Source organism: Chenopodium album, chromosome 21 (assembly GCF_948465745.1).
Source record: "Chenopodium album chromosome 21, dcCheAlbu1.1, whole genome shotgun sequence".
In the NCBI taxonomy this organism is placed as follows: Eukaryota; Viridiplantae; Streptophyta; class Magnoliopsida; order Caryophyllales; family Amaranthaceae; genus Chenopodium; species Chenopodium album.
The window spans coordinates 13385518-13457606 of NC_137854.1; the positions used below are offsets into that span (position 1 = coordinate 13385518).

The 72089-nt window shown below is 39.6% G+C and overlaps 2 protein-coding genes, 1 non-coding gene and 1 pseudogene across 3 annotated transcripts; 1 reads left to right on the forward strand and 3 right to left on the reverse strand.

The window, feature by feature from the left end:
- Positions 1–12067: 12067 nt before the first annotated feature.
- Positions 12068–12538, reverse strand: LOC145600449 (uncharacterized). Its single transcript, XM_081656340.1, has one exon. It carries the CDS (start codon positions 12536–12538, stop codon positions 12068–12070), a length of 471 nt encoding a protein of 156 aa, XP_081512466.1.
- A 12849-nt stretch (positions 12539–25387) lies between these two features.
- On the reverse strand, positions 25388–25492 carry LOC145603294 (small nucleolar RNA R71). The gene has a single exon (XR_014104811.1). It is a non-coding gene; the product is annotated as a small nucleolar RNA R71 (small nucleolar RNA).
- A 7648-nt stretch (positions 25493–33140) lies between these two features.
- LOC145600450 (F-box/kelch-repeat protein At1g55270 pseudogene) lies at positions 33141–33827 on the forward strand (annotated as a pseudogene).
- Positions 33828–49882: 16055 nt separating this feature from the next.
- LOC145600452 (uncharacterized) lies at positions 49883–50392 on the reverse strand. Its single transcript, XM_081656342.1, has one exon. It carries the CDS (start codon positions 50390–50392, stop codon positions 49883–49885), a length of 510 nt encoding a protein of 169 aa, XP_081512468.1.
- Positions 50393–72089: the final 21697 nt, after the last annotated feature.

Below are 72089 nucleotides of genomic sequence, written 5' to 3' on the forward strand. Positions count from 1 at the left end.
TGACACTAGGAGATTGTCATCTATATTACGGAGGTCCAGGCAGATGGCATCCATATATATTAGGGCATTGCTAAAATTAGAAATGAGTATATATGAATCATTAATAAGCGGCCACTTGGCCTTTCTGTAGTTGAAATTATAAAGACGAAAATGATTGATTTAGATGATATGGCAACTCATTACTGCCTTTTTCATTTTCTCATACTAGCAAACTCCTATGTTTAAATGGTAACAAGGTTGATATACAAAGATGCACATAAGATTTTACAGATATGCTGAGATGCAACGCTTTTTAATCTAAAAATGGCAGCTCCTTGTTATGCAGTACTTGACAAAATTCAAATTGAAGATGGGCATCAAGCTGGTGTAGCATCACCAAATGAACTTAGTTGGTACATTCACTGTTGTACTTCATGATTGAATCTAGCTGCAATTACCACAAAACTCTTCACATGACTACAAAAGGAAGAGGCCCTTGCATATTCAAAAATTTATATATGATGGAGTCAGACTAGTACAGAATTACAGGATTATAAAAATTATAATTCATTATTAAAAACACCATTATTCTATTTCATCCATTCAAATGCCATGTCCAAATTTGCAGAATATGAAACAGGCCAGTCTAACCATGAGGGTAACTCTTAATTCATAGCAAGACTAGCTTGAAGGCAAATCCAACTAAAACACATCATGACTAGGTTTAAACCTAGTCAGCTATTTACATATTATAAATTAATTACTCGATATATTGCAATGTTTTATAAATATTGTAATGTTTGAACCTTAACACTATTTACATTGCTTTTTGTAACCACAAATTGTGATTTATACGTAAGAAAAAATATAGTCGTTTGTTTATTTTTTAGATTCGTACTAATACAAAAGGAACGGAGGAGGATGTATGTAAATGAAATATATAACCAACAAGTAAAATACATTATTCTTTATTTTTTGCGCTGTAAAGTTTAAAAATTTTTGCACCCCCATTTTGAAATTTTTAGATCCGCCACTGTATTCTGCAGTACACGAGCACGAACTTGGATGGTCTCACCAACTCCAGACAATGCCTACAAGATCCAGCAATTGAAAGTGAGTGGCAACAACAATGAAGAGCTAGATGAACGTAGCAGCGTAGCCATATGTAGGCAGAAGTATAGATGAGAATTGGCGTCACACAAAATATAACTGATCTTAAAAACAGCTTAACTTGATTTATAATAGACTTAATTAATAATTTAATATGGCTCATTTAACTACTATAAAAATATTCATGAGCTTGAAATACCATAAAAATTTGAAAACTACCTTTTCTTAATGGTGATAATGGTAAATAAAATCAAAATAAGTTGCAGACAATTATTGTGATAGATCAGGGGTGAATTGAAATAACCTTTGTCATAACAAGGGTAAAGTATCACACATTGCAGCACCCACCATCCCAATTGCACCCTAGGTGGAGAACTTTAAAGCATTGAGGTTATTCTAACAATAATGTTTTTCTATAAATGCCATCTTAAGAGTGAAGAAATTTCTAGATCAATAACCTCATCTCAAGCTTTAAAAAAACAATTCATGTCATAATGACAAATGATATAAATAAAGTTGCCTAAGTAAATACAAAACCATCAAAAGTATTATTTAAAATTAATATAAAAACACTATAATATAAAATCCAGCCTGTCAGGTAAATTAAATGTGGTATTGACACTAGTAGAATTGTCAACCTACCAGATAAAGAAAGATGTACACTGTCAGCACCGTCAACTGCAGAGAAAAGAAAGGAAAAAGATAACTCAGTAACAGCAGGTTGCTGCACAACTTGACAGTAGAAGTTCAATGAGGAAAGGGCAAAAGGTCATCTGACATGGAACATTAGAATGACAGTTGGAGATTCATGAAAAGTGAGTACTAAGCCAAAATAACTAAAGAGGCCAATAGAATCCACATAAGATGCATACATACCATAGAGCTGCAAGTTACATGTCATAAACTAAAATTAAATTTATAAAGTACATATCATAAAGTTGTAAGGTACAAGTTTGAAATTTTGAACCTTGATTATGAAACAAATTATACACACACACACAAAAGGGCAGCCCGGTACACATTGGCATCCCCGCGAGGTGAGGGTCCGGGGAAGGGTCCCACCACACACACACACACATAACTATAAAATTAAAATACATATCTTAAAAGTATACCAAAAAATTATAAGGTAGTTCTGTAAATGTGTCAAAATAATAATAATAATAATAATAATAATAATAATAATAATAATAATAATAATAATAATAATAAAAAATAAATAAATAAATAAAATTATAAATTACAAATTTTGGTACAATTCAAGAGTTCATTTCTTATATCTGTAATGTACACGTCCTAAAAGTACAAGGTATATGATAATATACAAATTTGAATTTTAAACCTTGATTAATGAACAAATCACACACACAAATGATGAGTTTGAAATTTTGAAGGTACAGGTCTTAAGAGTATATAAAAATTAATTAAGTTACATGTTTGAAATTCAAACCCTAGTTATTTAACAAAAACATGGACCAAAAGTATGCTATTAGTAAGAGACCCTTAAAAATAACATAAACCTAACCTAATAGACTAGTATAACTAGTGATTCATAAAGTACAACTCCTGATAAGGGTTTGAAATCTTTGAATGTATCTAATCTTGTTAGAAAATCTACCTGAGAATATATCTTCACTGATATTTATAACACGAGAAGCCTTGCTTATACCATCACGTGTTATATTATCGAAAACATCTGGGTGTCCATAATGGCATAATGCAAGATATTTGGCACCAGCTCATCAGTACTAAATACAAGTGTAAAACCATAAACAAAGTCCCTTCTAAAAACAGCTTACTTCAGCGGATTAGACATGAAGGAAGCCAAAGAAGAAACACTGCATAACAATGGCAAAAATGGTCGAATGAAGATCAGTATAATTTTAAACAAGGAAAACTATGGAGTTTGGTGCGTGGGAATTGCAGACCAAGAGGAGAAAGATGTTGTAGATAGTGGGCCACTAGATTAATCAATACTCTATACTTCTAATTTTTTTTTATTTCTCGTACTACTACTAACTTCGTATTAGACTATTAGCTATACGAGTCAGACTAATTTAGTTTTATCATCTATTTATTAGTAGCCGGAGGCTACTAGGTGAACGTTTCGGAGGTTACTTACCTTGAGTTTTACGCACGATCAAGGTAATTTTCAATGTCCATCATCTTTAGAATCCCGTTAGGAATTATTTGTGTGCCAACTATGTGGTGAGTGTATCAGTATGATATTATGGTATTATATTTTTAATACTGTTATATTTTATGTACTAGTATAAGTATTTTCGAAAATTTAATGGTATCGTATGAGTTTGTAGAATAATTAAAATCTTGGAAATTGAATGACTGATTATATGTATTTGATGGCCTCCAATTAATAATTAATATGTCATGCAGAATGACTCTGTTCTAACAATATTGAAATCGAAAATATTGCTACCTAGGATTAAATTAATTTTTGCAATACTTGTGTGCAATGTGAATGGGGAATTTAATCTATTAAAATGTACATTCAATTTAAGAAGGGAGATGAAACCCAAAAGGGTGAAGAACAGGTTGCCCACTAGTAGTTGTGGTTGCTACTAGTTGGTTTAAATTAACGTATATTGTTGTTTAGTCTTCCTCCTAATCAATGGGTATTAGTGAGGGGTGTGCACACTAGGGACATTCTGTTTTATTTATGGCCATTTAGGGTTACGCGCGACCCTCTGTAAAGTAGGTGGTGACAGGGACTAGTCTCGGCTTACTGGCATTCTCTTTCCCTTTCTTAACTAAAGTAATAAATTGTTATGTGACAATTTAATTTTGGCTTAGTATTATAATGTCGATGAAACTGTGTTGTGTAAAATGTTTTTCGAACTAAAATTATTTATTTTACGGGATTGAGTTGGAATTACTCAGTTCATCTGAATTTGGGAGTTTTCTCTCTTTTCTTGTTTCTGATTTATTTTGCAGGTTGGTAAGAGGGTACTCGGTTACGTGTGAGGAGACGTTAGAATAATCACGTAGCTACGACAATTTAGTTTAATTCCGAACTTATTTTTTTCGTTTTAATTAATGTTTTTAAAATAATTTGCAGTTTTGATGCAATGACTATTTTATTTTTGCCACCACTTAGACCACTTAGTTTATTAAGTTGTATTTCGTTTTGCTTTGCATTTATTTTCTACGGAAAATAAGTGTAGCAGTAACACTCCTAGGGTTCGATGGTTGGGTTTGAAAGTTAAAAAGGTTACTCTTATTATTTAAAAAGACTCGAATTTTGGGGTGTTACATCGAGAGTCTATCTGATCTGTACAATGTAGCTTGACTTTATGTTGCATATTTAACTTCATGGGAGTATGGAGTGAAACCCAGAGATGTACTGACTATTAAGTATTGACAAAAATTATGTTGTTCTCATCATGTGTTTTAGAGTTTCCTTTTTCTTTCTTTCTTTCTTTCTTTTTTTTTTATATGGCAAAAGGTTCTAGAGTTTCAGTAGCTATGTTACATGAATCGGGCTTCACATCAGAAAAAGCCAAAAAGGTATGTTTAAGGGTTGAAATCTGCCATTTCCACATATTCTTTCTGTTTCATGTTAACTCCATATGCTTCAGCTATGCCTACCCTTTCTATTCACACACCTTCCAATGTTCACCCTGAACATTCTCCTGGCTAGACCTAAGTTTCCTCATTGGTTCTGCACAACTGTTGATAATCAGTCAACAAATGCTTAACTTTTCCTTTGATAAATTTTGACAGCCTAATAGATTTTCCGCCTGTATTTTCTTTCTCTTACTTCCAAAGATTTTAGGATTTGTAGAAGGGTGTGAGGTAAACTTTTGCTCATAAGTTAGCTAATGGTTGTTGTTCCGGGTGAGCTCCGATACCGTGATGTCTTGGGGTTGGTAAAGGTTTACCGTCCAATTTGATGCCTGCACAGTCAGCACAGATAATCTAGCCCGGGGGTTATCCGGGAATAACCGCTCCGATGCTAAAGTTAGTAATCTGAGGAATAAAGTATGAAGAGAGAGAAAGAGTATATATATATATATATAGAGAGAGATTGTACCTTCATTATGAAAATGTGCCTAGATATATATAGGGGGATAACCAAGCAGGTGCCACCTCTCCTTATAGGTGGCACACCGACCTTGTAGGTAGCAGGTGCCTACGTGGTTTTAAGCAGCTCTCCACGTGACCGAGATACCGGCCGTTTGTAGATGTTAAGCTGGTTTGCTAATTGCTGGGTAGTTAGTAATATTCAAGCCGCTTAATGGTCAAAGAGCTAGGTTGTCGGTATTATCCCGTACAACTAGCCCCCCAAGTGGGGATGTCGGAAGAATCCGACGTTCGCACTTTATGGCACCAGCTGGGTTTTCTGCCTAAAGGGCTGATAGTGCTTTTCTCAGTACAAATTAAATGTGAGATTTAAAAAATCTCCGATTTGCCCCCAAAGTGAGCAAAGTACCGATAGTGCTTTGCTCAGTACAAATAAAATGTGAGATTAAAAAAATCTCTGATTTTCCCCCAAAGTGAGCAAAGTACCGATAGTGCTTTGCTTAGTACAAATAAAATGTGAGATTTAAAAAATCTCCGATTTGCCCCCAAAGTGAGCAAAGTACCGATAGTGCTTTGCTCAGTACAAATAAAATTTGAGATTTAAAAAATCTCCGATTTTCCCTCAAAGTGAGCAAAGTACCGATAGTGCTTTGCTCAGTACAAATAAAATGTGAGATTTTGAAAAATCTCCGATTTTCCCTTGAGGTTCGATATTGTGCTTAAGTATTAAGGCTTAACCCCATTGGACATAGTGATGGGCGGGAAAAATTGAAATGAAGTAAAATGAAGTGGGGCACGTGTCAAACGTCGAGCGTAGTTTGATGAAGAGGTGCTTTTATCTCCACCGTTGTATTTCATGCACCAAACGTCAAATCGAAATACTGTTCACCGGGGGTATAAATAGGGAATACGAACAGTTTCCTCATTTGATCCTAGGTTTGCGAAAAAATTTGTCAAAAAATTCTCTAAAAATTCCCAAAAATATACTTCTTTTGCTGTTTCGCGTAATCTCTAGTACGAAGATACTCTGGCCTCATACTCTGGTCGACGGATTCCAGTTGCTTCAAGCTTTAGTTGCTTCAGTTTGTTTTTTGCGATTCGTCGAAGTTGTTCGCTTCGTGTAGAGGTAAAAAACTTCGAATTTCTCTTTTTAATTTGTTTGTTCGATGTTTGTGACTTGCATGTAGTGGGTTTAGTGATGTTTCTGCATTTGTTGAGTTGGTTATGCGTAAATCTATAAAGAATTCTGTTACGGGTGAGGCTTGTGAGGTTGACCCGTTTGTGCACTTGTCCTTAGCGTCAGAAAAGGAAGCTGAAAAGCCTTCTCAGTCTGTTAACATTGGTATATTAGAAGACATTGATCTTGTTGAACTTGAGTCTGTCAGTGTTATTGAGGACGTTGATTCATATATCTTCCTCGACGAATACGGCTCTAACCTTGGTAAAATCGGCGTCAAGAATATAGCAATGCCGAGAACTAAGTGTCCTATCCTTGACCCTCATCAGGCTGAGAGCGCTGATAGGCATCCTGGCAAAGAACCCATTGTTGACCCAGAAGCTGAAGTGTCCGACATCAATGAAGATGATGTGGAATCTATTGAACGCAGCATACCGTCCGATAGGGACGAAGACTCAGATGAGGAAGGCGGAGGGAGTGAAGATCAAGGGGAGGATGAAGAGGCCGGTGATAGTCAACAACAGTCTGGATCCGATAATGAGGAGACAGATTCAGATATAAACGAAGACATCAATGTCGGCGAACAAATCATTGCCGAGGAAGCATTAGATGAGGGCTACAACTCAGAAGATGACGATGAACAACATCGACGTCCCCTAGAGCTAGCTAACAACATAAAGGTAAAGACCATTAAGGTTGACGATAAATGGCTAGTAACCGCTACCGAGAAGGATTATTGTGGTGTTGGGAAGAGATTCTTCAAGCTTCCTGACGACTATGCTCTTACTCTATCGCCTTCTGGTAGCACTGTGTTTGATTGCCCAGAAGGGCATATTGTCGTGTATGCTAAACATCTGGAGTTTGGACTCCGTTTTCCGCTTCACCCCTTTATCGAGAAGATATTTAAAGCCTGGAATATATGTATTGCCAGCTAACACCGACATCCGTTCGCAATATTGTGTCCTTAGTATGGACCATGGTATATATGGATTTTCGTTAACTCTAAATCTTGTACGTAAGATTCACCGAATCAAGAAAGACAGCCAATCACCTGCCTGGTGGTCTCTTTATATTGCTACCGGTAAGATTACAGTGTGGCCAAAGCTGACCAGCTGTAAGAAATGGCAGAATCAATTTTACTTTTTGAAGGTTCCTGATAACTTTGGGTTACGAAGGACCTTCCATCTTCCTCATACATGGTTTGATACACTTAGGGATAGGAGTTTAGGCAAGCTTGAACGAAAAGCCTTTCGGTTTTTTGAATGTATGTATGTTAACGAAGGCAGTAAAGTTAAGGCCGTTCCAAGGGAGTGGCTGCCCAACTGTAATTATATCCTGGGCAATGCTCCCCTGTCTCATGTCGGTCTCTACCATACTGATGCAATGGGTATGATTTAAAGTCATTTTATTTTTAACTTTGTGTCTGCTATTTATGTTATGACTCTTCTCGTTATTGACCTTCCAAGCCGTGGTTAACCTTTGAATGTTTTAGAAAACTTACCCTTGTGTATCATGTTAATGTCGTCACTTCATGTTTTTAAATGGTATTTGTATTACGTTTATTGCCGTTTGGTTTCACATTAATTTGTTAATATTTTAACCAGGTGTCGACAAGCTAGATAACGCACGGATCGGACTTCATCCTGACGGCAGTGTCAAGCATTAGTGTCCGCCCAATCCCAAGAAGAAGCTCGACAACCTTCCCAAGTTTGCTACCAGGGCTCAAAAAGGTAGGCAAAGAAATAGAAGAGACATGACTGCTCTTTCGCAATCGAAGCCGGCGGGATCCTCTATTCTCCCCCTTAGAAGGGGTGGTGGTGCTGGTAAATCTAAAAGGGCTTCTTCAACAAGCAGTCGTGATCAATCTAAGAAGCAAAAGACAGCTCCTGCCTCTGACCAGCAAACAAATCAGCTAAAGGATTCTGCTGCCGAGCTGAGTGTTGTGAATCTAGACGAGGACGATGTCGGTGGTGCTGACCTTTCGTCCCTGCAACCACCTCATATAGACGCCGAGAAGATCATTTATGTTACGAAGGTGACCCCCCAAGTGAATATCGGCTTATCTGGTCTTAGCGGTCAGAATGTGTTTGTTCCTGCCTCTGTATCGGAATTCATCGAGGTACCACATGTGAAAATTCCTCAGGAGGTAGCTGATGAGTTTTTAGACTTTCCTATTGGAAACGCCAGTGAACCTTGGCGTCCAAACTTGACGGTGAACAAAGATGAGTCTGTTTACTCTGATGATCCGTCATCTGGGGGTAGCCTTGGCTGGAGAATGTTGAAAGATCTGCCCACTCCAGCCGATAGGCCTACAGGTCGGTTCGTGGCTCCCAGTGGTGAAATGATGAACAACCTGCTCAAGGTAAGTTACTTAGGTTCTTTTATCCCGTTTCTTTCTCCTTTCTGTTTTTTACTCATTTATGTGGACTCAAGGTTTATTTTACACTCTTTTTTTTTTTTTTATATATATGCTATTATTATTATTATTATTAATATTATTATTATTATTATTATTATTATTATTATTATATATATATATATATATATATATATATATATAGCTGATGAGGAACGTAAGGCCCATAATGCTGAGATTGAAGGTTACAAGGGCAAACTGAAGGTGCTGGAAGGCAAGGTTGCTGACCGTGATGAGTTATTCAAGAAGCTGGAGGACCAAACTCAGCTAAAGGCTCGAATTGCTGATCTCGAGCAGAAATTAGAGGCTGAGAAGGGCAGTAGAAAAAGGGCCGAGGACAACCTTGAGCTTATGTGTTCAGAGAAAACTGCCATAAAGCGTAGGGCTGTCAACCAATTTTAAAAATCAGATCTGTACCGTGATAAGCTGGTTGACCGCTATACCGGTGGTTGGGTTGCTGCGCATTGGTGCATATGCAAGGCCGAGGAGTGGGGTGAGGACAAATGGCAGGTAGTGGAGGATGCTTACAATTCCGACGGACATCTATCTCCCACCAGCTACGAGAAAGATTATTTTGATGATCCTCCCAGCCTTGATACTATGAAGAACCTTGATCCTCGCAGCCTTCCCGACGAGGAATTTGATGACGCCATTCTTGCCACTCCTTCTCATGATGACGGTTTGGAGAAGAGGTCTGAGGCTAAGCAGGTTTGAAGCGTCTGGCAGTCATCACCAAGCTCGTCATGTGGTTCTTGTTCTGTTTATGATTTCTGACTGGACAATTTTAGCTTAGATTTTATGTATTTAAGACTTATATCAGTATCCGTTTTTGTCCAGTAAGGGACTTAAGCCCATCTGGGTGATAGTTGTCGATTGTAGACAATTATATTACTTTTGTTTTTTGCTTGACATATCTCAAACTTTGTATGTGCTTTGAATGTATCAATGTTTTATCTGCGTATTATCGTTAAAGTACGTGTGCTTATATTTCATCAACTCTGCTAATATCGCTTAGCAGTATTATTCTTGCCCCTTAGTTTGACGAGTAAATGTCTTAACATTTTGTCGTGAAACTGAACATCATGTTTCATGCCGATACCAGTATTATTAAATGTTTGCAAGGTTTACTTCCCAATCTTTTAGCGGGGCTCATGATACACAACGTGCCGCTAATTTCCTTGAGTAAATCTTTTCGATTATACCGCAACCTTTAGCAGGCTGAGCAACGACAGTGGATCAGACCGTCTATTCAACTCACCTTTAGGTGCATTAGTTATCCAACCATCTCGACACTTGAATGGCTGCTATGGCTAGCTAGGCCGTTTGCACGTCCATATCGAAAATGGGCAGATGGTTCTAGTTATCACCGTTGAGTATTGTGTTCTTATTAACGGCTTTTAGCCAAATTAAAATTTGCGTACAAATTAGCCCCCTTAAGAAACACAATTTACAAAATGTGTGTCTACTAGTTATGCCAATATCTTACTATTAAAAAATTAATCATTACTAGTACAAATTAGACATAACTAAACATAATATTTTTTCAACACAGTTGCGTTCCAGACATTCTTTAACTGGACCCCTTCCAGTGTCATGAGACGGTAAGATCCTTGGCGTATTGTTTCATATATTTGGTAGGGTCCTTCCCAGTTGGTCGTGAACTTACCATCGGCGTTTCCTTTTCCTGTTGCCGCCGTTCTACGCAAAACTAGATCTCCATCTTTTAACGGCCTATGATTGATGCGCTTGTTGTAGGCTTGACTCATTGTGTTTTTGTATGCTGCAGATTTAATAGAGGCCATTAATCTTACTTCCGGTAGGAAGTCCAATTGTTGCCGTAATAGGAGGTCATTCTGATCTTTGCAGAAGTGTTGAATTCGAAATGTTGGTAACCCTACTTCCGCAGGAATTACTGCCTCTGATCCAAAAGCAAGATTGAAGGGCGACTCGCCTGTTGTTTCTTTGGTTGTCGTCCTGTTAGCCCATAATATTTCCGGTACTAAATCTTCCCATAGGCCTTTAGCATCTTCAATTTTCTTCTTTTGGGCACTTAAAACCTGCTTATTAGCGGCTTCAGCTTGGCCGTTAGACTGAGGATGGCAGACTGCAGCATAAGCAAACTTTACTTTGTATATGCCTAGAAAGTTTTTTACCGGGTTGCAGACGAATTGAGAACCGTGATCGAACAGCATTGCTATCGGTAATCCAAATCTGGTGAAGATATTTTTCCAGATAAACTTCTTTACCTCGTTTGCTGTTATCTTCACCACAGGTTCTGCTTCTATCCATTTTGTGAAGTACTCTATCCCGACTATCAAAAACTTACGCCCTCCAGTTGCTGAGGTAAATGGGCCGACAATATCCATACCCCATTGAGCAAATGGAATCGGATTGAGGATAGGAGTCAGGTCATTTGGTGGTTGATTTATCGCTGGTCCGAATTTCTGGCATTTATCACATTTTTTGGCGTAGGCTAGAGTGTCCGTATTCATTGTTGGCCAGTAGTACCCCCTTTTCATTGCTTCTAACGACATTGATCGGCCCCCTGAGTGATTTCCGCAATCACCCTCGTGTATTTCTTCTATTAATCTTGCTGATTCATATGCCGTTAAACATCTTCTTAACAGCAGTGAGAAACCCCTCTTGTATAACATGCCCCGGAACATAACAAAACAAACGCTATCTTTCTTGATTTTTTGCGCCTCGTTCTTATTTATGGGGAGTACACCTTGGACTTTGTAGGCCAATATATCTTCATACCATTCACGGCCTTCTGATACGCAATTTACTTGTTTGTGTGTCTCTTCGTCTATACTTTTTTTCTTTAGAACTTCAATCATTACCGTGCGTTCTAAGTCATTAAAGCTAGAACTTGCAAGCTTTGCCAGTGCATCTGCTTGAGTATTTTTGCCACGAGGTATCAGGTTGATTACAAAGTGGTCGAGTGCTGTTGTTATGCTTTTAAGTTTAGCTAAGTATGCTATCATCTTTGGTTCACGGGCTTCGTATCCACCACTGAAATGGCTAGCTACCAACTGCGAATCTGTGGATAACTCTACCCTCTTTCCCTCTGCCGCTATGCATAACTGAACTCTTGCTAGCGCCGCTTCATATTCGGCTTCGTTATTGGAGGTCTTGAATTTGAACCGGATTGCATATTTGAATACATCTCCTTGTGGGGAAGTCATGATGATACCGGCCCCAGACCCAGTTGAGGCCGATGAGCCATCAACCGATACCTTCCACGTGCCGATTTCATCTTCCTCTTCAGTGTAAGAAGTTTCTACTATGAAGTCCGACAAAGCCTGGGCTTTAATCGACACTCTTGGCTTATAAATCAGTGCCTACTCCGATAACTCTATTGCCCATTTCAGCACACGACCGGAGGTTTCCATTTTCTGAAGGGATTTTTCTAACGGTTGATTTGTCAGAATTTCAATGGTATGCGCATCAAAGTATGGTCGCAATTTTCTTGCCGCTATGACTACTGCATACGCGGTTTTTTCTACTAGAGGGTACCTCCGTTCCGCGGCATTTAGCACATGGCTCACAAAATATATAGGCGTCTGTAATTTCTTGCGCTCCACTAATAAAATTGCCGCCACCGTTTTTGGAGACGCCGAAATGTAAAGCTGCAACGTTTCTCCCATTTCTGGTCTGGAAATTGTAGGTAATGATCGTAAATGGTTCTTAACTGCCTCTAGTGCTTTGACCTGCTCCGGCCCCCAAACAAAAGTTTTGTTTTGGCGGAGAACAGCAAAAAATGGCAATGCCTTGTCGGCTGATTTGCTGATGAATCTCGTTAACGCTCCCATTCGGCCCGTTAACTTTTGTATGTCTTTAATGGATTTCGGCTGTGGAAGGCTAAGGATGGCTTCAATTTTGTCGGGGTTATCATCTATTCCCCTTTGCTAACCATGAAGCCTAGGAATTTTCCAGATTTGACTCCGAACACACACTTCTCGGGATTCAACTTCATTCGATACCGTTTAAGTGTATCAAAAGTCTCTCTTAAGTCTTCGATATGGTCTCTAGCCAGACGGCTTTTTACGATGGAATCGTCGACATAGACTTCGACATTCCTTCCCTTTTGGTCTGCAAAAACCTTGTCCACCAGTTTTTGGTACGTCGCTCCTATATTTCTCAATCCAAAAGGCATGGCCTTATAACAATAAACTCCGGCATCCGTGATAAATGTCGCTTTGTTTTGATCTGGCTGATAGAGGCTAACTTGATGATATCCGGAAAAAGCATCCATAAAACTCAAGAGCGCATGGCCTGACGTGGAGTCAACCAGGCGATCTATTCTCGGCAGCGGATAGCAGTCTTTTGGACAGGCCTTGTTTAAATCTGTAAAGTCAACGCACATTCTCCACTTCCCTGACGGCTTTCTGATCATTACAACGTTGGTCAACCACTCTGGGTATGTCCACGGCTCTATGAAACCTGCCGCTAACAGCTTGTTAACTTCTGCCTGTATTGCTTCAATTTTTTCTGTGGAGAAATTCCTCTTCTTCTGTCGTACCGGCCTAGCTTTCCTGTCAACATTCAATTTGTGAACCATTACATCGGGGCGAATCCCCGGCATTTCGTCGGCCGAGAAGGCAAAAACGTCAGCATTCTCTCTTAGGAGTTCAATCAAGTGGCATTGCATGTCGGTGTCCATATCGGATCCGATCTTCACTTTACGATTTGCGACTCCTAGTTGCAATTTGACATCAATAGTTTCTCCTCCCGGCTGATTCGTTGGAGTCTGTCGACAAGGTTGCTTCAATGCCGACACGTAGCATTCTCTTGCCATCGTTTGGCTCCCTCTGACACGTTCTGTTTTGCCGACATTAGAGACATACACCATCGTGAGGTGATATGTCGATACTACCGCCTGTACGTCATGAATTAATGGTCTACCAACAATGACATTGTACGCTGACGGCATGTCTACAATCAGGAACTCAATCATCACGTCCCGTGCCCTTGATCCTTCCCCAATTCTAACTTGTAAGATTATACTACCTTCGAGTATGACCGTTGAACCATTAAAACCGATAACCGGGTACGACACCGGCGTTAGGTACTTTCAACCTATCATCATGGCATCAAACACTCTTGCGAACAAAATATTTGCTGAGCTGCCCCCATCTACTAACGCGCGCTTGACGTCGCACCCATTGATTGTCAATATCAATACCAGCGGGTCGTCATGGGGAAAAACTATACCCTTTGCATCATCCTCAGAGAAGGATACAGAAGGGATTGTAGTTGGCTGAGGTCGTTCATCCACCCCTAATGCGTTTACCATGTGTTTTACTCCGATAGAATTTTCTTTGCGCCGCTAACATAACCCCCATGCACGGGCCCTCCGGGAATTACCTCTATGGTAATTTTGCGCCCCTGAGGAGCTGAACCTTGTCGGTAATGTAATACCCCGTATTTTTAATGTATTTTATAAATTATTTATTTAATTATAAAATATAATTTGGGTCAAACTATTTTAATTATTGGATTATAGATAAAGCAAGTATTTATATTTGGGTCAATAAGTATTTAATCCAAACGTAGCCCATCTTTATTGAACCCAATCATCTTATTTTTACTTTTGGGCCACCTACTTCATCATTTAAGTCCATTATTTTTTTATGAAGCCCAAACCTACCCTAACCTACTCTACACTATAAATACTCCATTTATCCCCAAAATTTCCCACACAAAAAGTCAATTGGTCAAGGTAATTATTTCTCCTCTTATTTCCCTTTTCTTATTCTTTTTCCTTTTTCCTTTTCTCTTCTTTCTTTTCTTATTTTTTTCCTTTCTTTTGCTTGTTCTTTCACGCTGCCACTGCTGCCACCAACCCACCGCCGGTCTGCCACCACCTGCCGCCGGCCAGCAGCCACCCAGCTGGTCGGCCACCACCCACGGTGGTTCTTCCCTTCTCTCTCTACTTTTATTTTGTTTTAATAATTATTCCTATAATATATACTTTGGGGTTTTGATTTTAATTGTTTAAACATGATTAGTATGTTTGATAATTATATTCTAATGATTAAATATTGTAAATTTTAGATTATAAAGTGTTAAATTTTCAGATTTTATGAAGTATTAAAAGTTAGGGTTTTAATTATTAAAGTGTTGATTTTTAGGGTTTTTATGAATAATTGATTTAGGGCTTTTATAGTAATGATGTTTTGAAATTTTGGTGATTACAACTACTTATTAGTTTAACTTAATTCCAGATTTATTTTGAACACGCAAATTCATGTTTTAATAATTAGATTTCCGTTCGTTAATATTAATCTCGTTTTAATCCCGATTAGGTTCTAAACTCCTCCGATTTTGATAAAAAAGTAGTGTTTTTCGAGTGGAAACAACGTTTTAGAAAGACTCACTACCTTTGGTAGTGAGAACCACCCTCTCGTAGCCAAATTCAGCCTCTAAATATGATTTTCGGGCAGTTTTTGATTTTAACGAAGTTTTTTTTTTTATGCTTTAAATTTTATCTTTGAGTTTAAAAGGGGTAAGAGATAATTTAATGTTTCTATGGATAATTTAAGTATAAAGATGTATTTTAATGAAGTTTTAAAGGATTTTTGATTAGTTTAAAATGTTGGAATTTTATTTAAAGTAGTATAATTGTGATTTTTAAAAAAAGGGTGTGATTATCCATTAAAAAGGAGTTTAATTAGGGGTTTTTAAATAATTTTCAGATTATTATAAGTTATTTAAAGTGAGTTTAAGTTGCTGGAAATTGTGTATACAAGGGTAAATAATATAGTATTATTGTCCCTTTATGTAGGAGACTTGGTTCGAGAATTGTTGTAGAGTAATCGGTTATTTTAAGAGCTTATTTGAGGTACGTTCGCGTACTTAGCATATTTTGGTGATGTAGAATCATGCTAGGTTTGATTTCAATTAATTACAAGTAGTATTATGCTAAGGTTTATGTATGGAATTGTGAATTTGTGATGCTTGTGATTGAATAGTGAAGCATAAATTATTTGTGATGGTTTATGGATCGGAAAATTATATTTTGGGCATGTTGTGTTTGAACCACATTTTTATTTATGGCATGTTAGAAGGCATGATTAATTAAACTACATGTTTAATTATGTTTGGTATATTGAAAAGGAATTTTATTATGGTTCAAATAATTTTTATTGATGCTTTAAGCATGAGGAAAGAGCTATATAAGTGTCTATGTACACAAGGAATAAATTGTATGTTGGTGCCTTTGTGCACTTAAGGTGTTTTTAACACCGAGGGATATGATTTTGGCGCATTATGCGTTTAAGGTGTCTTTGACACTGAGGTAGAATTAAAAAGGGTTCAACAATAAATAATATGTGGTCACTAATTATTCAAGAATTAAATTGGTATGTTTGTTTGATTGAATAATTATTGTTGATTGACTTATAATGCTTTGAGAGTCATCACCAAGTCTAATAATATGTAAATAACGTAAAGTGAAAGAGATTACGTACCAAAACTCTTGGAACGTATATACCTTGAGTATGAACAATGGGGGGGAGTTATGGGGTTTTATATTTAACCGTAACTTCCAATGGAGTACAGGACGATGTATATTCCTTTTTTATTATTTATTATTATATGCAGGAATTCCGCCACCTTTGTGTGGTTTTGTCGCTGGCACGGTTAGCTCCCGTGCTAGTTAACCTCAAATTTATTTGGGGGAGGTTAATAGGTGGAAACCCGTTCGATGCGTAATCAATGCAAAATGAATTAATTAGTGTCTAGTCATTGTGTCTTGTTGTTTGGTGTGTGTGCTTGTGAACAAGTGCAATGAGGTAAGTGTGTGTTGATAGGTGAAAGCATGTTAGTGTGGCTAATTTACGCTTATGTACTCAGCTTTGCTGATTGTGTGTGTTTGTGTATTTGGCCATGTCTTTATCTTGACCCTATGATGACCCATTTTTAATGGAGAGTAGTGGAAACAAGTAGAGATAAACTTTTTAGGTATTGAGGCATATTCATGATGGGGCACGAGTGAAGAGCGAATCATGCTAGTTTATATTAGTTACAATGTGTTTCTGCTTTAATTATTTATGCTAATATTTATATGTGGAGCTAATATCAAGTTTGGATTTGGGCTGGTTTTTAATAAGGGCCTTTAATGGTTCCAAGTTGTAGGTTGATTTTCATTTTACTTCGCTCATTTTGGTTTTAACTTTACTTTCGTTTGGTTATCTTTTCAAGTTGGATTGTTTTGGAAAGGTTTTTAAAATTAGTCTTCTGCTGTGTATCTTTGATATTTGCCTTTATCGTTTTCACGGTGGCGGTAATGTCTTTGATATTCCTATTTAAAGTTTTATACAGGGCAAAACAGGTATTTTAAAATAAAGGAATTTCTAGGGTGTTACAGGTAAACATCGGCATGATCCGTCGGTAAGCATCGTCTTGCATTGACGGGTCTCCTTGTTTTCGATACTCTGTCTGTCTTGCTAACGGTGCTGGCTGTCGGCTTGCTCCTGCTTGAGACCGGTATTGGAATAAATGCCCCTTTCTAATAAGGTCCTCAATTTTTTCCTTCAATTGGATACATTCCTCTGTATAGTGGCCGACATCTTTATGGAACATGCAGTACTTCTTTAAATCTCGGCCTTTCGTTATCATTGGCGCCGGCCGATTCCACTCTTCCTTGTGTTGATTTATTGAGTAAATAGCGTCCCTTGGTGTGTTCAGCTGAGTATAATTATTATATTATCCCAAACCTCTAGCAGGCCTACTTGCCTTTTGCTGATTTTGTATGCTAATCCCACCCACGTGGGTCTCGGGTGATGAGTAAGTGTTTTGCCGCCGAGACGGCTCTGACGATGCTACCTGATTGCCCGCTCTCAGAAGCTCTTCACTCTTGATGTATTCATGAGCCTTATTAAATGCTATGCCGAGGTTGGGAAAGGACTTTCGTGCCATGTACCTCTTAAAATCGCTATCAGCTAAACCACTCATTAAGGCCATGACGGCTATCTCCTGCTGTAACTTTGGTATAGTGTTGGCTTCATTATTAAAACGTCGGACGAAATCTCTCAATGATTCGTCCTTCCTCTGTCTAACAGACATAAGTTCCCCTGAGGTTCTTTGTCTTGCGCTGTTGCTTATATATTGTCTTGTGAACAATTCGACAAGAGTGTCGAAGCAGTCAATGGATCCGGGTGGGAGATTGGTGAACCAGTCTGAAGCTACCCCTACCAATGTCATTGGAAAGACTTTACACCACACGGCGTCGGTGTCGGTGTACAACAACATATGGCTTTCAAAGGCCGCGATATACCTCTTTGGATCACCCTTGCCGTCATATGTGCATGTCGGCATTTTTATTTTTTCCATTTGCTAATCGAGAACCTCTTGCCACCGCTGGCCTTCTGTCGGTATGATTCTGACTCCCCCCTCTGCATGGTTTGTGTGACCTGTCGCTCAAAAGGTATCACCATCTCTTGTGGCGGTGGTCGTGGCTGAAGTTGCTATCCAGCCTGATTGAACTGATCTTCGAGGTTGATGATTACGGGCGTTGTTGGCTTACCCCAAGGTTCCTTCGTGGCCGCGATCTCAGCCTCCTTCCTTTTCCGGGACATTGCTTGCATGACCTTAGCCGTTATCTCCAACTCTTCTGGAGTAAATTCTCCCAAGGGATCCGGGGTTGGTGCCCGAGTTCTTTCCGGTGTTAGCGGTACATTTATGGTGTCTTTATGAAGAAGGTAAGTTTCGTCCTCCACCGTTATCTCTGGTATGATGTTTACGGTTTTGTTGGCATTGGTATTTAAAATGCCGCTATCGTAATTTCGGTTTTCTGATTCTGGGACGGGTGTAGTTTCAATATTTCCTTCCATGACTGTTGAGGTCTTTTTTGGACGATAGAAGTTATTACTATCCCCTCCTTCTAGCGCCAATATTTTCGAGTGAGCTCCGATACCGTGATGTCTTGGGGTTGGTAAAGGTTTACCGTCCAATTTGATGTCTGCACAGTCAGCACAGATAATCTAGCCCGGGGGGGTTATCCGGGAATAACCGCTCCGATGCTAAAGTTAGTAATCTGAGGAAGAAAGTATGAAGAGAGAGAAAGAGTATATATATATATATATATATAGAGAGAGAGAGAGAGAGATTGTACCTTCATTATGAAAATGTGCCTAGATATATATAGGGGGATAACCAAGCAGGTGCCACCTATCCTTATAGGTGGCACACCGACCTTATAGGTAGCAGGTGCCTACGCGGTTTTAAGCAGCTCTCCACGTGACCGAGATACCGGCCGTTTGTAGATGTTAAGCTAGTTTGCTAATTGCTGGGTAATTAGTAATATTCAAGCCGCTTAACGGTCAAAGAACTAGTTTGTCGGTATTATCCCGTACAGTTGTGACTTAGCTCTTTTTTCTTCCAGCTTCTGTTTAGGAATTATTTCAGTGTTGCGGTAACACAGTTATATCTTGAGTCATTCTTTTCTGAAGCAAGTGTGCCTTGTGTAGTCTTAAAGTCTTGGCTCATGTCGCTTGTCAACTGTCATTAACAACCAATGATAACTAACCTCCTGGCAGGCAGTGGTCCACCATCCACATCGATTCCAAGTGACTTCTTTCAAATAGTCAAACGTAGGGTAGGGGTGAAAGTAATTCGGATTAAAACCGAACCGAATCGAAAACCGAACCGAATTATTAATTTGGATTGGATTTTTTTCAAATTCGGTTTAGATTGGATTGGAAAAATAAAAAATATGGATTTTCGGTTTGGATTCGATTTTGACCTGTTAAAAACCGAAAACCGAATTTTAGGCCCAAATATACAAGTCCATCTCACCCTTTCACATAAACCCTTTAGGCTTTAGGCCTTTAATATATAAACTCTTTAGGCTTTAGGCCCTTCACATAACCCCTATTCTTATTTTCTCTCTCCTCCTAACAGCCGCTCCTCCACCTTCTCTCTCCTCCCTCACTATTCTCCTCTCTGATCTCATGCATTCTATCTCTCCTCTCTCACTCTATCTCCTCTGTTTTTCATTCTCTCTTTTGATCTTCTCTATCAAAACTTTTGAGCTCTTCTCCTGCACCAATTTCCTCTTTCTCTAAGCTTCGACCTGAACGGATTAATCAACACCAAATAAGTGATTTGCTGCTGTAGACACCTGATTGTGTCTCCCCAAAAACCAAACCCAGTGATGAGAACCTTTCGCGTCTTTGATTATCGAGTTAGGTGAAGTGTTAAAGAGTCTCGTAAATTTCCCTTAATCCTTAATCGTTTCTAACCTTTCCTAAAACGTTTTAAGCCAAAAGCATTTATTACGTGCTTTTAAACCCAAAATCATTCATTTCGTGTCCTTGAAAATCATTCATTTCATGTCCTCTTTATAAAAACGTCCAAACCGGTCTATTTTGGTCCATAATACTAGTCCAATTATTGTGTGTTTGGATGGGAGTTGAAAAGAGCTTTCCAACGATATATTATAAGCCCAAATCCGACTTAAAACGAATAAGTTATGGCCAAAATACTAAACCAAGCCCAAACCGAGCCTAGGTCCACCTTACCTACGACCCAATGATCATGTGAGGGTCCAAATACCTTAAGCCATTCCCTAACTAATTAGGATTCATTAGGAACTTCTAGAAGTCTCTAGAAGGTTCTAATCTATCCTTTTTGAAAGATAAAGATCAAAAAGTTTGAAATTGAATAAAACTCCTCTTTTTGAAAGTCCTTATTTTATTCGAATTCAAAGATGTTCAAATATGATTCTCGTGCCTAATAATTTTTGTCCAAATATTAGATGGTTGGATAGCCCTTGAAATTATCTTTCCAATGATATATCATAATCCCAATTCCGAGCTATATGAACGAAATACCAAACTCTATCCAAAACTGACACCCTTCCACTATTTCGATCATATATTTTATTGTACAAAATATATCAACATTATTCCAATTGGGTTGGAAATTAGATTTCCAGAGCTTTTCAACGATATATTATTTATCTTATTCCGATTTCAGGTTCAAAAGTTATGATAAAAACAAAAACCGCAAAAAATGTTGCCTATCGCAAGAGTTTTATTCCGATTCGAATTTGGATCTTTTCTAATCCTTCGACCCTCTTTTTTCTTATAAATAGAGGTATTTTTCCTCCGTTTTCAATCATCAACAAGCTTGATCACCAACAATCATCATCTAATCCCCTCTCTCTCTAAGCTAAAAGTTTTTCTTTCTTTCTAGCCTAGCCTAAACACATCCCAACACCATCTTGATATTCTCTTCAATCACACATCATACCTCCTTCACGATCCTTGAATATTCCAAGCCAATCTCGTAGTTGCCTTCGACCTTGACGTGAAAGGCTGATAGTTCTGAGGGTTTGGTCCCAAATCTATATTTCAATTCTTATTTGATTTATTTATGTATTTAATCTTTCTTGAAGTTACTAACATGTGTATTGTTTTGATAGAAAGAGATACGAGGCATCAAAGTGAGTAGATCTACTATCTTTATTCCTTCGATATAGAAATCATGCTTATAATATTATTTTAATTTCCTAGTGTCATGTTAGGATGCTTTTGTGATTTCTAGTATCATGTTAGGATGTTGATTTTGATTCCTAGTATCATGTTTGGGGTGTTAATTAATATTCCTAATATCATGTTGATTTCTAGTATCATGTTTAGGCTAAAGCTTTAATCTTGATTATTATTTAGTGACATGCTAGGGTTTGTTATTAATCCGTTTAGTATCATGCCTAGGATCTTACTAATGATGTTTTTATTATGATGATGATTGTAGTGTCAATTAATAATTATTACATTGCTTGATTATTTATTATTCATTGTTATTGCTTGATCACGCCCTTTCTTGCAGGTTTAAAGGGAATTTGTACTTGAATCACGCCTAATAAGATAATTAATAATTTGTACTTGAATCACGCCTAATAAGATAACCACTATGGAGTTAGCGATTTCCGTGATCGTGAATGGGGTGTAACCTTCACACCCGTGAACGGTTTATAAGTTCCTAAAACTTGTTAGGGACTCTTTTATCTCTAGTTGCCTTCCCTTTGAACGTCACCATGCTTAAATGCATGATCACAGTAGGGCTCAAAGTTGATGTTTAAAATATTCCCTACAGCTGCCGACGACTTCGTTCTTCATTAGGTTCGTCAAGCAAGAAAAAGGATCTGAGTTTTTCTTTTTCGTTTTTTTTATGTAATTTTTTTATTTCTTTTTCGTTTTTTATTTATGTAATTTTGTAAGTTAAAATTGTTGGACAAATTTAATCTTGAATATTTGTCAATTTATGTATGTTGTTAATTTGTCTTCAAAATAATATAATTTGCTTGTTTTTTTATAATTAATATCGCAAATCTGCTAAAAAAATTTCGATTTTCGGATTGGATTCGGTTTGAGCATTAGAAATTCGGTTCGGTTTGGATTGGACCGAATTCCAATTCAGTTTGGATTTGGATTGAAAAATCTAAAACCGAATTATTTCGGTATGGGCTATAATCCAAACCGAAAACCGAACTTTCACCCCTAACGTAGGGCTCGAATGCAACAATATTGCGATGTTACCTTAAGTTCTTGGTACTGTTTGCTTAAAGGTTGATTTAGTGATATATGTGTTTTATATTCTATTTTATCCCCCGTCCCACGGTCATTTATTTGCATATTTGAGCTCTTTGGAGCTACTTTTAGTACTAATGTGTGGTTGCGAGTGTTTTGTAGAATTGGCATTTGTTTTGTAGGAATTCCTCGGATTTGTCGGTGATTTCTATGTTCTTCCGGCCACTACGATATATCGAAACTTGTATCACATTCATGACTGTGATTGTAGCCCAAGATCGATCATACCGGTGATTAAGGGCTTGGTTCGTGGAATTAGTCCCAGCTACGGTCCAAGGAAAATAAGGTTTGGGCTTTTTATGAGTTGAAGCCCAAAGTAAAAGAGGAGAAAATGTGCCTAAGAGAAAAGTCGGGCCCGATCGGGCGGATGCCCTGATTACGAAGGCGAAACACAAAAAGGCGGGCCAGATGGTGCGCGTGTTTCTGGAAGGCGTTTTAGCGTCGATTAATTTGTTTAAGCTTAGGATTTTTTCTAGCTTAGTTTAAGTACGCTTTTGTTAAGCGAGTTTAGCATTCTTCCTCTTCATTCTATTCTATTCTGTTCTTTTATCTCTCTCTCCCTCTCTCCTTAATTAAACTCTTAGATTTAGTTTTATGTTTTGGGATTTCTCTCTTGTTTTCTCTCTCTACACTCTTGGTTTATACAATTTCATACTTCCTTCTTTTGGTATTATCTCTTTTCTCTTTTATTAATTATTTTCTTTGCTTTAATCTTAATCATGTCTTGTTTAATTGCTTTGATTAGTTTAGATTTTAATATGCGTGAGTAGTTTAATTCTAGAGTTTTGGGGGATCCATAATTTTTATGAAGGGATAATTTGTTATTATTGATTGTTGATATTGCACGATAATTTCTCATTGAATTGTTTTAACGCTTTACAATTAGATTATGAATCGAGCAGATGTGATTGATTGTAAAAGTATAGCAGTATTGAATTGATGAATCGAGCAGATGTTAATTTGATATTAAAGACTATTTTCAATAGCAACTTAGATCTAATAAATTGCGAGAGCCTGTTAATCATGTTATCTATGCAATGTTAATTGTTGATTGTTATGTTTGATCCCGTAATATTAATTAATGGTGAACCTGTGACCCTAGGCCTTTTATTATTGATTTCTCCCTACTCTTAATCTCCGTAGTATAGTTTCCTTTTAATAACAATATTTTGGTTATTTAGTACTACCTCCGCTTCATATTACTCGCAACAATTTCCTAAAATGACCGCTTCACATTACTCGCAACAAAGTGATTTCTTCCTTTTTTTAGTAAGTTTTTTTGTATGATTTTACAAAATTACCCTTACTTTTTATTAAACACCCTAAAAAAAAATATAGATTTTATATTATTAACTTAAACTCTAACATTAATTAACTTAAGAATTTCCACCCAAATCAATCTGCTTCCCTCTGATCAATCATCCCAGCCACCTTCATCATTCAACCACCTTCATCATCAAATTTCTTCATCTTCTTCCTCATCCCCATTAATTTTCTCTCTCCTCCTCCAACCCCATTCTCAAGGCTTTCCAGATCTTAGGGTTATGTGGGTTCGCAGGATCGGTGGGTTCGTTGGGTTAGTGGGTGCGCTAGCTTGGTGGTCTCGCGGGATCGGTAGGTTCATTGGCTGGTGGTGGTGGTCGTAAATGGTTTCGTTGGGTTGGTGGGTTCAAGGGTTCGTGGTTTTCTGGGTTCGATTGTGGGTTTGATTGGGGTTATGGGTTCAATTGCTAGTTATGGGTTTTGATTGAGGGTTTGTGGATTTGGTTATGGGGTTTTGATTGTGCTGGGTACGGGGGGATGCTGCGGGGTACGGTGGTTTTGGGGTTTTGATTGTGCTGGGTACAGTGGGTTGCTCCGGCTAGGTGATGCTGGGTTCGTGGGTGGTGTTGGGTGTGTCGGTGGTGATGGGTTCGTTGGTGGTGGTGGTGGTGGTGGTGGTGGTGGGTGGTTTTGGTGATGTTGGGTGGTGGCGGGTGGTTTCGGTGATGTTGGTTGGTGGTGATGGTTGGTTTCGGTGATGCTGGGTGGTGGTGGTGGTTGGTGTCGCTGCTGCTTGGTGGTAGTGGGTTATTTGATTTAATTAAGGTTGAATTTGGTTTTCCCTTTTTTGGGGTTGGATTAGTAGTTAAGCATATACCCTTATTTTTCAATAATCATACTTTCAATCTTTTGCCTAGGACTCCGCAAACTTGTACTTTGTTGCGAGTAATATGAAGCGGAGGTAGTAGTTTAGATTATAAAAATTAATTAGGAATAGAAAGACTTGTTTCCCTGTGGATTCGACCCTACTTCCTTACCTACATTAGTTAGAGAATTTAGGAATTACTTTTGATTAGGTGATACGACTTTAGCCTATCAAAATTTGGCGCCGTTGCCGAGGAAACGGTTTTATTTTTATTTCCGATTGTTTTTGTAGTCTAAATTATTTTCTCCCATCTCAGAGAACGCGAGTTCTTTGAGACAATTTTCTCATATTTGTTTGTTCAGTTCTGTGTTTATGCCCAGGAGTTCTAGGTCACGTTACATTCCATTCGACCCTGAAATCGAACGATCCTTTCATAAGCAGAAGAACCTTTTCAGACAGGTACGAGACACTTCTGAAGGTAATCCACCTTTGGAACCCCCATCTGATTCTAGTGCCACAGAAGTTTCTTCAGAACCAGAATCAAAGATGGCGGCTCAAACACCTCGCAAGCTCAGCGATTATTCACAGCCATCATTGATGGATTTTCCACATCTCACTCCTACTCCGGCTCTTGATGGAGTGCAATTCGAGATTAAGCCCCAATTTATCACGATGATAGAAAGGAAGCAATTCAGTGGAGCTAAGGGTGAAGATCCTACTCTTCACATTGTAGATTTCTGTCAATATTACAATACCATTAGGCAAGCTGGGGTCACGCAAGACCAAATCAGGGAGATTCTTTTTCCCTTTTCTTTATGTGGAAAAGCTAAACCATGGTTTATTGGTTTGAATAGAACTGCACTTGGTATTACTGATCGGGAAACTCTTGCTTCAAATTTTTATAATAAATATTACCTTGTAGAGAGAACAGCTTTACAAAGAAGTGCAATTCAAAACTTTGCCCAAGAGCTAGATGAAACTCTATATGAGGCTTGGGAAAGTTTTAAGGATCTACAGAGAGAATGCCCCCACCATAATATGGCACAATGGAAGTTGATTCAAGCTTTTTACAATGGGCTTGGAAACACATCTAGAACAATTCTAGATTCTACAGCTAGTGGGAGGTTCATGAATCTCAATGTTGAGAATGCAGGTCAAGTTATCGAAGATATGGCAATTCATAATTCTCAATATGGGAATCCGAGAGGGTTTGCTAACAAAGGAAAACATAATGTTGATTCCGTATCCTTTTTGCAGGCTCAGTTAACATTTATTTTCCAGAAAATAGATAATCTTAGTTATGCTATTCCTAACTCTGTAGCTAACGTTTCTGCTGTTAATAATACCAATGAAGCTTTTTGTGAAAATTGTGGAATTGTAGGACACTGGGAGCAAGATTGTAGGAGTTCCATGGAGCAAGTTAATGCCTTTCAAACCTATAGGCAAAATAACCCATACTCCAACACTTATAATCCTGGCCTCTGGAACCATCCATATCTTTCCTACCAGAGTACCAATGTACAAAATCCTCCACCTCCACAACAATCACAACAACAACCACCACCACAACAAAAATATTACTATCCTAACTCTGGCCAGAAAATCCAATCACAGCCCTCCTCATCTTCTGACCCTACCTTGTCAGAAATTAGAGTGATGCTAGGAAATATGCAAAAGCACATGGAGAGTAGGGATGCTCAAATTGATTCGATCCTAACCCATAATAAAATCATGGATAATCAAATTGCGCAGATTTCCTCTACTCTACAAGCCCGCCAACATGGAGCCCTACCATCGCAGCCAGTACAACTTACAGATCAAGCTTATGCAATTATCCTGAGGAGTAGTTCACACTATGATGGGCCTCCTATGCCCAAGGATGATGAACCTGTTTTAATGAAAATTGCTAATTCTGATTCTGTTATACCTAATGATCTTAACACTAGCCCTGCAGGGCTCCAGGGTAGTACTAATATTTCTAATGATACATTGCAGGGTATAAATCCAGAGAAGGTTGCAACCCAAGATAAGGGTGGAGATGTTCAAAATCCAGTTATCAAACTACCATTCCCCAATAGACATTTGAAGACTAAGTTGGATAAGCAGTTTGGTAAGTTCTTGGAGATGGTGAAATATTTGCAGGTAACAGTTCCTTTCATAGAGTTAATTAGACAAATTCCTGCGTATGCTAAATTCATGACAGAAATATTGACTAGGAAAAGGTCTATTAGTAAGGTAGAGACATTTGCTTTTACTGCAGAATGTAGTGCCGTGCTACAAAATAAATCTCCACCTAAACTAAAAGATCTAGGTAGTTTCTCTATCCCTTGTCATATTGGCAATCTGATGATTGATAAAGCATTATGTGATTTGGGTTCTAGTGTTAGTGTTATGCCATCATCTGTATGTTCTAAGCTTAATATAGGTAAATTAAAAGCTACCAATATTACTTTGCAAATGGCCGACCGTCCTCTTAAATACCCTTTAGGTGTTTTAGAAGATGTTCCTGTTAGAGTAGGTAAGTTTTATATACCTGTTGATTTTGTTGTTCTTGATATGGAGGAAGATTTGCAAACTCCAATTATTTTGGGTAGGCCATTCCTTTATACCGCGGGAGCAATTATAGATGTGAAAAGTGGCAAACTGACACTATCAATATGGGATGATAATATTATTTTTAATCTGAATATTGCCCCTAAAATCCCCATGATAGAGGAGAAGTGTTTTAGTATTGATGTGGTCGATAATTATTCAAATGAGCCCCAAGCTCTTGTTAAAGATCCCTTGGAGGCAGTATCTTGTGTGGCATCTTCCGCAGGAAAAGCCAATATATGGAAAGAAGAAGTGGATGCAATAGAACGAGCTCTATATTGTGAAGGGCTTGGTTTTGATGATGAGAAAGTGGAGAAAAGTGAGCAAGTTGCGAGGACCGAGCCCGTAATGCGAGTCCCACTTGATCGAGTGACAATAGCTCAGTCGAGTGAAGAACTAAGGCAATTTAAGGCCAAGGAGGTGTCCCTTGCAAGCAATATTGAAGAAACCCCAGTTCAAGCCGCGGGATTTCAGCCCGACCGGACGAAGACGCGCCCGATCGGGCGCGAGAAGAAGACAGATTACAGTCTCAATTTCGCCCGACCGGGCGCCAGAAGGGGTCGTATACGACGAATCTCGCCCGATTGGGCGAGATGGCGCTCGACCGGGCGCGTGAAGGATCAATATCGAGGACTAATTTTCGCCCAATCGGGCGAGAAACCGCCCGATCGAGCGCGTGGTTAGCGAGTTACAGTCCCTTTTCGCACCCGATCGGGCCAGAGGGGCCCCGATTGGGCGCGCCACCACCCTTCCCCCCGTTTTTTCTTTTTCTTTTTCTTTCTTTTCTCTTTTTATCTTTTTCTTCTATTTTCATTCTCTTTCTAAAACCAGGTGACGTTTAGCCGCGCTGGGCGAATTCCTAAGTCAATGAGGACATTGTCTGATTTTGGCTTGGGGGAGTTTTTGGATTGAGGTATGGTTTCTTGATTTCTTTTTGTTTTTGGTGTGTTTAGTATAGATTTATTGCTTTCTAGTATAGATTTACCGCTTTAAAAAAATGAAAAAATACAAAAAAATTAGAAAAATAAAAAAATCCAAAATTACTTTCCAATGAAAAGATGAATCATGCTTCCCTGTGCCCCTAAAAAAATTGTTTTGACTCTTGGTTGTTGATGATGAACATTGTGGATAAGTTGGTCATGATTTGATGTTTGATTGCCTTGAATCTTCACATGCGTCAATTTTGCCCAACTACTTGTGAATATAGTGCTTGACTAGTTGATTTGGTGAGGAATGTGTGTTACTTCCTGGTATATCAATGAAGTTGAGTATTGGTTTTTAACTATTAGTAATGTTTATATGATTCATTATTATGCACAATGAGGAAGACGAAGGCATTTGTTCTTTTAGGTAGCCTTTAGATGATATTAGATACATTTGTTTATTTAGCCTTTAGTTGCTACCCGTGTTGTTTCCTTGGCCTTTTTATTGTTTATTTAGCCACATTACAAGCCTATATAACCCCCATTGGTTACTAGTTCCAAGCTTGGCTTGGGGGAGTTAATAGTGAGTGAGGTGAGGGAGTTGTAGTGTGCACATAATTTGCATGATGTGGGTCGATTTGAGAAGTTATTTGTTGTTCTTATTTTGTGGATTGGAGAAATTGAAAAAAAGTGTTCAAAAGTTGAAAAAATTTCCAATGTGAGATAAAAAGAAAAAAAAGAGCAAAAGGAAAAGAAATGTTCAAAGTGTTCTAATAAAGGTTGCTCAAAAGAAAAGAAAAGAAAGAAAAAAATAAGTTTCAAAAGAAAAACTCAAGTTTAAAAAAAAGAAAAAAAAAAGAAGTTCAAAGTTTGTTTGTTGATAAGTCTATTTTATATATATTTTATTCCCCGTCCCATGGTCATATTTGTGCTTATTTGAGCTCTTCGAGCTATTTTTATTACTAATATACGTTTTCTAGTGTTTTTGTAGAGTTGGTATTATTTTGTAGGAATTTGCAGATTTATGATAATTCATGAGCTTATTGAGCCACTACGAAGACATTAGAGTCAGATCGTATTTTATGACCGGATATTTAAAGCCCAAGATCGAGTTACAGGAATTTAGTTCGTTGATTAAGGATTCGGTTCGTAAGTACAATACTTTGTATTATTACGAGTCTAAGATATATGACGAAGAAGGAAATATCGGACCAAGTAACGAGGCCACGAACCATAATGACACTTAAATTATTGGCCCAGTTTGTTGGCCCAAACGAAGATTCAAGCAACCCACTATCAGATTTGCTGGGTGTGGCCCAATGCCCGATCGGGCGAGTATGCCGCAAGTTAGTTTAGGTCGGTTAATGGGGAATTATAAAAGCCCAATCAGTTGGTTGTTAGAGAGGTTAGGTAAGCTTTTATTATTACTCCGTAGTTTTTAGGAGCAGCTTATTTTTTCGTTTTTGATTTTAGTGTTAGTTTTCATTAATTTCCATAAGATTAGTTTTTGGAGAATTAGTTTAAGTTGACTTTTTGGTTCCTAGTTTTTCCAAACGTTTTTTGTTTTCTTTAGTTAAGTTTAATGCTTTTCATTAACTTTAATATTTATCATATATCATATTTATCATATATTTGTCAAAATCTGTCATTGAGTATGGTGATTATGCTAAGAATGTCTTTGTGGGGCAGAACTTCCAGGGCAGCCATCTCCTTCTTCGTGGTCTCGACCGTGTAGGGGAATGGTGAAAGTTAACTGTGATGCTCACGTTTGGAATACGACTGGACTTGGGGTTGTTATAAGAGACGAGGAGGGGATTGTCCTTGCTGCTGCTGTTCGAAAGGAGAAGGTGGGGTGGTCTTCTGATGTTGCTGAAGCTGCAGCGTGTTGCTTTGGGCTCCAACTCGCAGCAAGACTGGGTGACTCTTCTGTAATCCTAGAGAGTGATGTGTTGAGTGTGGTTAATGGTGTGAGGAAGAAGGCTATCAGTTATACTCCTTTCTCGTTGCTTGTTGAGGATGTTAGTGTGTCGTCTAATCTTTTCGTAGCTTTCTCTATTTCTCATGTTAAGAGGGCGGGTAATACACTAGCTCACCACGTAGCTAGGTGGGATTCTAGTGGTTGTAATGAACGAGTTTATTTAGGTCCTTTCCCCCAAAGTCTAATATCTATGGCGGAGATCGACCTCTATTAATATTATTATCCACAGGTCTTTCAAAAAAAAAAAAGTTTGTTTTCATTGTTTTTTCGTATCTTTAGACTTTCGTTATTTCTCTGTTTTATTTTAGCTTGGTTAATTATTGTTTTAAATATGTTTTTTTTAATCGCTTTGATTAGTTTAATTTTAATTATGCACGAGTAGTTTTATTTTAGGGTTATGAGGATCCATGATTAATATGAAAGGGTAATTTATTATTGTTAATTGTTAATGTTTAATTGATTTCCTATTGATTGATTTAATGTTATGCAATTAGATTAGCGCTGGTTTAATTGTATGAGTTATGCAATATTGATTCGAGATTCGAGAGATGAGAATTAATGTTTAGGCTTAGTGTCAAAAGGCAGGCTAATTTATAAATGGTTAAGTCGAGATTCGAGAGATAAGATTTAATACCGGTAGATTAATTCTGTGATTGTAATACGTAGCGAAAGCCCTTTTTGATCTGATTAATTGATGCATTGATGTTTGATTATTATGTTTTACCCTGGAATGTTATTTATTGGTGAACCTATGCCCTAAGTCTTTTATTCATTGATTTCTTCTATTTTTATTCTTCCTACTTTACTCTTAGTAGTTTATTATTCCTTCGATTATAATATTTTGTTACTCTATAATCTAGATTATAATAATTAATTAGGAATAGAAAGACTCGTTTCCCTGTGGATTCGACCCTACTTCCCTATCTATTTTAGTTAGTGGTTTTAGGAATTACTTTTGATTAGGTGAATACGACTTTAGCCTGTCATTTGTTCACTCAAGTTTTATAATATCATATTTGTTTGAGCGAAGTTGTAAGGGTTGAAGATATTATTAATATTGGTTGGTTTGATTGGTGAATTTTTGTAGAGTTGAGTTATGTTGGAGATGATTGGTCATTATTTATTTTTTTCCTTGGTTTTATTAGTATTTGGCTCCCCTTAAGCATGGTTTTTCTCTCCCTTTTTCCAAAATATTTCTTACCCTTTACCCTAGTCTTACATTACAAGCTTTGAAGACCTTCCGACCTTTGTGCATAGAATTGTATGGGTGTGAAAGTAGTTGTTTATCAATGCGAAGGATGACTTGATATATTCTGAGTCGACTATCTAGGCTGAGTGCTTATCTCTTTAAACACACGAGTGTTGTGAGTTTGGGAGGGAATTGTTCACATTTAAGGGGTTGGTTGGAGAGCGATCGAGTACATCTTTTACTCGCCACATAAATGAGAGTTGAGTGTGTGAGCAATAGTCTTGAATTCTATATGCTCTTGTGGTTTGCTCTAGTTGACAATTGTTAGGGAAGATAGGTAATTGGATGGATTTGAGTATTGGATGGATTTGAGTGATTGATTATGATGCTTGTTTGTTGGATTGGCTTTGAGTTGCGTTATGAATTCTGGATTTTATTCGGGGTGAAGTTATGATTTGTTTTGATTCATTGCCTTGCTTAGGGACAAGCAAGGGTTTGGCTTGGGGGAGTTTGATATATGTGTTTTATATGCTATTTTATCCCCCGTCCCACAATCATTTATTTGCATATTTGAGTTCTTTGGAGCTACTTTTAGTACTAATGTGTGGTTTCGAGTGTTTTGTAGAGTTGACATTTGTTTTGTAGGAATTTCTCGGATTTGTCAGTGATTTCTATGTTCTTCCGGCCACTACGAGATATGAAGCTTGTATCACATTCATGACCGTTGATTGTAGCCCAAGATCGATTGTATCGGTGATTAAGGGCTTAGTTCGTGGAATTGGTCCGAGCTATAGACCAAGGAAAATAAGGTTTAGGCTTTTTATGAGTTGAAGCCCAAAGAAAAAGAGGAGCAAAGGTGCCTAAGAGAAAAGCCGGGCCCGATCGGGCGGATTCCCTGATTACGAAGGCGAAGCAAAAAGGCAGGCCTGATTGGGCGCGTGTTTCTGGAAGGCATTTTAGCGTCGATTAATTTGTTTAAGCTTAGGATTTTTTCTAGCTTAGTTTAAGTACGCTTTTGTTAAGCGAGTTTAGCATTCTTCCCCTTCATTCTATTCTATTCTGTTCTTTTATCTCTCTCTCCCTCTCTCCTTAATTAAACTCTTAGATTTAGTTTTAAGTTTTGGGATTTCTCTCTTGTTTTCTCTCTCTACACTCTTGGTTTATACAATTTCATACTTCCTTCTTTTGGTATTATCTCTTTTCTCTTTTATTAATTATTTTCTTTGATTTAATCTTAATCATGTCTTGTTTAATTGTTTTGATTAGTTTAGATTTTAATATGCGTGAGTAGTTTAATTCTAGAGTTTTGGGGGATCCATAATTTTTTATGAAGGGATAATTTGTTATTATTGATTGTTGATATTGCACGATAATTTGTCATTGAATTGTTTTAACGCTTTACAATTAGATTATGAATCGAGCAGATGTGATTGATTGTAAAAGTATAGCAATATTGAATTGATGAATCGAACAAATGTTAATTTGATATTAAAGACTATTTTCAATAGGAACTTAGATCTAATAAATTGCGAGAGCCTGTTAGATCTATGTTGATTAATAAATTGCGAGAGCCGGTTAGTCATGTTATCTATGCAATGTTAATTGTTGGTTGTTATGTTTTATCCCGAAATATTAATTAATGGTGAATCTGTGACCCTAGGCCTTTTATCATTGATTTCTCCCCACTCTTAATCTTTGTAGTATAGTTTCCTTTTAATAACAATATTTTGGCTACTTAATAGTTTAGATTATAAAAATTAATTAGGAATAGAAAGACTCGTTTCCCTGTGGATTCGACCGTACTTCCCTACCTACATTAGTTAGAGGATTTAGGAATTACTTTTGATTAGGTGATACGACTTTAGCCTATCATTTAGTTTATGCACAAATTTCTTGTAGTTAGGAAATTAATGTCTTTTCCATTACTAGAAGAAATTTGATATCTTGCTTACTCATTTGCGAACACATGGTCCAGGTTTATTCTGTGTCATGCTACCGCAAAGTAGATGCTGGTTTATTGTTGGTGCAAGAAAATTTGTTCTTGTGTCATAGATAATTGTCTTTATGTGGCTTGTGGTGAATGTGAAGGAAACCAACGGGCTATTCGACCAGTTGAGGTGTATGACCTATATAGGAACAGGTGGTCTTCTAACTTAGAAATGAGCACAGGGATGGTCCCTTTCATTGGGGTGGTGTACAATGGAATGTGGTATTTAAAGGGACTAGGTTCTCATCGTCAGGTTATGAGTGAGGTTTATGATCCTGAGAACAGCACCTGGAACCCTGTGACTGGTGGGATGGTTACAAGTTGGAGAAATCCAAGCACAACCATGAATGGTCAGCTTTATTCCATTGACTGCAGGGATGGGTGTAAGCTTAGAGTATATGATGAGGCAACTGAATCCTGGAGCAAATTTATAGATAGCAAACTCCATCTTGGGAGTTCTCGAGCTCTGAAGGCTGCTGCACTTATCCCTCTTAATGGCAAGCTCTGCATTATTCGTAATAACATGAGTATTAGTATGGTTGATGTCTGCAGCCCTGATAAACCAGTGGAGAGTAATCCACACCTGTGGGAGAACGTTGGTGGGAAAGGTCATTTTAGGACGATGGTTAGTAATCTGTTGTTGAGCATTGCTGGTCGAAGTGGAGTAAAGAGTCATATTGTGCATTGACAGGTGCTTCAAGCATGAGAATCAGTGGATGTTTCATCTTTAAAACACACCATGACAATAATGACGCTCTCCACGGGTTAATCCGTTGATGACCGTGAATTTTTTTTGGTTTTAATGGGCAAAGTTGAATTTCGAGTACATTACTGAAAGGGATTGGCTAAACAATGAATTACAGAGTATAATGTTGATGAATTCTATTTCACAGTTTATCATTAAGGGTTTTATTCAACTTATTTAAACATTCTAATGCTTATTTAAAAAAAGTTCAGATTAGATAAAAACAATTCAGATCAAAGTAAACCACATAAATTATGCTACAGAAATAACTACAATCTTAAAATATTCATATCAGATCATATTAGAAAAATTCAGACATATTAAACCTGAAATTTTCAAATCATGTTTGATAAGATAAAATAATTCAGACGAATCAAACACATCCTAAACTGTTACATAAAAAGAGATTTTATTAGTGAAAACTAACTCAATTTAATTTGGTCCACAATTTATCGTCCACGTCCCAAAAAATATTTTCACTAATATTATTGGGACTTATCTCAATTCCTCAAAAAATATTTTCCCTAATTTTTGGTCCACAATTTAGAAGTTCCTCCTGTTAGTAGATAAGCAAATTAAACGAAAGTACTTATCTCAATGTTGTGTAGACCAATTTATAATTGCCGCGTCGTGGTAAACCACTGACCTAAAAGACGATTCCGCGCTACCCCGGTGCAGTAGACATCAAGCGGTCGCCCTCCAGGATAAGCACGGCGCCGGAATTTGTGTGCACTCACAAACCCGACTGGAATTCAGAATACTTGCCCAAAAACCGAAGGGATATATTTTAAGAGAAGGTAAGAAGTTAAAGATGGATGGTTTTATTGTCATATATTTCGGAGGTGAATAATGTTGATTTATAAGGCAATGGAGGGAGTAAAAACAACCAGCAATTAAGGGGAAATGGTCATCAATCAAGTGGTGTAACATCCACCCATTAATCCCCAATAAGAGCTAGCTTTAATCAACATTAAAAGGGTAACGGCTAGTCTTTAAGTAACAACATTAATCAGCAATAATGCCCATTAAATTAGCAATAAGAGGAAGCTAAAATTAAGGGTTTCCAATAGCCATTAAATCCCAACAGTCAAAAGAATAAACACCGTAACTTTCTTGGTTTTACTTCAAGAACTTCCAACTAACAATCCCCTACAGGTTCGAAGAAGTGAAAAGAAAGAAAGAGAGAAAATTGGTTTTGGGCAAAACAAAACAATTGCATAAGTGTCAATGTCTCGCGACTTGAATTAACACATAGTGGACATCAAGCTATGATCCCTCACCTACCAAGTGACCTTCGTCTTGAACTTAATAGGGAGTTAGGGACCTGTCACTTTGAGCCACACAATTGAACATGTATAATATTCTGAAATTCCGCGAATAAAGGTGACGCATTATACTGGCCATACGTCCAGCCTGGATGCTCATAGGTGCTCTAGAGTATTAGCCCACCCATTACTCATAGGAAGCGGCCACACTTCCACACCTAAGTAGGTGAATCCCATCAAGTGTGAGTTACATCACACCACCAAAAATATGGATATGGGTTCATTAAGAGCCATTTGCTCATCCTCTTTCCATTTGTAGCAAGAACACATCAAACATCTAGGGATGGACAAAATAAAATTTTGTGCTTCCGAATTATTCCATAATGTTCCCCTTTGAACTCATGATGAGTAGGAGTTGATTACTTGTAATTCATACTTTGGGCTTTAGTCCCATCCCTTCCGATGTTACCAAAACTAGTTTTGTACAAGGCCTTTATTAGTTAACGGATCCGTAACATTCCTTTTAGACTTTTTCTAGTCTAGTGATATCACCCTATTCGACAATTTATCTCTGACATCAACCATTATAGGCATGGTTCAATCAAAAGTAACTTCAACTTGCAAATCACAACGAATTCCCCTACAATGGGATATTTGCAAGCACATTTGCTCATAAGAGCCATATACTCTTGACCATCTTGCCTCATAATAACCTGTCAATTCAAGAGCAATAAATTTAGATTATTCCAAAACAAACATAGCAAAACAAGGTTGCTTAGCACAAATTCAAAACATAGCTCCACCACTTAGTGGTGCAGACATAACCGCTTGAGTTTGAACTCATCGTCGAACTCCAATCACTCATGGAAACTTGCAATAGTGCAAACTCTAATCTTGTGTACTTTTCAAGTACCTATGCAACCTCCTCAAACCTATCTAAAGATCATTGCTCGAGTTAAGAGTATACTTTCTTAATCTACTTACATAATAAGCAATGTCAGACTAAGAATAGTTCCCAAGAAACATAGCAATACCAAATAGACACAAATGCTCACATATGATCAAGAAAATTCAAAATCTTTATATTGTAGCAATGACTCATCCATCCCAAGTTTAGCCATATAGACTTTCAACAAAACTCAGTGAATTAGCGACAAAATCCATAGAAGAAATATCATGCATTACAATCCCAAGGAAAAGATTGTAGAATTCTACACATAGTTAGACATAACCTAACTCATAGTCAACGACTTCTTCCACGGAAACAATTACTCATGACATTTCACTAGTTTAAAGTTGATACTCTAAAGACATAAAGATACCAAAACAAACTTGTAAGGCAAACACCATCAAAAACCGTCTTTAGCACAATTAATCACTTTAAGGCTTTGCATTAAATAATAGAAAACTCTAACATTAATGCCTCTCATTACTACTATATTCAAATATCCACCACTAACTAAAGAAGAAAGAAATAAATAATTTCCCAATGTGAAAATCTAACCACTTGAAACATAGTAGTAACACACAAATATGCTCAAAGACAATTTATCCATATAAAGGATCAATCAGGCTCAGGATAAAGTTACTCTAAGTCTCGCCTATAAAGTCATAAACTAATCCAATTACTAATCAAAAAAATGAGCCAAGACTTTGAGTCCAACATTAATTCTTTATTACTTCCCCCACATTGGACGACAAAGTCCGATTCAAAGCCCTTAGCAATACTCCTAAAACCCACGTTCTCAATGAATGAAATATTTGGACATAAAACTCCCTCAAAAATCACATGGGGTCTTTATTAATATAGATTTCTTATAAAGAAAACGCATAAGTTTATAAAACATGAACCCCCACATGGAAGGACAAGGTTCAAATACCAAAATAGAGCATAAACAAATATATGGTTGGGAAAAATTCACAACTATGTCATAACACTGGGTATAATAACATATAAGGTGGACAAGAGCAGAGATCTTTGAAACATTGAATTAATCAAAGATAATAATTCAACAACACCTCAAAATATTAACTCCCAAGCCACCATATAAAATTCAAGGTATTTACAAATTACTCATGCTTTATTCATAAAGAATTATAACACAATAAAGAGTCATAGGCGGTAACCTAAACCATCATAAAATATTGGAAAAATCATAGTCTAATTCCCAAAATACTTTACTAGAAAATTCTCCAAAGAAAAAGTCATATAATCTCCTTAAGAAAAATTATCACATAATTTCCCTTCACAAAACTTAACAGATGTAAGAATTATAAATTCTACACTTACATGTTAAACCGAGAATAAAGTAATGAAATCAATTGAGTTATGAACAAAGCTTCTCAATACGAGTATTGCATATCATGGATTCAAGAAATTGACATAATACATCTCAATTCCATGCTCAGCACATACATGAATCATGATAAAAGTAGTACTTGGAGTACATATATACATGTACCTCAAAAACATGTTAAACAATATTGCTCAAAACATCCTACTGAATAGCAAGTTAATCCAAAATGTAGAACCAACAAATTAATGGTAACTGATTATATGCATTTAAATGTCATACTCATAAAATATCGACATTATAACTTTAATTTCTATTAATCATTTAACAAATATTTATTTGACAAATTCAACATTCAACATACTTTGTCAACAACCACAAAAGCATATATTTGTTAAGATGATTACTAGGAATTAAAACAAATTGTAAACATAATAACATGAGACTTGGTTTAGAGTGAACCTCCCTTGAATTAAATCAAGTAACATGTGCAAGACCTCTATGAGATGCCCAACCGTCCTCATTGTAAATAAGGGCCTCAAGATGTCAACATAACTTACTAATCTGAGCAGCTAGTGAGAATCCAACCGTTGAATAATAAGCCTCATGTGTCCCAAACATACTCCCAAAATTTCAGCCCAAACCGACCAAGGATGACCTTTGATCGGGGGTCATCTTTGGGACTGCTCCCGAAAATCCGCGAATAACGAACAAGTCCTCAAAAAAAATAGTATATTACAGGAATTAGAAAATGTCAACAAAAACTCCACAAAACAGTGAGATTTGGGAAACACTAAATCCCAAAAAATTACGACGTATAATTAAAAACATTGTACAACTCCTTTAAGATTGCAAACTGTTAAAAATATAAGTGCATCCAATAGCATTATAATTTTCACTATTAGTCATTGAAAATAAACTAGTAGTAGGCAGAATTAAGCAAATGAAGAGGAAATCAAAATCCACCGGCCATGCAACGAATAATGTACAACATTAATAAGCCATAAAAAAAGAAACTAATTAAATGGGTAATTATGGCTTAAATTAGTCTCACCTTTTTTCGTGACTAACATGCATGTGTAGAAGGATAATGACCAAAGAAAGCTATAACCAAGCCAATCAATTTTTAAACAAATCAGACTCAAAGCTATTCTTCTACACAGTATATAGCAACCACTCAAATATGTCAAGAAAATCAATTAAAAATAAAAATAACATAAAGAAGTGGCCATAATTCCATAAACATACATATATACTATAGTTGACCATAAGTCCATAACATATTAGGTAGTCAAATTTACAAATGGCCTACCAAAGCAACAATAAATCAAAAAAACATGCAACATTATAGTTATAAGCAATATTCTCTGCAATCAGTAGCATTACCCCTAGCAATTAGAGATTGGAGGAATATACTCTAAATCAGACAAAAAATATAAATTGAGCAAACAATGTAAAACACATGATAACCGATAACAAAAGTATAATTCTCATTCCAATACAATTCATCAGCATCGTCACAAACTCACAATCGCAACAAAATATGGTCTAAATAAAACCGAATCACAACATTATGTAAACTTGACATAAAAAATTCAAATATTTAGAGGTCAATCAATCGTCTTTTAGATTGTTAGTAGATAAGCAAATTAAACGAAAGTACTTATCTCAATGTTGTGTAGACCAATTTATAATTGCCGCGTCGTGGTAAACCACTGACCTAAAAGACGATTCCGCGCTACCCCGGTGCAGTAGACATCAAGCGGTCGCCCTCCAGGATAAGCACGGCGCCGGAATTTGTGTGCACTCACAAACCTGACTGGAATTCAGAATACTTGCCCAAAAACCGAAGGGATATATTTTAAGAGAAGGTAAGAAGTTAAAGATGGATGGTTTTATTGTCATATATTTCGGAGGTGAATAATGTTGATTTATAAGGCAATGGAGGGAGTAAAAACAACCAGCAATTAAGGGGAAATGGTCATCAATCAAGTGGTGTAACATCCACCCATTAATCCCCAATAAGAGCTAGCTTTAATCAACATTAAAAGGGTAACGGCTAGTCTTTAAGTAACAACATTAATCAGCAATAATGCCCATTAAATTAGCAATAAGAGGAAGCTAAAATTAAGGGTTTCCAATAGCCATTAAATCCCAACAGTCAAAAGAATAAACACCGTAACTTTCTTGGTTTTACTTCAAGAACTTCCAACACCTCCATGCCCCTTGCATCTTTCACAATATTGAAACTTTGCAAAACTCTATTTTCTCATTTTTGTTTCTCACTAGGGATGTCTTGCGCGCGTGCTAATTAGTGTTGTAGCTTAGTCTATTTTTACTCGGTTATCAATCATAAGGCATCATGTAGTTAGCCTATAAAACTTTACGTTTTTGCAAATTTTGATCTATGGATAAGGAGTCATAGAAATTATAAATGATTGCGATTTGAATAGGTTGTGCTGAGATACAAGTTTTGTATAATGAAACGTTTTTACGATGAAGTTTGTGTAAATAATTATGATGGGTCAATATTCAATTTTGTTAGTTGATTATGTTTTTGGTTAATAATTTCTTGAGCCCAATACATAAGGTATTCGATGATTATGGTGTTATGGGTAATTCATTTTACAATTTACAAAGGCCCATTAATTGGCTTGTGAATGTGATAGGCTTTAGCTTGCTGATATAGTTGTCTTGGTTAAGTGTTTTTAGTTTTTGTTGTTAATTGTGGCGTAATGGATGTATCCTTGAAACTTATGAAATGAAATGAAATGAACTTTTGGCATATGTGACTTGGTTTTGTGAAGTTCTTGTATAGTTCTAGTGCAACAAGTCTTTACATTTTAAAGTTAATCTTATATTAACCATGTTAAAAAATCAACTTTTCATATCTGACATTGTACATCCATTATAATTAAATAATTTCAGATCTTAAAGAGTTGTCATGTGACTAAATTTAATTGCCCTTTATTAAATCATGGTTCATTCGGGACTTTACACTTTGTAATTAAACCCTCAAGATTGGCAATCAAATTAAGTACTTTCAAAAAGATTGTTATTGTTATTTTATTTTATTTTTTACAAAAAGATTGACTTAACTCTATATGGCATGTACAATTTTTATTAGTGGTGTCTTTGACAGCTTAGCTTGTATTGGTAAGGTTTTCCATTTGCTTATTATTCAAGAGTTAATGTTTTTCACAGTGGTTAGTAATCTGTTTTCTAGTATAAGAGTAGGCTAAGGGAAGATATTAGATATGCAACAATTTGCAATTAAAGTGAAGGATATCATCTATTAAGAATCAACAAAACCTTTTCATCAGAATAATTGAAGTTGTATCATGAAAGTTGCAGATAAGTACATGATCAGAGATTTAGAGGAACTAATGGGTATAACTCATATCAAGTGTATATGTAATTAGTCATGAAAACAACCAACATTGAATTGTGTTACCTTAAGTTATTTTGCTAGTTTTCTGGCATGCAAGATTGTAGTAAGTTTTGATTGACCATAAATCTGTGAGAGGTGCCCGTTCAGTAGTGTTTTTCATCTTACCTTGAAAAAAAAATACAGCAAATCTGGAGCATTCGCATAGTACTGATTACTGAGTGAGTGCAATCTATGTAAAGACATAACTCTTAGGATCTTAGCTATATACATATGGTAACCTGGAAGAAAGTAATAATGTTTTACCTTAATGGATGTTAGGTTCATAAAAAAGGATTACTTCACAATATGTGAATCAATGGCCTTCTGATGCTTGTTCCAACAGACATATCTAATATTACAGATCATATGGAGTCACAAAGTTAGGATGTAAACAACAAAATGAATACCTTTTAGAGCAAACTTTGCAAGGTGATTACTTGAAAAAACTGAGGCAACTTTTATAATGGTAAGACCTCACTTCAAGGGCCTTATATATTGGCCTTGTTTGGTAGTTAGCTTATTGGGGCTATATTAGCTTATTTGACCAACTTTAGCTGATTGACTAGTCAAATAAGTTAATACAAGTGTTTGGTAGTAAGCTTATTGAATAAGCTTATTCACCTCAATAAGCTGTTTTCCAAAACGTTGGGTAACCCAACGTTTTCAAAGAGCTGATTTGCTTAACTTGTATTTTTTCTTCCTTAATTTCTTTGTTTTGATTATTGTTTTTCAGTTTATTTTATTATATTTGTCATGCATTTTTTTTTTGTTAGAAGAAATTATCTATTTTAATCCAAATTTTAGCAATCCTTATCTCCTCCCCAAAAATTATCTCATGTTAACAATAATTCGAAATCCTTGTTAGTTGTTACCCAGAACAATTCTGTTTTTTTTTTTTATAAATTTTTAATTAAACTATATATGTGCCTTATTAACTGTTTTGGCTTTTAATTATGTGTTTTTTTTTTCTTTTGAATTATATATACGTTTATTTTTTTTTTTATTCTGAATTATATATGTATTATATCAGGAAAAAAAAATTATACATCGGATGGCAAATAGGCAATCCAGAAGACGACGACGTATTTCTTAGACATAGATTTTTTTTAATTTAATAGACATTCTCATTTTCCAATATCAAAAGGTTGTTTGCATTGTAACATTACAAAGTTCAGCTTGTAATATTTTTTTCGATTTCATTAATGTTGTGCATTCACTATTGTTAATATAAAATTATTCTTGCAATGTTCATATAAAAAATGATCTTCTTTCAAAAAAAAACATATAAAAAATGATCTCACAACTTCATAAAATGAATTATGTACAAAAATTATCTCATAATATCATTGATAAAATTATATGCCCAATTATATCTACCATGTAAATTTGTTAACAATAAATACATATATCATTTATGAAATAACTACTTCTTCAAAGTTAAATATGCTAATGTCCTTATTGGTCATTACAATCAGCTAACACAATAAGTTAGTCAAATCAGTTAATAAAATCAGCTAGTCAAAATCAGCTAACTTAATCAGCTTCAGCTTTCTCCCAAACAAGGCCATTATGTATTCCTTTTCAGAAGTGTAGTCCAAGTGTCAAAGGGCCTTATATATCATATTAAAACAAACTACCAATCAACTATAATTAGTAGCTTTATTAATCAGTAGCTTCATTTTTGTAATTTGTCTTTAATTTAAATGCTTGAATTTTTAAAATTGGAATATTGGGACAAGGATTTGGTTTAAAGTGTATGAAGTTGTAAAGTGTACATTAAAAATAATAGTATATAATTTGATTTATTTGTAGGATATGGCACTAATAAATAGACAAGCTAAACACGACCCTTATATGCGTAAAGGCTACACATACAATTGTTGTATGTGGTTCCTACATACAACTCTAAATTGTCATGTTTTTTTTATTGGCTAAAATATTAGGCACAAGTTCTATTAAATTCAATTTATATTTAAATCCTAATTTTCTCCCATTTTTTGTTGATGTGTTAAATTTCTAATGGTGTTGTATGTAGAGACAACATACAATGGTTATATGTGGTTCAACTTGGTAAGATAAATAAATGCATTTAGAATAATATTTGAGGTAAGTATTTCGTGCTTGAACCTATTTTTGCTGCCTAGTAGCCTGTAAATAGTTTTTTTTTTTGTTTTAATTAGGAAAGTAGCCTGTAAATAGTTGGGAAGGAGGTTTCATTTTGTATTTTATGTATTGCTACTACTGGCTAATACCTAGCTTCTAAAATTCCCTTTCATGATTCACATTTGAATATTAACTAAGAACGTGAGCATTTATCTATTAGCACGCCAAGAGTGATGTTCTAGCTTTTTGTGGAGAGGAGTCTATTAGCAAAAGATAAATCGGATGCTACCTTCTAACGGTGTGTTTGGATTGAAGGAAATGGATGTTCTAGGGTGGTAAACGCGCGCTCGCGCGCATGGCTAGTTTGAAGTATAAGGTGTAATTCTTGGTTGGAGATGAGGCAATGTGGGGGGGTTTATGTTTTGGTTATTCTTGGAAGTTATGAGTTTGAAATGAAAATTTTCATTGTCATTTTAAATACAAATTGATAATGTTTCTGGAAAACAGAGTTGCTCCTGGGAGTCTTAGAGTATTCCTCGGGGTTACGGTAATAATGTCAAGATGTCTTAAGGCAAAGTCCTAGTAATGTCCGAATTTCCCTCCGCTATGCCTTGCTATCCGAGAGCTAGGCCTGCAAAAGAGAGAGAAGGTTAACTGCCCCGGGGGTGTGACCCGAGAAAGCCCTTCCGATGCTTAAGTCAGCGATCGTACTTTAGAGAGAGAAAGTAGAGAGAGAAAGTAGAGAGAGAATTAGAGAATTAGGAAAAAGTTACCATTGCTAATGATTGGAGAGCTATTTATATATGTACTTTCTGGTGGCAGAAGTTGTACTTAGTTGGATTGATTAGGGGTAAATCCGTACTTGGTGCTGACTAATGATGGGCTGGATAATGGAGGGGTATTTTCGTAATTCCAGGTCAATGGGCTTAGGACAATGGACTTAGCCCAAACATTTAGCCCCACGTGTGATGTGGGAACGAGATCACATGAAGTTCGGATATCATGCGGAATAAAAATAAGAGAGACTGTCTGATATACCGGAGAGAATTCTGAGGTACACCCGAGGGCTAAAACGAGCCCCAAGCGACTTGCAAGGGTGAAAACCAGCCCCAAGCAATGCATTAAGAGTACTTTAACTCAGATGATTGAGCAGTTTGGGGGGCTAAGCCTGATGAGGGCTTAGGCACAACTGATAATTTTTCCCTTTTTAGAATTTTTCCTCAGCTTCATGTATTTTGCTGAAGGCATGTCTTATCTCCATCTCCCCTACCCTTAGAGCTTTTTGAGATAAGCTGATGATGTTTTAATGCTAATTAAGCTTGTATTTAAGCTTTAATCCTTCAATGGTGATATTCTGGGCTCAAGTATTCTTCAAGGCCCAACTGAACCAGGGTTTTGAGGAGTTGCCATCTCCTTTGCTTGGAACATATGAGCTCCCACTTGTACCTCCATATGTTTTTCACTCATCACTTGCTTCAGAGAAAATCCCAAAAATCCTCTCCAATTTTTCCCAAGAGTTCTTGAGAGTTTGAGTGTTCAAGTCACATCAATCGGTGTTCATCCAAGTTCATCAAGATCTTCAAGAGGTATGTGAATTTTTCCACCCTTTTAATCTGAATTTTGACAGATCTGAGAGCATGCTTGGTGTTTATGGTCTTGAATTTCGAATCTTGCTGCCTTGAATCTTGAATGTGACTTTATATGCTTGAACTCCGTATTTGTTTCGGATTTGTCCTACGGGTAGGCATATTCGAACTTTGAATTAAAGGACTCAATCCCGGGGTGGAAGAGCTATGTCCAGCCGAGATTAATGGTCTTAATAGGCATTTTTCAAATTTTTCTGAGGGTATACAAGCTGAATTCTGGGGGTTTTGATTAAGAATCTTCTGATTTTTTTTTTTTCTGGGGTATGCGAATTGTTGCTTACATAGGCACGAAATTGGTGTTTGGTTTCTTCGAATATCTGGGGGTATGCCTAGCTGAAATTCGGGGTGAATGTATGTTTATATGTTTGAATTTCGGCTTTGAATTGTCTTGATTTTTCCTGAATTTTGCTTGGGTGAAAACTTGAATTTGGCTATTCTTGTACCTCGGATTTTTTGAAGCGAGTAAAGCTAGAACCCGGGGTGAGGGGTGCGTACTTGAGGCAGTGAGGGGAGAGGTAACCCTCTCGGCCAGCGCAGCCGCAAGACCCTGCTGCTGGCTGAGGGGGGTGTTAGGCGTGTTTTAAGGTAGACGCCGAGGGAGTGAGGTGAGAGCCGAGGGCCTGCTGAAGGATTTTAGTGCGGCTGAGAGGGAGAGAGACGCTGTGAATAGGGAGATGCCGAGGGAGTGAGGTGAGATGCCCTGCTGCTGGCCGCGGGGGGGTAGCTGGTGCAGCCGAGGGCTTGCCTTAGCAGGCTTAGCATACCCTATGCTAGGCCGAAGGAGTTGTTGTCTAGCTGAGGGAGAAGTTTTGAGTGTTATAACTTGGTTTTATTATTTTAAGTTTGGAGTTGGTGAGGTGGGGCAAGTCGAGAGGGCTTACACGCCGAGGGGTTTGGCTGCCAGACCGAGAGCTTAATATGCGGGCATGCCGAGGGATGCGAGAGAAACCGAGGGGGTGAATGGTGCGCAAGGCCGAGAGCTTTAGAAAGGCTGGGCACTCGGCACAGCCATCAAGTGACTTGATGAGATTTCCACGGGCTAAGCGGGGGTGAGTGACGACTTTTTAGTTGAGGTAATCTAGGGGACTTAAGAGAGAGAAATGGGAAGTTTGAGATTGCTCCGTGGTGAGGGAGGAGTGACCTGCCGAGGGGGTCACTTGTCATGCCAAGGGGGTAGCATGGAGTGACCCTGGGCTGAGGGAGTTATATGAGCGTGAAGCTTGACGCACCCCTAAGAGAAAATCGAGGGCGTGAGAGAGGGAGATAAGGAGCGATGCGGGTCATAAAGAGTTGATTTTCGAGTTTTACTTTGGAATTTTTTACTTGAGTGTTCCCCCGGGATGAGGGAGGAGTAAGTGGGTATCACCCCGAGGTGAGGGGAAGAGTGAGGTCTGCTACCTCGGGGTGAGGGTGCCATACCCCGGGGTGAGGGAGCCATACCCCGGGGTGAAGGAGCATTGAGAAAGAGTAAAAAGAGGGCATGCTCTCCGGGGTGTTGTTGCTTTACCCCGGGGTGAGGGAGCTATACCCCGGGGTGAGGGAGCCATACCCCGGGGTGAGGGAATATTGAGAATGAGTGAAAAGAGGGCATGCTCTCCGGGGTGTTGCTACCTTTAGCCTTCGATACTTCTTAAGTCCGAGAATACTCTTTTCTCTCCTCTTTTTTTTTTTTTTTTTTTTTTTTTTTTTTTTTTTTTTTTTTAAATGAATCATGCTCCTCAGCTAGACTTGTTTTTTGAGCAATTTTTTCTAACACTTGAAATTTTTCGTTGATATTTGCAGGAGTACTTCTCTCCGGGGTGCACTTGATTTGCTTGAGGGTAGCTTCTCCAGCGTCTCTAACCACTTGGTAAGCACTCTATACTTAGTTTTTTATGCTCTAAGTATCATATCTCCATGCTTAGTAATTGTTTGCTATTTTTCCTTGTATGCTTGCTTGTTCCTCGGCTGCGCTTGTGATGATGTTAGGCTTAGAGGTACGCTTGTTGTAATTTTGTATGTACATTAAAAATTCTTGAGGGTAATCTTGAGTTGAGCTATGCATGTATTATGAACGACCAAGCGACTCAAGATTACCTAGACTCTCTCCCCGGCCCTTCATCTTATGACTTGTCTAAGGAAATTTGGTTGGGGGGAGTACTTATAACAAATGTAATTGGTAGTAGCATTGATTCATCTATTCCTTTGGGTGTGCCTTTTCCTTGTGTGCCATCCCCGCCCCCTGAGCATGATTTAGGCTTTGATTATTTTTTACCTCCTTCCCCTTGGGAAGTTTCTCTTGCACGTGAACCGACTTCTAGGGGTTCTTTGAACAGATTGCTTGTTGACGGTGTGGTGACTATGTCAAGTGAGGATGATACTTCTACTTCTCTTGGGGCGCCGGTGACTTTTAAACCCCCTATTAGGAGGATTAGCCCCTCTATGTGCCACCCTTCCGCTACTTGGCTTAGATCTTTGTCAGAGGGGACTAGGCATTTGCAGACAGAGTACCATGTTAGGGACCCTTTTCTCATTTCTTCTCCTAGGGGTGATAGCACTGTAGATAACCCTCCCCCCGGGTGTATAGCTGTATATAAGCAAGATTTGGATAATGGGTTGAGATTTCCGCTTCATCCTTTCATTGAGGAGTTGTTGATCGAGTATAACCTTAGTATAACCCAACTTGTTCCTAACTCTTGGTTGACAATAAATGCGTACATAGCCACTTGTAGTTTACTTGGAGCCCCTTGCACCGTAACCGCCTTTAGGAACACTCATAGGCTTCAGGAGGTCCCGGGTAACGTAGATAGCCACGGGTGGTATGCTTTTCATGATAGGGAGTTTTATCTTACCATCAACACAAAACCCACGAGTCAAAAGGGTTTTCGCCACACCTTTCTTTTCATCTACCATGCTGGGGGTTGGAGGATTCCCCGAGATCATAGTGGTGTGCCTAGGATTGGCTTGAACTATAATGTTCCTGCCATGGGGGTGGATGAAGCCGTATCGGCTGTTTGGTTGCAATCTTATAAGGAAAGAGGGTCCAAGGATAAGCTTCCCACCATGTGGATTGTGAAGGATAAGCACTTCAAGAAAGAGCGGTTCTTGAGTGTCGTGGGCCTGAGCCACACCTATGATAGTGGTAGGACTTGTATATTTATTCATGTATGCATTATACTTTTTGTGATTTCTCCTGGGCTTTATCCTTGACTAACAACCTTGTATGAATGATGTTTTCAGGTGTTTCTTTCAACCAGTTATCGGAGAAACTTCAAAACAAGATGTCTCAGATCAACTTTCGAGCTGGAAAACTCAAGCTCTCCTTGAAGAGGGGAAACATGAGCATCCCTCCTCCTCCCCCGGTAAAATTACTATTCTAAAGTTGATTACTTCAAATGTTTTTGTTTTTTGCTAACTTTACTTGTGATTTGCCTCTTCAGAACCCAAAGAACTCCAAGCTCAGGAGGAAGGCCATCGAGAAAGGGGAAGGGTCATCCCAGGCTACGAAAATGGAAGTGGATGACCTGGGATCCCAGCATGCTTCACCGGCGGTCTCTCAGCACATTGATCTTCTGGAGGCTGAGGGCTTTGTGGACCGGGGGAAGCAGACCCGGTTTGATGATTCAAGTGAAGATGATGATGAGGAGGAGGATGGTGACACTGAGGTTCCTCCTTACTTCCCTCAGTCTATTCTGGGCCTGACCAAGCGGGGTCGGAAGAAGATGATGAAGAAGACCATGTCCCGCTTCCCCACGGACAAGGACTTTGAGGTGATGAGGGCAAAACCCTCCAGGGCCATCAGAAACGCTTTTGATGGTGTCATGAAGGTATACCTATCTTATAATATCATTATGTTCTTCTATCCTTGAGGTTGGATTAACCCTTTCCTTGTCTTTTGTGTTGGTGTAGGCTGGCATGACCCTGAGCGTTCTTGCAGAGGACTATCGGAAGGGGGCCATGAAGGATGTCAGGGGCCTCAAGATGGAGCTTTCGCAGGCAAGAACCGAGATCCATGATCTCAAGGAGGGGCTTCACTTGGCCCAGGAGGAGGTGAAGAAGGCCAAGAAGGAGCTTTCTGATGCTCAGGAGGCTGGAAAGTCTAGCCTCTCCGCCGCAGAGACCAAGCTGAAGGAGGCCTTGGATGAGAAAGCAAGGATCGCCGCCGAGCTCAAGGAGAAGAAGGCCGAGGTGGAGAGGATGAAGAGTGAGCTGGCCGAGGCCCGGGAGAAGTTGGAGCGGACCCAGGAGGAGGTAATTGCTGAATGGAAGCAGAGTCCTGATTGTGCTGATTATCAGGCCATGATAGGGAGTGAGGCTTTTGAGGCGGGGATCACCGATGCCATTACTCACATGGAGACTGCTTTCACCTCTCTTGGTCTCCAGGATTCATATCCCGGGGTACGGGATAAGGTTAGGGACCTTGTTCGCGCGGCCGAGGAGGAGGAGCACAGGAGGTTGCTAGCCGAGCAGGGTGAGGCTCAGGAGTAGTTTCTCTAGCTTTCAGTTCAGACTTGACTTATCTTTTTATGATGTACTATTTCTCTGGGATGTATAATACTTATGGTTCTTTGCTTAAGTTTCGAACATTAACTTTGTCTTTTTGGATGACTTGTAGATGTATATTCGGTTTTGCCTGTGCTTATATGATGCTGTGGAACTTGTAGGCTTTTCTCTTTACTACTCCTTGCTGTTTATTTGTTTCTTGCTTGATCATTTACCTTTAGGGGCCAAAATAAGTCCCTAGTGTTTGAAGAGTCCTAAGCATATCTATTATTGCTTGTTGAAGGCTAAAACGAGCCTTATGTTATTCTTACAAGAATTGCATGATCACCCGGGGGCTAAACGAGCCCTTAGTTATAAAATTTGTAAAGATAATGTAAATGAGCTAGGGGCTAAAAAACGAGCCCCAAGTTTAAGAGGTGTATGAGAGCTGGGATATTCCAACTCTTTGAGGTAAGCTGAGGGCTAAACGAGCCTCAAGTTATAAGTGATTTTCCGGCCAGGACTCTATCTCAAATATTTGAGTATAGGCTAGCATCTTGCCCCAAACATTGGAACAAATTTTAGCGAAACCAAAATGCCTTATGTTGGGCATATGGTGCTATGCTAACAAGCGATATGAAAATTGAAAAAATAGGCTAAGTAAAAACAAAAAACAAATAAGGGCAAACATCCCAGCTGAGGGGTTTTTCATTATATTAACATTGATGCAAAAAGACATTACAATGATGCACTATAAAAAAGTTGATTTCCTCGTATCGGCTCTTATTGCCCCTAGGGCATCATTGTAAGGGAATGTTCAGACATAAAACCTCCTTAGGTTATCAGCATTCCATGGCCTGGGGAGGTCCTTGCCATTAGGAGTTTGTAAGCGAAAGGTCCCCGGGCAAATCACCTCCTTAATCTTGTAAGGCCCCTCCCAATTTGGGCTTAGCTTCCCCAATGCCGGGGGTTTGCCAGCAGCCTCACACTTTCGGAGTACCCAATCACCCTCAGCTAGGGGTCTTGTCTTGACTTTATTGTTGTAGTAATGAGTTATTCTTTGCTTGTATGCTATAGAGCGAAGCAAAGCATCTCCTCTTATCTCTGGGAGTAAGTCTAAGGCCATAGGCTTCAGTTGATCATTTTGGGTGTAGTCATAGAAAGTTACCCTGGGAGATGAGATTCCAACCTCCACGGGGAGTACAACATCGCTTCCATATACTAAGGCAAAAGGAGTTTGCCCCGTAGCTTCTTTGGTGGTGGTACGAATGGACCACAGAATCCCAGGCAAGTCATCCACCCAAGAGCCTTTCGTACCCTCCAACATTGTCTTTAACCCCTTCAAGATTGTTTTGTTTGCTGCCTCAGCTTGGCCATTAGAGAGAAGGTTAACTGCCCCGGGGGTGTGACCCGGGAAAGCCCCTCCGATGCTTAAGTCAGCGATCGTACTTTTAGAGAGAGAAAGTAGAGAGAGAATTAGAGAATTAGGAAAAAGTTACCATTGCTAATGATTGGAGAGATATTTATAGATGTACTTTCAGGTGGCAGAAGTTGTACTTAGTTGGATAGATTAGGGGTAAATCCGTACTTGGTACTGACTAATGATGGGCTGGATAACGGAGGGGTATTTTCGTAATTCCAGGTCAATGGGCTTAGGACAATGGACTTAGCCCAAACATTTAGCCCCACGCGTGATGTGGGAACGAGATCGCATGAAGTTCGGATATCACGCGGAGTAAAGATAAGAGAAGTTGTCTGATATACTAGAGAGAATCCGGATGTATTCCTGGGAGCTAAAACGAGCCCCAAGTGCATCTGAGGGCTAAAAAGAGCCCAAGCGACTTGCAAGGGTGAAAACCAGCCCCAAGCAATGCATTGATAGTATTTTTATTCTGATGATTGAGCAGTCTGGGGGGCTAAGCCTGATGAGGGCTTAGGCACAACTGATGATTTTTCCCTTTTTAGAATATTTTTCTTCAGGTTAAGCTCCATGTATTTTGCTGAAGGCATGTCTTGTCTCCATTTCCCCTACCCTTGCAGCTTTTTGAGATAAGCCGATGATGATTCAATGCTAATTAAGCTTGTAATTAAGCTTTAATCCTTCAATGGTGATATTCTGGGCTCAAGAATACTTTAGGCCCAATTGAACCAGGGTTTTGATGAGTTGCCATCTTCTTAGCTTGAAACATATGAACTCACACCGTACTTGCATTTGCCTGGGAATATTGGAATTCGGGTTTGACTTTGATAATTTTTCTGAGTTCTTGAATTTTGAGTGTGAATGCGAATTCCTGCTGGGTGTCGTAGGGGTGTGAAAACCCGAGTTGAGGGAGACGCTGAGAGGGTAGCAGCGTATACCGAGGGGGTGAGTGTGCGGAGCAGGCCGAGGGATCCGAGGGGTTTTCCTTGAGTGGCGCACTCGGTCTATTACCCCTAGGAGAGGGTGAGCTATGCATAGCTGAGACTTATGTTTAAAGAGATAGGGCATTTACTTAGAAAAATTTGAGATGAGAGGATAGCTTTGCGGTTGGATAGCTGAGAGGAAAGGCGATGGCCGAAGGCCTTGCTAGTCGAGCCGAGTGTCAGACCGGGGATGCCGAGGGGGTGCCTGGTGGACCTTGGTGCGCGACAACCCCGAGAGAGATATGAGAGGTTTGAATTTTACCCCCGGGGTGAGGGATCGGTGAGGTGAGAACATTTGGCTTTTACTTAGAATTTTTTTAGAGGAAGGGTGAGGTGCGCTACCCCGGGGTGAGGGAGCCATACCCCGGGGTGAGGGAGTCATACCCCGGGGTGAGGGAGCCTTGAGTGAGAGTGAGAAGAGGGCATGCTCTCCGGGGTGAGGGAGCTATACCCCGGGGTGAAGGAGTATTGAGTGAGAGTGAGAAGAGGGCATGCTCTCCGGGGTGAGGGAGCTATAACCCAGGGTGAGGGAGCTATACCCCGGGGTGAAGGAGCATTGAGTGAGAGTGAGAAGAGGGCATGCTCTCCGGGGTGTTGGAGCTATACCCCGGGGTGAGGGAGCTATACCCCGGGGTGAAGGAGCTATACCCCAGGGTGAAGGAGCATTGAGTGAGAGTGAGAAGAGCTATACCCCGGGGTGAGGGAGTATTGAATGAGAGTGAGAAGAGGACATGCTATCCGGGGTGTTAAGGTAGTTTGAGAAATAAAATCAAGTGACTTATACCCCCGGGCGAAGTTACTTTGAGAAATAAACCAAGTGACTTATACCCCCAGGCGGGAGTACTTTGAGAAATAAATCTGAGAGCTTTATACCTTGGGCCGAGGCACTTTGAGAATAACCCAAGAAGCTTTATAGCTCTAATCAGAGGTACTTGAAAAAAAAAATAATAAACCAAGTGACTTATACCCCCAGGCGGAGGTACTTTGAGAAATAAACCAAGTGTTTTATACCCCAAGCCGAGGTATCTTGAGAAATAAACCAAGAAGCTTTATACCCCAAGCCGAGGTATCTTGAGAAATAAACTAAGAAGCTTTATACCCCGGGCGGAGGGAGGCTGAGAGAGTGATTGAATAGGCCGAGCGGAGGGAGGCCAAGTTGAGAGAGTGATTAAATAGGCCAAGCGGAGGGAGGCCATGTTGAGAGAATGAGAATAGGCCAAGCTGAGAAGGTGATTTAATAGGCCAAGCTGAGAAGGTGATTTAATAGGCCAAGCGGAAGGAGTAAAGAGAATACTCTAGGCTGAAAGATGCTGATGGGCTTGACTTGTCATGTTGAGGCCTCCTCTAGGCCGAGGGCCTGGCTTCAAGTACCAAGAGCTTGCTCGAGCTGGGTCTATTAGCCAAGAGTTCGGCATGCATTATCTTTGCTAAAAATTACCCAAGGTTGAGGGGTGATATAGATAAGCCGGGAGCTTAGCCTTAGATAGCGACGCTGAGAGCCTGGGGTATGCCTTGTTTTGAGTTTGTCACAAACCCAAGAAAATTAGTTTTCTCCTAATTGAAGCTTGATGATTATCTCTAACTTTTAAATTTTGTTGATGTTGTAGAGGCTAATCCTCGGGGTGCGCTTGACTTGTATTGAAGAGATCTTTCAGCCGAAGTAAGCCTCCTAAATAAAATAGATGAGAGGTATGCTATTCCAATCATAGGGATAGGTTGGGGGCTAAACGAGACCCTTGTTATAGATGTATGAGAAGTAGTTCATCCCAACTTTTGGGATAGGCTGAGGAGAAGAATGTTATCCCAAATCTTGAGATAGGCTAGGGGCAAAACGAGACCCTTGTTATAGATGTATAAGAGGTAGTTCATCCCAACTTTTGAGATAGGCTGAGGAGAAGTATGTTATCCCAAATCTTGAGATAGGCTAGGGGCAAAACTAGACCCTTGTTATAGATGTATGAGAGGTAGTTCATCCCAACTTTTAGGATAGGCCGAGGGCTAAACGAGCCCCAAGTTATAAATATATGAGGGGTACGCCATCCCAACTTTTGGGATAGGTCGAGGGCTAAACGAGCCTTTTGTTATTTTAACGATTCGCCAGGACATTATCTCAAACATTGAGTATAGGCTAGCATCTTGCCCCAAACATTGGAACAAACTTGTTATTGATAACGTTAGTTAGCGACCTAGGGTGTCTTGCACGAAGGAAGGACCGGTGCTTTTTGAGAAGATAATGAATTCCCGAGATTTTAGAGCTGTAGGCAGCTATGTAGATAACCATCCCGGAAAATGAAAATGATGTACTGTTAAAAGAAATTTCTTCTAGTATAAGTTCTTATTGCCCCTAGGGCATCATTGTCATTTGAGAAGTTGCTCAGATGCAACAACGTCTTAAGTCCGCATTCCAAGCATATCGGTTGCAGACTCCACCTTGTAGATGTTCATGATAGATGGGGAAGGATAGCTTAGGACCTTGCAATTTGGAACTTGTGAGTGGAAGACCCTCGAGCGAATGACCTCCTTGATCTTGTAAAGTTCATGTTGAAGAGGGGTGCTTTCATCTTAGTATGGCCCTCAGCTAGGCATGTCAAGGGATTGGTATAAGCATATCCCTAGCCTAGGCATGCCGAGGAGATAATAGAAGCATATCCCTCGGCTAGGCGTGCCGAGGAAATGATAAAAGCATAGCCCTCGGGTAGGCATACCGAGGCGGTTGATAGAAGCATAACCCCACGCTAGGCATGCCGAGGAGATGATATAAGCATGGTCGAGATGATAAAGGCATAGCCCTCGACTAGGCATGATGAGAATATGATAGAAGCTTGCAAAGGAGAATATAGAAGCATAGCTCTCGGCTAGGCATGCCGAGGAGATGGTAGACGCTTAGCTCTCGGCTAGGCATGCCGAGACGGTTGACAAAAGTATAGCCCCTGGCTAGGCATGCCGAGGAGATGATATAAGCATGGTCGAGATGATAAAGGCATAGCCCTCGACTAGGCATGCCGAGGCGGTTGATAGAGGCACAGCTCTCGGCTAGGCTTGCTGAGGCGGTTGATAGAAGAATGACCCTTGGCTAGGCATGCCGATGAGATGATAGAAGCATGGTCAAGATGATAAAGCCATAGCCCTCGGCTAGGCATGCCGAGGTGGTTGATAGAAGCATGGTCCTCGGCTAGGCATGATGAGAATATGATAGAAGCTTGCAAAGGAGAATATAGAAGCATAGCTCTCGGCTAGGCATGCCGAGGAGATGGTAGACGCTTAGCTCTCGGCTAGGCATGCCGAGACGGTTGACAAAAGCATAGCTAGGCATGTCGAGGGGGTTGATAGAAGCATGGTCCTCTTCTAGGCATGATGAGAATATGATAGAAGCTTGCCAAGGAGAAGATAGAAGCATAGCTCTCAGCTAGGCATGTTGAGGTGTTGATAGAGGCATAATCCTCGGCTAGGCATGTCAAGGGGTTGATGGAGGCATTGCCCTCGGCTAGGTATGCCAAGGCGGTTGATAGAGGCATAGCCTTTGGCTAAGCATGCCGATGGGGTATGCTGGCAGGCCGAGGGGGTAGCCTGGCAGGCCGAGGTGGTAGCCAAGCAGGCCGAGGGGGTATCCTGGCAGGCCGAGAGGGTAGCCTGGCAGGCCGAGGGGGTATCCTAGCAAGCCGAGGGGTAGCCAGGCAGGCCGAGGGGGTAGCCAGGCAAGCCGAGGGGGTATCCTAGCAGGCCGAGGGGTAAGCCAGGCAGGCCGAGGGGGTATCCGGGCAAGCCGAGGGGGAATGCTTGACTTTTGGCGCGGAGGCCAGGAGGAGGCTTGATGGAGCTGGGATACGTGAGGCTGAGGGTTAAGCTGTGGAGCGTTCCCCATCCTACTTTGCCCCCCGCCCGGGTTGATAAGTGCCCCTAGGCTTTCCTCAAGGTTTTTGTTGATGTGGGCTGCCAACTGATCCAAGTCTCGGCGGGTGACCACCTGAGGGCTATTCACCTCCCCAACGGGGTCGTTGCGAGCATGGGGCATCTCCTCGACTATATGAGCATGCCTAGACAAGAGAATCGGAGATTATCTAATAGCATCTTGATATGTACTGCGGGGACGCCTAGTGTTCACCATGACTTTTTGTTACTTATCCCCACAGACGGCGCCACCTGTTTCTGGAAAACAGAGTTGCTCCTGGGAGTCTTAGAGTATTCCTCGGGGTTACGGTAATAATGTCAAGATGTCTTAAGGCAAAGTCCTAGTAATGTCCGAATTTCCCTCCGCTATGCCTTGCTGTCCGAGAGCTAGGCCTACAAAAGAGAGAGAAGGTTAACTGCCCTGGGGGTGTGACCCGGGAAAGCCCCTCCGATGCTTAAGTCAGCGATCGTACTTTAGAGAGAGAAAGTAGAGAGAGAATTAGAGAATTAGGAAAAAGTTACCATTGCTAATGATTGGAGAGCTATTTATAGATGTACTTTCTGGTGGCAGAAGTTGTACTTAGTTGGATTGATTAGGGGTAAATCCGTACTTGGTGCTGACTAATGATGGGCTGGATAATGGAGGGGTATTTTCGTAATTCCAGGTCAATGGGCTTAGGACAATGGACTTAGCCCAAACAGATAACAATGTTTTATGTAAGGCTGTAGGGAATAATTTCAAGCCTTTAAAATCCCACTAGCTTGAACCCCACTGTGATCATACACTAAAATACGGTGGCGTCCAAAAGGGAAGAAGATAGAGCAAAAGTGTCGCCAAAAAGTTTTTAAGGAACTTGTAAACCGTTCACGAGGTAAAGGTTACACCCCTTAACGATCCAAGAGATCGTCAACTCCATAAGGTCATGAACCAAATAAGGGTTCGGGGATGATGGTACAAATCCAACCTAAAAGAGATTGAACCTGCCCTAATAATAGGCCTCTACTTTATTCTGCTCGTATTCATGTGCGCAATCTGATTAACATATAATCAATAGGATTAACCCTAAACCTGTTTAATCTATGTTGGTTGAATTTAATGCACAAATAAACTATTATTGGCGATCACTTGAAATTATAATCACAATTAACCCTAACAAGATTATTAATTATCTTATTAAGCGTGATTGCAAATACCAAATTCCCTTTAAACATGCAATAAAAGGTGATCAAGCAATAATAATAATAAATATCAAGCAACATAATAAATAATCAACATCATTATTAATAATAATATCAATCATAATCATAATTATAATCATGTCAATCATAATTAATAATAATCATGTTAAAGCATAGCAAGATCCTAGGCATGATACTAACAAGATTAATAACAAATCCTAGCATGTCACTAAGCAATAAAAATCAAATCTTTAGCCCTAACATGATACTAACATGAATAAATATTAGGAAGAATATAGGAAGCATCATACTTTTAATCATACTTGATATTAAAGTTACCCTAGACATGATACTAGGAAGATCAAAACGCCCTAACATAACATTAGGAATCATAATAACAACCTAAGCATGATTTCTACATCATAAATCAATTAAACCAATCAAAGTACTTACTTGGATGCCTCGTACCTCTTTCTAATAACAAAATACACACATCAGTAACTTCAAGGAAAATAATAAACCAAACAATTAAATTAAATAATTGAAAGAGAGATTTGCCTCAGAAATTAAAACCTTTCACGTCTAGGGCGAAGGCAACTTCGAATATGGCTAGGTGTATCAAGATCTTGTGAATGCGGAATTTTGTATTTGAAAGAAAGAATTTAAGAAAAGAATAAATTATAGAGATGAATGATTATTGATAATTGATTATAGAAGAATGATTTGTGAATGAGGAGATTTGATGCTTGTTGATGAATGAATATTGATGCTTGATGATTGTTGGTGAATGAAACCGGAGTTTTTGATACGATATTTATAGAGAAAATCATCCAAAAAAGATAATTTATCAAAACAGAGTCTGAAGACCACAAAACCACCTTGGCGCCAGCCCTGGCTCATTGGCGCCAGGACCAGTGGCTAGCGCCAGGCGCCAATGCTGGCGTCTGGCGCTAATCCTGATTTCAGGCGCCAAGGCCTGGGGTTGGACGTCAAACCGGCTTTTAACGCGTTTTCAAAATTTTGATAAATTTCCCGTACTGGAAGATAAAATAATATAATTTCATAATTTCAATCGAAAATGCTATTTGATCTGATTAAAACTCTGAAGAGCCCTAATTGAATTAAGAATGATAAGACCTTCTAGAATGTTCTAGAAGACTAAAACCATTCCTAATTACATTAGGAATGATAAATTATATTAGGCCCTCCCCTAGATCATAGGGCCGTACTTAAAGCTCAAACCAGGCCCAGTTTAGTAAATTGGCCATAAATTCCTCAATATTCATCGGAATTGGGCTTATAATATGTCGTTGGAAAGGTCTTTGCAAGCCCCATCCAACTACACCACTATTGGACCCATATCATGGACCAACCAAACTGGATTGGCTGTTTTCTTAAAAATAAAGTTTTTAAAAACAGAGAGAAAAGAAAAGAAATAAAACTTTCCGCAACACTAGACCTTTCCACACTTTCGTTTCATTCGATTATGATTCGACGTGAAAGGTACTCATCACCGGGTATGGTTTTGGGGAGACACAAATGGGTGTCTACAGAAGCCCCCACTTTGACTGAGTTTGGAGAAACGCAAGTTTCGAAAACGAAAGTCAAAGTATCAATAGGGACGGAGAATGATTCAGAATGTTCTGCGATCCTAAATCATTCTTATAACGCCGATACCTGCAAAACTGGCATTAGTTAAACAGATAAAAGAGTTAAGAAACGCGTATCTTGCACCGTCGAGCACACGTCTCTGAAAGTAACCGATTGTTGTTGTACTGTTGTTGTTTTGACGACCTCCTGCAAGCTAGAGAATGCCATCCCGCTTGAAAACCGCTACGCCTTGTAACTGCTTCCAAATTAGAAGATTGCTTCGCCTGAAACTATCCTCCCCGCTGTGATAATATTCCACGTCCAAGGGAATATCATCGAAAATTATTTCTCTTGAAATAATTCTCATCCGCATTATGATCATCTTCCATGCCTCAGGAACTATGATCGAAGACAATTTCGCCCTGAAATTACCTTCAGTTGTTCATGACAACTTTCCGCCGAAGATATCTTCTCTTGAAGTCATCCTCATTTGATGCGATAATTTCCCAAAGGAAAATACCGAAGACCCACACCTGTCGATCTTTAAAAGTTCGCCTGAACTTTGCTTTTGCTATGCCTGTACGTCGGCGCTCTTTGCTCTTGAACCTGTATGTCGGTGACCTTTGCTCTTGAACCTGTATGTCGGCGCCCTTTGCTCTTGAACCTGTATGTCGGTGCCTTTTGCTAATGAACCAATGCTTAGGCGCTTTAAGCTTAGTGAGACGATCTTTTTATCAGGTCGATCACTTTACGTAATCAAACCGATTACTTAATCATGTTAAATTGCTTAGAGGGGCTAACTGGCGTACCAAGGAACCCAAAATATGTTGCAGAAAGCTAGCACAACCGCAACAGGTGGCTAGCCGCTTTGGCGTCGCTGAAAATCAATCAGCGCCAGCCATATGGCATTAGCGCCAGGCGCTGGCGTTGGCGTCAGGCGCCAAGCATAGAAAGTGACGCCAATGCCTAGGGACTGGCGCCAGCACGGATTCTTCATTATATTCAATTTTTCGTTTTGTTTCTTCCTCTGTTCGTCGCGATTTTGCTCGAAAAAAGTCCGAAAACTTCAATTGCTTGGTTCTTGCTCGTTTTTCAACCGAATTCGCTCAAATTTGTTGCAAATCAAAGCTCTTTTCATCTATATTCCCGATCTATGTAAGTTTTCCTCCAACTCACACCGGCTTTTATGAATTATTGGCAATTTTATTCACGAATTTCATGAAAATTCGAAACTTATAATGCTCAATTTGCTTTGTTTATCAAGTTTTATGCCATGAAATTGCTTATTTATGTTTTTATATTTCCTTGGTAGTAATTTGAGACTTGTTTGACTCAATTTGATGAAGAAACGAGCAATCTGCCATTGTTGGACCTCTTAAGGTCGTGAAGAACAATGTGGCTTGTTCTTGATGTTTTTGCTAGCAATTCTTGTTCAATTTGTCACAATAATCACTATAGTGTTGCAAGAAATTGTTTGATTGCTTGAAAAAATGTTGTCATGCTCAATTCGAATTTGTGCTCTGTTTTAGTACTACGTACTCTGTTTTTTTTGCGAACATAGTGTCATGCGGCTAGGCGAACCTTTAGATACTATAGAACCTTAATTTATGATGATTTTGCTCAATGTAGCATGGCTAGACAACGAGGCTCGGGTTCACGGTCCCGAAACACTAGACGGGAGCCTGAGCCCGTGGAGGACGACACTACACCGCCCACTTCGCTTGGTCGGTTCCCGGAGTGGGATGAGCAGACCTTGTTCTTTGCCCCTGTCCACCACATTTCCGAGAGGGTGAGACAAGGAACCGAGCCTGGGAGGACACGGCATCACGGCTCTGGCTGTGATGGTCTAGGCGATTTGTATAGGATGCACATCGCCAGAGATCGAGAGACGAGACTCCTATGGGAGTCTTGCGGACTGGTTGCCTTCTTCGAGACCTCCGAGGCTATGGTTGCCTCCAGCGGGGGTCACCACGTAGTACGCGCTTTGGTGGAGTTCTTCTGGGACACCACCAACACCTTTCATTTTCCCTGGGGTGAGATGATGGTCACTCCTACAGACTTTAGTCTCATCACAGGACTGGAGTTCTCTTCTGTGCCGCTGCCGTTCGACGGCAGTATCGACGTCTTTTCTCCGCAGGTCGAGGAGCTGTTGGGGCCGATTGCTGTTCGGGCCCGAGCTGAGGTCGAGACGACTCAGTTCAGCGCTAGAGGGATTCGCCGCTCGACGCTGGCAGCGGCTCTTGATGACGATGCGACCACCCGAGAGCAGCGGGTGCGCATCTTCGTGCTGATGTTGTTGTCAGGGACACTCTCCCCTGACAGGGGTAGTAGGGCATTGCTTTACTACCTCCCTGCTGTTCGCGATCTCCAGCGGATCGGGACTTATGACTGGGCCAGCTTGGCCTATACTGACTTCGTTCGCGCGCTGAGGGACTCGTGTCGCCATCGGTCCTGTAGGACGAATGTTGCTCTATCTGCTTTCTGGAAAGTCATAGAGGTAAACATTATTCCCTATAAAGTTTAGCCCTATATGTTAGTTAGCATTTACTCACGCGTTTAATTCCTTGTAGATCTGGTTCTACGAGTACTTTCCTTCCATTGCGCCGGCGAGACCATCGCCGAGGGGGTATCCGGTGAGCGCCTCTTGGGGCGGCCACCATGTGGACCTGTCTACTGCACGTGTCCGGAGTCAGATCATCTCGGTATGACTTTTAGTGTTTATCTTGCTCTTCTGTGATGTTTTTAACATGTTCTTACACGAATGGTATTTTTATAGGGACCTGAGGTAGTATACCGACCATGGGGTGGTTGGACAGTCCCTGGAGTAGCCGTTCAGTACTCTGCTGAGCGCCGCTACTTTCTGGGGACCTACGGAGCGGTTGTATGCTTAGGAGAGAGAGTTGCTAGACAGCACTCTTCCGATGTTTTTGTTGTTCCTGCTCCTCCACCACGTCACATGTTCGACAAGAGAGAGTTGTCGAGCATGGCTGAGGAGTCTGGTTCCCTCTGGCGGTCCCATGTGATCCTTGGGCGGAGTTATGCCGAGGAGCTACTTCCTTTGTTGGCTCCAACCCCTGTGCCGGCCGAGGATGTGAGGGTAAGATCCTTAACTTTTTGTTTTTCACTGAGTAGCCCCCAAGTAATACCTTACTGATTTATTTTCTGTTTTATCAGGATGGTCCCACTGAGTTTGTGCCACCCCGTATGTCCATCCACTACCAGGGGACATATGGGCCGATCGAGGAGATGATTTCTCCGGCTCCTGAGGGCGAGCGCTTCGTGGAGCGGTCGATTCCTCGTAACCAGACTAGTGTAAGTCTAGCTTTACTTCAGAATCTTGTATTCAGTTTATCATGCATTTTCACTGACTTACTTTTCTTGACAGTTCCCACGCGAGGTGGTTTCGGCTATGGCACGATGTATAGATGCCTTCCGGAGCCAACTCGTTCGGATGAGGAACGCGGCTACCTGTCGTCGAGACGACGCTGTTCGAGAGTTAACTTTTTTCACTTATTATTTCTGCATTATGCTTCAGTTTTACCTTGTTTCTGATTTAATTCTTTTTGCAGGGTCAGCCGATCGCTTCTCACACCCGTACGAGGCCTGAGGGGCGGAGAGATCCGACGAGGTCTAGCTCGAGACGTCGTCGCACTTCGTCTGGAGGTAGAGGTGGTCTTTCTGAAGCTGCACGAGCCGATGTTGCTGAGGGCTCAGGGTCTTCTTCTGAGGGTGCTCCTGCTGCACCGGTAGGAGAGGCTACCTCGGCTTTCAGAGGTGGTGGGATGTACGAGGTTGGCTCGTCATCGCAGCAGCCTCCGCGGTCTCAGCCTCAGGTCGATCTTGGCTGGAGCGGTCCTGTTTTGAGTTTCCCTCCTCTTTCGGAGGCTAGAGCTGGTACTGAGGCCGGAGCTGGTGGAGAGGTGACTCCTCGGACGGCGCAATTTTATGGCATGATGGGCCTACGTCCTCCAGCGCCGTAGTTTGCTTCTGTATATGTATTTTATTTTGACTTTTTATAGAACTTTGCCTTTTGTACTTATTATTTAGACACTTTGTATTTTGTGTTATTGTCAATATAATTTATTTATTATTTATTGTGTTAGTGTATGTTAGTGTGTGCAAGTGTGATAACAATTTTGCGCAAAAATTCCGTCATTTTTATTATTGATGGAGGGTATTATCCGACTCTCTCCCCCAAAAAAAAATAAAAAGGAAAAAATAAAACGGAGAAAAAAGTTGATATTTGAAAATCAATATAATTCAAAAAGGAGAAATAAAAATAAAATTAACTAAAAATAATTGTTATATTTAAATAATTAATTAAAAAAGGATAGAAAAATATTTAGAAAAAATAAAACGGGGCCATAAAGTCATTAAACCGACTCCAGTTTTAATATCAAAAACGCAAATGAGCACGCGCGGCTTCCGCTGATTTGGCGCCAACTGGCGCCAGCCTGTGGTGCGTGGAGCTGATATGTCTATTTTATATAGTATTTTACCCCCGTCCCTTGGTCATAATTAGTAGTGTTTTTGGCCCTTTAGGGCCACTTTTATTACTAATATGTGTTTTCTAGTGTTTTTGTAGTTTTGGTTAAGTTTTGCAGGGAATTGCACCTTTGGAGCATTTTCCCGGGATTTTTATGAAGCGACTACGAGCATTGGAGGAACACAACCATTTTCGAAGTCTAAACCTTGAAGATGAAGCCGGGCCCGATCGGGCAAGCTTACGCCCGATCGGGCGAGCTGCGTGCATGCCAGCTGCCAAGGAGAGGCGCGCCCGATCGGGTGAGCGTAGGCAAAATAGTCTGGGCATAGGAAAAAAGGCGGGCCCGATCGGGCGCCCCCTTCGCCCGATCGGGCGCGTGTTTTTCTAGAACCTGATTAAGTTTAGTTTAATTCGTGTTTTAGGAGATATATATACGTTTTGTACGGATAATTTAATTACCTTCTTTTCTCTTAGACTTTTTCTCTCTACTTAGTATTTTTCTCTCTCTAGAATTCTCTCTAAACTCTTGTTCTTAATTCCTTCATTAATTCCAGATTTGTTTTGGTACAATTTCTTCCCTTTTTAATTTCAGCTATTTTAATTGTTTTCTTGTTTATGTTTTTAATTGTTTATTTAATTGGATTAGTTATGATGATTAGTGAGTAGTTTAATTCTAGGGTTTATGGGGATCCATAATTAATATGAAGGGATAGTTTGTTATTATTGATTGTTGATATTGCATGATAATTTCCTATTGAATTGTTTTAATTCTTTGAAATTAGATTATGAATCGAGCAGATGTAATTTGATTGTGAATGTTTAGCAATATTGAATTGATGAATCGAGCAGATGTTGATTTAATATTAAAGGCTATTTTTAATAGGAACTTAGGTCTAATAAATTGCGAGAGCCTGTTAGATCCATGTTGGTTAATAAATTGCGAGAGCCTGTTAATCATGTTATTGATGCATTGTTAATTATTAATTGCTTCGTTCTATCCCGGAATATTAATTATTGGTGAACCTGTGACCCTAGGTTTCCTTATTATTGATTCTTTTCTCCCTAAACTCATCCTTCGTAGTATAGAATTCATATTTAAAATATTGGTTACTTAGATAATTTAGATTATAACAATTAATTAGAATTAAAAAGACTTGTTTCCCTGTGGCGTTCAACCCTACTTCCCTATTTACTGTAGTTAGTGATTTTTGTAATAATTTTTGATTAGGGGATACGACTTTACTCTGTCAAAATTTGGCGCCGTTGCCGGGGAAACGGTTTTATTTTTATTTTCTGATTATATTTTTGTAGTCTAGATTATCCCCCTTTTTGCCTCAGAGAACATTAGTTCTTTGAGGAAAATCTCATATTTGTCTCTAGTTCTTTGTTTATGCTCAGGTGTTCTAGATCAGGTGATATCCCTTTTGATCCTGAGATCGAGCGTTCTTTTCATAGGCAAAGGAGACTCTATAGACAAATTCTGGCGGGTTCTGAGGAGGATAACGATCGAAGAGATTCTCCCCCTGATTCTAGTGGTACAGATATTCCTTCAGATTCAGAATCAGAGATGACGGCCCAGAAGAAACTCAGTGATTATTCGCAACCGAAGCTCGCAGACTTCCCGCACCTTACTCCTACTCCGGCCCTAGATGGAGTTCAATTTGAGATCAAGCACCAATTTATCACTATGATAGAGAGGAAGCAGTTCAGCGGAGCTAAGGGTGAAGATCCCAATCTTCACATCGCGGATTTCTGCCAATATTGTAACACCATTAGACAAGCCGGGGTTACGCAGGACCAAATCAGGGAGATTCTCTTTCCCTTTTCATTATGTGGCAAAGCAAAATTATGGTTTAATGGTTTGAATAGAATTGCACTTGGTATTACTAACTGGGAAACTCTCGCTTTGAATTTCTATAATAAATATTATCCTCAAGAGAGAACAACGGTGTTAAGAAGTGCTATTCAGAACTTCGCTCAAGAGGCCGACGAATCATTATATGAGGCTTGGGAGAGGTTCAAGGATCTACAGAGAGAGTGCCCCCACCACAATCTAGCACAATGGCAATTGATCCAAGCATTCTATTATGGACTTGGAAATTCTTCTAGATCAGTACTAGATTCGGCAGCTAGTGGGAGGTTTATGAATTTAAATGTGGATGATGCAGGACAGGTTATCGAAGACATGGCAATACACAATTCCCAATATGGAAATCCGAGGGGGTTTGCAAATAAGGGAAAACATAATGTCGATTCCGTATCCTTTTTGCAAGCTCAATTAACATCTATTTGCCAAAAATTAGATAATCTTACTGCTGCTCCTAACTCTGTAGCTAATGTTTTGCTAACCACGAAGCTTTTTGTGAAAATTGTGGAATTGTAGGTCATTGGAAGCAAGATTGTAGGAGCTCTATGGAACAAGTTAATGCCTTCCAAACCTATAGGCAAAATAACCCCTATTCCAATTCCTACAATGTCGGTTATAAAAACCATCCTTATCTTTCATACCGGAGTACCAATGTACAAAACCCTCCACCTCCACAACAACCACAACAACAACCCCCACCACAGCAAAAATATTATCATCCTAATGCCGGCCAGAAAAGCCAAGTATCACCCTCATCATCTTCCGACCCTGCCATGACAGAAATTAGAGCGATGCTATCTAATATGCAAAAGCACATGGAGAGTAGGGATGCGCAAATTGATTCTATTATAGCCCACAATAAAATCATGGACAATCAAATTGCACAACTTTCATCTACCCTACAATCCCGTCAGCAGGGAGCTCTACCGTCACAACCTATCCATCCTACAGATCATGCTAATGCAATCACTCTAAGGAGTGGTTCACATTATGATGGACCTCTTATGCCACAGGAAGATGGACCAGTTTCTAATCTAGATTCCTCTATACCAAACGGTAATCCTGCTAGCCCTACAGGGCTACAAAAAGATACTAACCCTACTAATGTTTCTGTGCAGGGTAAATTGCAGGATAAGGGAGGAGTTGTGCAGAGCCCAGTTATCAAGCTTCCATTCCCTAATAGACAACTGAAGAGTAAGCTTGATAAACAATTCGGTAAGTTTTTAGAGGTTGTGAAAAACCTGCAGGTAACAGTCCCCTTCACTGATTTAATCACTCAAGTACCTGCTTATGCTAAATTCATGAAAGACATTCTGACTAGGAAAAGGGCCTTTAATGAAGTAGAAACTGTAGCTTTCACAGAGGAGTGTAGCGCTTATTTGCAAAATAAATCACCTCCTAAATTAAAGGATCCCAGTAGTTTTTCTATCCCTTGTCACATTGGGAATGTTTTTATTGATAAAGCTTTATGTGATCTGGGTGCTAGTGTCAGTGTCATGCCATCATCTATATGTGCTAAATTAAATATGGGGGAATTAAAAATTACTAATATAACTTTGCAAATGGCAGATCGTTCGGTAAAATACCCTTTAGGTATTTTAGAGGACGTACCTGTCAGAGTTGGTAAATTTTTTATTCCTGTCGATTTTGTTGTTTTAGATATGGCAGAGGTCACACAACTACCCATTATATTAGGTAGGCCTTTCCTCCACACTGCAGGAGCTATTATTGATGTGAAAAATGGTAAACTAACCCTCTCTGTAGGTGACGATAATGTTACCTTTAATTTAGGGAAGGTTTTGAAAGGGCCTATGTTGGAGGAAAATTGTTGTTATATTGATAAAATTGATATAATGGACAATATTTGTGTTGATAGCCTGCCATAGGTTCTTGCGAAGGATCCCTTGGAGGAAGTTCTCTGCTGGAATTTATCTAGCGATAATGCAAGCATTTGGGGTAATGAGGTACAAAGTATTGAAAAAGCTCTTTCCTTAGAAGAGTTAAGCCCGAAGGAGACAATGCAGGTAGTAAATTTAGTTCAGGAATCAAAACCTGCAGAGGTCAAGAAACCTGAGCTAAAACCTCTCCCTTCTCATTTAAAATATGTTTTTCTAGATGAGCAGGAACTACACCCCGTGATCATCAGTACTGCACTCACTGACCTACAATCTTCCCAACTTCTAGGGGTCCTCAAAACCCATAAGAAGGCTATAGGGTACAGTATTGATGATCTCAAGGGTATTAGCCCTGATTTTTGCATGCACAGGATTCATCTAGAGGAAAATTACAAGCCCTACATTCAACCCCAAAGAAGATTAAATCCAAACATGCAGGAGGTAGTCAAGAAAGAGGTGATGAAATTACTCGATGCAGGTATCATCTATCCTATTTCTGACTCCAAGTGGGTAAGTCCTGTGCAGCTAGTACCGAAGAAGGGTGGGATGACTGTGATAACTAATGATAAAAATGAATTAATTCCCACTAGAACTGTAACAGGGTGGCGTATGTGCATAGACTATCGTAGACTAAATATCGCCACTAAAAAGGATCACTTCCCTCTCCCCTTTATTGATCAAATGCTTGAGAAGTTAGCTAATCACAAATTCTTTTGCTATTTGGACGGGTATTCGGGATTTTTCCAAATTCCGATTCACCCTGAAGATCAGGAAAAGACCACCTTTACATGACCTTACGGCACTTTTGCATATCGTAGAATGCCCTTTGGTTTATGTAATGCACCTGCTACCTTTCAACGTTGCATGATGAGCATTTTTTCTGATTTCATAGAGTCTATTATGGAGGTCTTTATGGATGATTTTAGCGTATATGGTTCTTCATTCGATTCATGCTTAATTAATCTCGCTAAAATTTTGAAAAGATGTGAGGAGTGCAACTTAGTACTCAACTGGGAGAAATGTCACTTTATGGTGACAGAGGGAGTAGTCCTTGGTCATATTATATCTGATAAGGGCATAAAAGTAGACAAAGCTAAAATATCAGTGATTGAGCAATTACCTCCCCCAATCAATGTTAAGGGAGTTAGAAGCTTCTTGGGTCATGCGGGGTTTTATCGCCGCTTTATCAAAGATTTTTCTAAAATTGTTAAACCACTAACACAGCTTTTACTCAAGGATGCCCCATTTATTTTTACTGACGAGTGTCTTGAGGCTTTTCACAGGATTAAGCAGGCTTTGATATCGGCACCCATCATATGTGCTCCCGATTGGAACCTCCCTTTTAAGATCATGTGTGATGCAAATGACTTTGCACTAGGAGCCGTGCTCGGACAGAGGTAGGATAAGGTTTTTCATGCTATTTATTATGCTAGCAAAACCTTAGATGAAGCCCAAGTCAACTATGCCACCACAGAAAAGGAGTTTCTTGCTGTTATTTATGCTTTAGAAAAATTTAGATCATATCTAGTTGGTTTTAAAGTTATTGTTTTTACTGATCATGCAGCATTGAAATACTTGATAGCCAAGGCGGAATCAAAGCCAAGGTTACTCCGTTGGGTTCTCTTGCTCCAAGATTTCAACATTGAAATAAAAGATAAAAAGGGAGCAGAGAACGTAGTGGCAGACCACTTGTCACGTATCAGGTATGATGAGGGTAAGGATTCTTTACCTATAGATGATTCTTTCCCTGATGATAACCTGTATGCAGTTGTAGAGCATCACCCTTGGTACGCCGATTTTGCTAATTATCTAGTGGGTGGTACTCTACCTCCTGACTTGTCCTACCAACAGAAAAAGAAATTCCTTTATGATGTTAAACATTATTTTTGGGATGACCCTTTTTTGTTTCGTGAGTGTGCAGATGGATTATTTCGCAGGTGTGTTCCCGAATGGGAGGTTCACGGCGTCCTTACCAGTTGTCATACTTCACCCTATGGTGGACATCATGGCCCCACTAAAACAGTGGCCAAGATTAATGAGTCAGGCTTCTTTTTTCCTAATATGTTTAAAGATGCTAACACTTTTGTGCAGGCTTGTGACTCTTGCCAGAGGACTGGCAACATTTTGCGGAGGCATGAGATGCCCCAAACTGGGATTCTAGAAGTTGAAATATTCGATATTTGGGGTATCGATTATATGGGGTCGTTCCCATCTTCCAATGGGAATTGTTATATACTTGTAGCCGTCGATTATGTGTCCAAGTGGGTTGAAGCCATAGCTTCACCAACGAATGATTCCAAGGTAGTCATTAAGCTCTTCAAGAAGATCATATTTCCCAGGTTTGGTGTTCCACGAGCTATTATTAGTGATGGGGGCACCCACTTCCATGAAAGACAATTGGATAACCTCCACAAGAAGTATGGCGTATATCACAGAACAGGGCTTAGTTACCACCCTCAAACTAGTGGTCAAGTTGAGGTCTCTAATAGGGAAATCAAGGCTATCCTAGAAAAGGTAGAAGCCAAGTAAAGAAAATATTGGAGCATAAAGCTTGATGACACACTTTGGGCATACCGGACTGCATTTAAAACACCGATCGATACTTCACCTTATAGATTGGTTTATGGTAAGGCATGTCATCTTCCCGTAGAATTGGAGTACAAAGCTTTTTGGGCGATCAAAGAGCTTAACATGGATTCTAAGGCCGCGGGTAAGAAGAGACTCCTTCAACTCAATAAGTTGGATGAGTTTAGATTGTCGGCATATGATAGTGCGCGGATCTACAAGGAGAAGACCAAGAAGTGGCACGACAAGAGGATCCTACCAAGAGAGTTTGCACTGGGCGATAAGGTTCTTCTCTTTAATTCTAGATTGAAGATTTTCCCAGGAAAGTTGAAGTCTAGGTGGTCCGGTCCCTTCAATGTCACAAAGGTAAACAAATTTGGTTCGGTAGAGTTGGTGAATGACAAAGGTGAAGAATTCAAGGTGAATGGCCAAAGGTTGAAAGTGTATCATGAAGGTGCTACCATTAGAGATGTGGAGGAGACTCTCCTAACTCCACTTCCAACATGAGTTTCAAGGTTGTGAGAAGGTCGTACGGGACCTAGATAAACCAGCGCTTTGCGGGAGGCAACCCGTATTTCATGCTTTATAGGCTAGTTTTCCTTTTCCTTAATTTTCCTTATTTTATTTTTTTTTTGTTTTTTTTAGAGAGGCGAGGAGAGTGATATTTCACCGGTTTTAAGTGTTGTTGTACAGGTATGAATTTGACAGGGTATAAAGACTTAGAGAAATTTTGAAGAAGAAACGGAATCGGAGGAAAAAGGCTCTCTCGGGCCCGATCGGGCGAGGCTCCCCCGATCGGGCGCGCAAGTGAGCCAGAATTCAAGGCCAATTTCGCCCGATCGGGCGACATAACTCGATCGGGCGCGTAAGTGAGCTAAAAATCGGAGCAAATTTCGCCCGATCGGGCGCGCAAGCTTAGTGGATTCAGGGGTTATTTTCGCCCGATCGGGCAAAATGTTTGGAAAATCGAGTAAAAGAAAAAGAAATGTCGGGCGAAGCTCGCCCAATCGGGCGAGAAAAAGGGCGAAAAATCGTTCGCGTTCGCGCCCGATCAGGCAGAGCTCGCCCGATCGGGCGCGCAACTTGAGTTTTGGAGAATCGCACCGCGCCATCAGGCCGACCCCCCCTTTAATTTCTTTTCTCTTCTTTCTTTCCTCATTTCCTCCTTATTTCTTCTTCTTCATTCACTTTCTCTCTCTAAAACCTCCATTTTCAAACCTTAAACTTTCACTTCAATCCAAGATCTCCTCCAATTCCTCCATCCAAAATAAATTTTTTTTACATATTTCATCTCCCCTCACCTTCCTCTACACTCTATACTAATTTTCCCCAATTTTCTCTCAACTTTTCTCAAACCCTAAGAGAGAGAAACCTTAAAATTTCTACTATTTTCAAAGCTAATGGCCTCCAAGCGTTCAAGAAATCAAAGGGGTGAGAGCTCTAGTGCACCACAACCAACAATCAACCCGGACCTTCAAATTCCGGGGTGGGAGGAAGTTGTAATCACTTCGGAGGAGCAACGGGTTCGGATGATCAACCTCATCGATCGTCAGGTAATTTCTACCCGTTTCATACATCATCCTACTTTAGCTAGGTTAGGTCTTGACAAATATGTAGAAAAATTGTTTAAGGGCATAGGCATGAGTGGGTTTTTTCAAATGTGCCACGATACTTATGATTATTTAACATTGTAATTTATATCAAGTTTTAATGTTATCAAAATGAATGCACTTATCACTCATGTCCAATTTCGATTGTTAAACAATAATGTGAGATTAACTTTAAAAGAATTTGGTAAATTGTTTGACTTGAAATCGGACAAGCCTATTGAACCCTCTCAAGACCACACCGCCGTGGTCTACAAGAGGTTAACAGGGGAGGATTTGGTGAACCTCCAACATGCCAAAGGGACGTGGATTCAACATCCCGTCCCCAAACTTTGGCAAAGATTTGCCGGCCTCACTATTTTTGGGAGGCATGAACCGGCAAATGTTCGGAGGGATGAATTAGAATTGTTGGCTTTCTATATAATTCCTAATGCTGAAAAATTAAATATACCCCATAGGATAGCCAACCATTTTCAAAGGGCGGCCAATGCGGCCGAAGCTAGTAGGTCTAGAGCGCCTATTTACTTTGGGGGGTTAGTGACCCATATAGCTAGGAAGCATTTAGGCTGGAACCCCGATGGCCATAGAAAAGTTGTGGGATCGAACCTAATGGACCTACCTTATTTTGGGAGTATGAATTGGGTACAACCGGTGGGGAGTGATACTTGGTGGATTGTCCACCGACAATCGGGTAGGAGGGACCAAGCCTTTACCTTACCCAACCCTGCCTTGACCAAATTTGAGAGGGGGAAGCCCTCTTATACCTTCGAGTTAGATGGTCAAGGTGAGGTTCAACCACCTCACCCCTCACCACAACCTCACCAATCCCCCATTCACCACTCACCCCACTACACACCACCCCCACCTTTCACCTACGGCATGCCTACAACGCCTACTTCCTCGGTCGATTACAATGTCGACCCAAATGCCCCATATGACTTTTCGGCTTTTAGGAGCCAACTAGACCGCATTGAGACGGGGCAAGGGAGGGTTGAAGGCATGATGCAAAACCTAGATTCTAGGTTAAGCACCCTAGATGGCCGGGTAGGTCTTATTGAGAGGAATCTAGGGAGGGGCCTTTACCCCATGTATGATGATTACGCCCGTCGGGGGGCTATTCCTCCGGATTCCCTTCCTCCCGATTGGTTCCAATATCCCCAAGGCGGGTATTCTCACCCCGGTGCTTATGGTACTTATGTGGACTACTCTTCGGTCCACGGATATGGGGGTATGGGTGGGAATGTAGACCCTAACTACTATGCCGGTGGTTCGGGGTATGGTGGTGGTGGCTCTAGCCATGGAGGGGCCGGCTCTAGCCACGGTGGGGGGTACTCTAGGATGGATGAGGATGAGGAGTAGGCTACTCTCCCAAGTCAATGAGGGCATTGCTTGATTTGGCTTGGGGGGGTGTTCTTTCACCTTGGAAATTCTCTTCCTTCTCTCCCTTTATTTGCTTTCTAGTGTAGTTTTTTATTGCTTTTTATATATGAAAAATACAAAAAAAAATTGAAAAAAATTAAAAATCAAAAATACGTTCCAATGAA

Bases quoted from the DNA above. Each gene is read 5' to 3' on its own strand.
- LOC145600449 (XM_081656340.1), bottom strand. From the start codon at position 12,538: ATGGGAGCGTTAACGAGATTCATCAGCAAATCAGCCGACAAGGCATTG.
- LOC145600452 (XM_081656342.1), bottom strand. From the start codon at position 50,392: ATGTTGGAGGGTACGAAAGGCTCTTGGGTGGATGACTTGCCTGGGATT.